The sequence below is a fragment of the Heteronotia binoei genome, chromosome 2 (assembly GCF_032191835.1).
Source record: "Heteronotia binoei isolate CCM8104 ecotype False Entrance Well chromosome 2, APGP_CSIRO_Hbin_v1, whole genome shotgun sequence".
Classification (NCBI taxonomy): Eukaryota; Metazoa; Chordata; class Lepidosauria; order Squamata; family Gekkonidae; genus Heteronotia; species Heteronotia binoei.
The window spans coordinates 196,288,653-196,344,140 of record NC_083224.1 but is presented as its reverse complement, the minus strand read 5'-3'; the positions used below and the strand labels follow the sequence as shown (position 1 = coordinate 196,344,140).

Here is a 55,488-nt window from a genome sequence, read left to right as displayed (position 1 = left end):
CCACTGAAATCGGGGTGACCCAGGAACCAGATCAGGCTTCCACAGGGTTCCTATTAGGCCGGCAAGCAAGTCTGCTTTCTTCTACCTCTCTCTGCATCACAGCATGCTTTGCCAGGCTTGGTCAATCGCACAGGAGCTACAGAGCAAAGCCTCTATTTTCTCCATTGGCTGAGGCTCCGCCCTTAGGGAGGAAGGGGAGGAGGAAGACTTTGCTTTGCCAGGCTCTCTCAATCACACAGCACAGCTACTGAGCCAAGCCTCTGGCTGAGGTTCCGCCCCCTCCTCATCCCCTGGGGAGGAAAGGAAAGAGGCAAAGCTTCCTTTGCCCAGTTCTCTCAATCACACAGTAGAGACACAAAAGCTTTAACTTTGTTCGTGTCCTTTATAAACTTTATATCTCCTCTACCTGGCAATACATTTTATGACACTCGTGGCCTGGCCTGACAAGACGCAGTGTCTTGTGAAATCTTGTGAAATGTCAGATTTGGCCCTCATAACAAATGAGTTTGACACCCCTGTTTAAGACCATCAAAATTTAATTCTGAATATCCGCTTTCATGTGCATGAATGCCTCCTCAGATACATAGAGTTTTTTTTAAATATACAAAGGCATCCAAATTAGGGTTGCCAAGTCCAACTCAGAAAATACCTGGGGACTTCGCAGGTGCAGCCAGGAGGCTTTTCCATTCCCTGAAATAAATAAAAACGCAGCAGTACAATTCCCCTGAATAGTCTTCCTCTCCCCCCCCTCTGCCGCCTTCCAGCAATTCCAGTAAATGAAAGTGAACCTATAGTAAAAAGCAGCCAAAATAAACAGAGTTTGCAAGCACACACTTTTGTGATCTCACTGGGGATTTACTCACAGGAGCTGCTGTATTTCCAACCAACTTCTTCAGACTAACACAGGCAAATGAAAAGAGATAGAGAAGAAGAAGAATTGCAGATTTATACCCCACCCTTCTCTCTGAATCAGAGACTCAGAGCGGCTCACAATCTCCTTTCCCTTCCTCCCCCACAACAGACACCCTGTGAGGTAGATGAAGATATTGGATTTATCTCCCGCCCTCCACTCCGAAGAGTCTCAGAGCGACTCACAATCTCCCTTCCCTTCCTCCCCCACAACAGACACCCTGTGAGGTGGGCGGGGCTGGAGAGGGCTCTCACAGCAGCTGCTGTTTCAAGGACAGCCTCTGCCACAGCTACAGCTGACCCAAGGCCATTCCAGCAGGTGCAAGTGGAGGAGTGGGGAATCAAACCCGGTTCTCCCAGATAAAGAGTCCACACACTTAACCACTACACCAAACTGGCTCTCTTCCTCCATCCCATAAACAGGTTCTATACAAAAACGTCTGGAACGATGCAAAACAAGCCCAGAGACTGTGCTTCTCTCTCTCTCTCTCTCTCTCTCTCTCTCTCTCTCTCTCTCTCACTCTCTCTCTCTCTCTCTCACACACACACACACACACACACACACACACACTTACTGGCTCTGGTTCCTCTACAAAGCTGTCTGAAACCAAAGCAAGCAGAGGGACTCTCGTTTCTCTTTCACACATGTGGCTCTGCTGCTGGCCCCTCCCGATGCAGCTTTCACTTCCTGCTCAAATTTAAAGGCACACACACTTTAAAACATGATGTGTTTACAGGCTTCTAAACCTGTGGGAGATCTAAAGGCACACTGTGGCTGTAGGGGTGGGGCTTCCCTCACCGGCCAGTTGGCTGGGGGTGGGGTGGAGCCTGGAAAACCAGGGGTTCCCCCGCTGGGACCGGGTGATTGGGAAGCCTAACCCCAATGAAGGTCTCAGATTGTGCTTGTTCAGAGAGAGGCACAACATGGAAGGTGTCTTTTTGACAATACAAAAATCCAGCTGTGATCAAGGCAAAGAAGGTGATTGCATAGGGCGCCAACCTTCTGGGGGTGCCAAATTGGGTGGCCCCCATGTGACTTGGTGATGTTACCAATGCAGGGGGGGGGGACCAGAAGTTAGCCTGACCCAGGGTGTTAGACAGTCCAGGGACAGCCCTGCAGGGGAATTGGGAAAGCACCAACACTGGTTCATTCAATCCAAAGGCATGGAGAAGGGCACTTGCCCTTTAACCTCAGCCTTATACGGATGGACCGGTAAATTCCATTTCATTGTTGCTGTTTATATTTTATTATGTTGTTTAATTAGGTTCATTGCCGCTGTTTATATTTTTGTATCTACGTTGGTGCAACCTGCCCTCAGCCTAACTGTACAGGGGGTGGGCAGGTGATTGACAGAGAGAGAGAGAGAGAGAGAGAGATCAAAGATTTCAGGTTTTCACGGCTGGTAACATCATTAGGGTTTATAGAATCTTTCAGGCTCAAGTGCCGTGTTCTACTGGAGAAAGTTTTCCTTCCAGACGTTTCGTTCTCAGCTGCGGAGAACATCCTCAGTGGCGTTGCAGCCGGAGCAGGCGCTCTGACCTTCTTGGCTGCTGTGCATTGAGTGGGGCCAGGGCTGCTGGAGAGCTGCTATTTCTAGGCTGGAGGGGGTGTGGTGAAAGGGCAATTGGTTTGTGGATGTGCCCATTGTTTGGTGGGGCTTCCTGGGCACATCAATGGGCACATCAATGGGCACATCCACAAACCAATTGCCCTTTCATCACACCCCCTCCAGCCTAGAAATAGCAGCTCTCCAGCAGCCCTGGCCCCACTCAATGCACAGCAGCCAAGAAGGTCAGAGCGCCTGCTCCGGCTGCAACACCACTGAGGATGTTCTCCGCAGCTGAGAACGAAACGTCTGGAAGGAAAACTTTCTCCAGAAGAACACGGCACTTGAGCCTGAAAGATTCTACAAACCCTAAAGATAGATAGATAGTTAGATAGACAGACAGACAGACAGAATTGTATCTGAAAAAGTGTGCATGCACATTAAAGCTCAAACCTTGAATAAAACATCATTGGTATTTTTTTGAAAATTAGAAGAAGACTGCAGATTTATACCCCACCCTTCTCTCTGAATCAGAGACTCAGAGCGGCTTACAATCTCCTTTCCCTTCCTCCCCCACAACAGACACCCTGTGAGGTGGGTGGGGCTGAGAGAGCTCTCCCAGAAGCTGCCCTTTCAAGGACAGAGTCTCAGAGTGGCCTACAATCTCCTTTCCCTTCCTCCCCCACAACAGACACCCTGTGAGGTGGGTGGGGCTGAGAGGGCTCTCACAGCAGCTGCCCTTTCAAGGACAACCTCTGCGAGAGCTACGGCTGACCCAAGGCCATTCCAGCAGGTGCAAGCGGAGGAGCGGGGAATCGAACCCGGTTCTCCCCGATAAGAGTCCGCACACTTTAACCACTACACCAAACTGGCTCTCTTTAGTATTTAGCAATACTAAAAATCACCACATATACAACATATAAAGTATACATAACAACAACAGTGTAAGTACAGTATACAGTACATTACAATACAGTGCATCAGTTACCTAACCTCAAAACACAGAAAAAAGTCTTGTCTTAAGAAAGGGCCAAACCATTACAGATAAGTCTACTTATCAATTAACAATTACATAATTTGAATCCTTCTATTCCATGAGTGCACTAAACAGTCTATATCTTTATTGTTTTGGTAAGCAGTCAACTTCACCGGAGTAAACGTTTCCTTTACTTTAAGTAACCAATCTTGACGATGAGGAGCTTTAGACTGTTTCCAATGTCTAGCCAAAATTAACCTGGCAACGGTAATGATGTGTAAAGCAAATAGTTATTGATCTCTAGAAAAACACGGAAAGGCAATTCAACAATACTGACCCGGGTTTATAAGAAATTTGTTGTTGATCTTAAAGATGCCACTAGAAGCAAACTTTTTTCTATTGCTCTTTCCTTGTGCTTTACCACTAGATGGCACCAGAGGGGCTTTCCCAAGCATGAACATAAGGTGTCCACCCATAACGTACAGGGATTTTATTCTGGAAAAAGAGGTGCCCAGATTCTCAAGAGGGGAATGAAGGAGAAAAACATAAACTTGTTTCCACAAAGGGGTTCTGGAACTCTGTTCCGCTGCGTTCCTCCAGAGGAAAGCCCGGACAACACCGGACTATGCGGCACCCGCTGTTTTCAGGGATTCTTGCAAACAATGCTGGACGTTGTCTGATCCAGAAAAGCAATTTCTTAATTTAATTTAATTTTTGGATTTATATCCTGCCCTATCCCGCAAGCGGGCTCAGGGCAGCTTACGACAGTAAGGAAAGGAAAGGTCCCCTGTGCAAGCACCAGCCGTTTCCGACTCTGGGGTGACGTTGCTTTCACAACGTTTTCATGGCAGACTTTTTACGGGGTGGTTTGCCATTGCCTTCCCCAGTCTTTTACACTTTCCCCCCAGCAAGCTGGGGACTCATTTGACCGACCTCGGAAGGATGAAAGGCTGAGTCCACCTTGGCACGGCTACCTGAATCCAGCTTCCGCCGGAATCGAACTCAGGTCGTGAGCAGAGAGTTCAGACCACAGTACTGCAATACTGCTGCTTTACCGCTCTGCGCCATGGGGCAACAGAGTTAAACAGGCCAAACAGCTGACGCCCTATCTGACATCCCAGGACCTAGCCACAGTGATCCACGCAATGGTCACTTCCAGGTTGGACTACTGTAACTCGCTCTACGCAGGCTTGCCCTTGAGACTGATCCGGAAACTCCAACTGGTGCAAAATGCAGCAGCACGGCTCTTAACTGGATTGCCCGTACAGGCACGCAGTCGACCGATGCTGTGCGCATTGCCCTGGTTACCAGTTGAGTACCGGATCCGCTTCAGGGTTTTAGTATTGACATTCAAAGCCTTACGTGGCTGGGACCGACATACCTGCGGGACTGCCTCTCCCCATATGAGCCCCGAAGGGTGCTGTGATCGGCCAACCAACATCCCTGACTCTAAGGACATCCGTCTTGCCTCGAACACAGACAGGGCCTTCTCGGCCCTGGCTCCAACCTGGTGGAATCAGCTCCCTGTGGAGATATGGGCCCTACTGGATTTGTTACCTTTCCGTAGGGCCTGTAAGACAGAGCTGTTCTGCCAGGCGTTTAGTTGAGGCAAGCGGGCGTCCTTTACTTTATTGCCTATACCAGGGGTAGCCAACGGTAGCTCTCCAGATGTTTTTTTGCCTACAACTCTCATCAGCCACAGCCATTGGCCATGCTGGCTGGGGCTGCTGGGAGTTGAAGGCAAAAAAACATCTGGAGAGCTACCGTTGGCCACCCCTGGGTAGTGGTTAAGTGTGTGGACTCTTATCTGGGAGAACTGGGTTTGATTCCCCCACTCCTCTACCTGCAGCTGCTGAATGGCCTTGGGTCAGCCAGAGCTCTCGTAGGAGTTGTCCTTGAAAGGGCAGCTTCTGGGAGAGCTCTCTCAGCGCCACCCACCTCACAGGGTGTTTGTTGTGGGGGGAGAAGATATAGGACAGGGGTGGCCAACGGTAGCTCTCCAGATGTGTTTTTGCCTACAGCTCCCATCAGCCCCAGCCATTGGCCATGCTGGCTGGGGCTGATGGGAGTTGTAGGCAAAAAACAGCTGGAGAGCTACCGTTGGCCACCCCTGGCCCATACCATCGGCTATCTTCCCCCACAGTGATCCATCATCTGAACTGCTCTATCTGGGCCACTGAGTAATTATACTTCAATTTGCGTTGTGTGCCCGCCCACCTTTGTTATATAATGCTGTTGTTTTAATTGTCTTTATTGGTTTTATTGCATGTGACCGGTTTTACTTGAATGTGATCCGCCCTGAGCCCAGCTGGGAAAGGGCAGAATATAAATTGACCGAATAAAGAAATCATAAAAACAAACCTTACGAAAACAAGAGCAGCACAATAAACGATCTCACAGGCATCGGGCGTTAAAGCCACCGAACAGCATACAGCTCATGACTAACAGCGCAACGTAACACCATAATGGTGAAAGGCGGGTGGGGAGGGGAACGATGACGTTCAAAGGATTAATTAAAAGCCTAGCGGATTAATTAATAGTCCAGTGGAAGAGCTCTGTCTTACAGGCCCTGCGGAACCTTGATAAGTCCCGCGGGGCCTGGATCTCCAGCGGGAGCTCATTCCACCAGGTAGGGGCCCAGTCTAAAAAGGCCCTGGCCTTCGTTGAAGTCAGCCGGGCATCCTTAGGACCAGGGACTATGAGGAGATGTTGAGCAGCAGGCCTCAAAACCTGGGGGTGGGGGGTGGGGTTCATATAGGAAGAGGCGGCCCCGAAGATATGCAGTTCTTAGATCGGGGATTTACCCATGAAAGGTGGATGGAACCTCCCTGTGGAAGCATGGTTTACTTCTGAGCACTGGCCACAGGGAAAACAGCAAGGGGGGGGGGCATTTTCTGTATGCCCTGGCTTCCCAGAGGCAGAACACCAGATTCAATCCTAATAATCAGGGGACGTTTTGTAGAAAAATAGGTTGCGGAGCTCATTAGCATAACTCATTAGCATATGCCCCCCTCCAGCCAAAAAGCAACCCGATGCAAGAAAGGAAAGCCCTGGGCGAGCGAGGCCTGCTTGGGCTGGCTAGAAATCCAGCCAGCCCAAACAGGCCTCGCTTGCCTGGGGCTCTCCTGACCCACCCCAGTCAAAAGGCCAGCAAGCCACCTGCTGCCTATAATCACCTAAGAAGTGGAGAAAGGGTGGCGCGGGCTTCTCCAGGGGTTAATGAGGATTGCTGGGGGCATGGCAAAGCCCCTGGTGGCTGGCTGGCTGGCTGCCCACTCTCCTAATCCAGGGATTGTTATGCAGCTGCGCCTCCTATTCAGTGGACAAGGTAGGTGGGGAGGAGGAGGGGGAGCCCTCAGAAAGGCTCAGGAGCTCCTGCTGAATCTGAGGCCTGCTAATAATAAGGATTCGATAAGATCCGGGGCAGGGGACCCAGATCCAAACAGAAACTCACCTTCCCCCCCATGTGACATGTCCAACTTTGGCCAAAATTAGCATCTGCATTTTTTTAAAAAAGGTTTATAAGATCTTGGATTCGGTTTGCACAGCCCTACAACTACTCCGCCCCACACCCCAAAAAAGGGGAAAGACGTCCCCCTCCTCTGCTGCAATCCAAGCCAACAGAGAGATCCCCCGCTTCCCAGGGTACCGGGCTCCAGGGCTGCATCGTTGTGACCAACCTTTGCGTTGCTAAGCAACCAGGCAGAAGGCTTTCTGGCGAGGCTGTTCATGCCACCAAAGCCATCTCCACGCCTACACGGTTGGGCCCCGTGTTCCAAAGAGGTGCCTACGCGCCTGCCAAGGCGAAGTGACACACAAATAGCGTGCCCACCCGCCTTACTGAAGTCTTCAGAGCCCCACAGATCTAGCAATACCAGCCTTGTCCTTCTGAACCAGGGAGTTTCACTTACGTTGCAGCTGAAACATGCGTGATAATGGTGATTAGCCGCGCAGCCGTTGCTCGGGGTGACATGAAAGCAACGTCACGGCAACCAAAGGTGTTGGAAACAGCTACCCGGGAGAGGCCCTGAGCTTCCTTGCACTGGCAGTCTTGAAACAGCAGCTGGAAAAACCCTTGGTCGGGATCTAAGCCAGAGGTGGCCAAATTTGCTTAATGTAAGAGCCTAGAAAAAATGTCAGATGTTTGAGAGCCAGGAGGGAGGGAGGGAGGAAGAAGAAGATGATGATATTGGATTTATATCCTGCCCTCCACTCAGAGTCTCAGAGCGGCCTTCAATCTCCTTTCCCTTCCTCCCCCAGAACAGACACCCTGTGAGGTGGGTGGGGCTGAGAGAGCTCTCCCAGAAACTGCCCTTCCAAGGACAGAGTCTCAGAGTGGCCTTCAATCTCCTTTCTCTTCCTCCCCCACAACAGACACCCTGTGAGGTGGGTGAGGCTGAGAGAGCTCTCCCATAAGCTCCCCTTTCAAGGACCGAGTCTCAGAGCGGCCTTCAATCTCCTTTCCCTTCCTCCCCCATAACAGACACCCTGTGAGGTGGGTTGGGCTGAGAGAGCTCTCCCGTAAGCTGCCCTTTCAAGGACAGAGTCTCAGAGTGGCCTTCAATCTCCTTTATCTTCTTCCCCCACGACAGACACCCTGTGAGGTGGGTGGGGCTGAGAGAGCTCTCCCTGAAGCTGCCCTTTCAAGGACAGTCTCAGAGTGGCCTTCAATCTCCTTTCCCTTCCTCCCCCACAACAGACACCCTGTGAGGTGGGTGGGGCTGAGAGAGCTCTCCCAGGAGCTGCCCTTTCAAGGACAGAGTCTCAGAGTGGCCTTCAATCTCCTTTCCCTTCCTCCCCCACAACAGACACCCTGTGAGGTGGGTGGGGCTGAGAGAGCTCTCTCTGAAGCTGCCCTTTCAAGGACAGAGTCTCAGAGCAGCCTACAATCTCCTTTCCCTTCCTCCCCAACAACCCTGTGAGGTAAGTGAAGCTGAGAGGGCTCTCACAGCAGCTGCCCTTTCAAGGACAACTCTGCAAGAACTATGGCTGACCCAAGGCCATTCCAGCAGGTGCAAGTGGAGGAGTGTGGGATCAAACCCGGCTCTCCCAGATGAGTCTGTGCACGTAACCACCACACCAAACTGGCTCTCGAAGTTGGTACCCCTCCTGGTGATCAGGGGAGTGTGGCATACACAAATGAGTTTGTGCTAATGAGCTCCGGCACCTCTTTTTGTACTAAATGACCCCAGCATAGAAGATTAGCTTTTTGTCTAAATCGTATGCTGTCGCTCACTGTGACTGTTTCCAGCACTAACACTGATTATTGGCACAGTCAAGAAGGTGGAGAAAGAAGCCCTTTTCTCCCTTTCTCACAAGACAAGAACTCGTGGGCATTCCATGAAATTGCTGAGCAGTCGGGTTAGAACGGATAAAAGGAAATACTTCTTCACCCAAAGGGTGATTCATGCTTGGAATTCACTGCCACAGAAGGTGGCGGCGGCTGCAAGCATAGCCAGCTTCAAGAGGGGACTGGATAAACATCTGGAGCAGAGGTCCATCAGTGGCTACTAGCCACAGCGTATTGTTGAAACTCTCTGTCTGGGGCAAGTGACGCTCTGTATTCTTGGTGCTTGGGATGGAGGCGGCAGTGGGAGGGCTTCTAGTGTCCTGGCCCCACTGATGAATCTCCTGATAGCGGCTGTTTGTCTTTTTTGGCCCCTGTATGACACAAAGTGTTGGACTGGATGGGCCATTGGCCTGATCCAACATGGCTTCTCTTATGTTCTTATGCATACTTCATCTTAAAAATAAATCTCTAAGGGAGGTCCCTAGATGAGAGATGGCACTTAGAGAGAATGGTTTTCCAAAGACCACCTGTGTGTTCATGACAAGGAGAGAGCCAGTTTGGTATAGTGGTTAAGAGTGTGGACTCTTATCTGAGAGAACCGGGTTTGATTCCCCAGTCCTCCGCTTGCAGCTGCTGGAAGGGCCTTGGGTCAGCCAGAGCTCTTGCAGAGGTTGTCCTTTAAAGGGCAGCTGCAGTGAGAGTCCTCTCAGCCCCACCCACCTCACAGGGTGTCTGTTGTGGGGGAGGAAGTGAAAGGAGATTGTACGCCACTCTGAGACTCTGTCCTTGAAAGGGCAGCTTCTGGGAGAGCTCTCTCAGCCCCACCCACCTCACAGGGTGTCTGTTTTGGGGGGAGGGAAGGGAAAGGCGATTGTAGGCCGCTCTGAGCCTCTGTCCTTGAAAGGGCAGCTGCTGGGAGAGCCCTCTCAGCCCCACCCACCTCACAGGGTGTCTGCTGTGGGGGAAGAAGATATACGAAGTTGTAAGCCGCTCTGAGTCTCTGATTCAGAGAGAAGGGTGGGGTATAAATCTGCAGTTCTTCTCCTTCTTCTACAAGGGAAGAGGCAGATATGAACCCAGGACTTCTTGCTTGGTAGCTCGGTTTCTTTGCCACTCTGTCACGTCGGATCGGAATGAGGAAAAATTAACCATTTTTCTTCCCTGCTAAAGTAATAGGGACACGGGACCAAAAATAGCTCAACGAGTCAATCAAAAAGTACACTTTCGTTTGCAGCCTCCCAGCAATTACCAGCTAAATCATTCAACATTTAGACTCTTAATTATTAAAGATGGGAAGGCTCCTGAGCATATGCAGAATCTAATTGCATCCTGAGAGGCCACAGTCTGGGGCTTCCATTTTGCATTTTTCTTGAGGGAGGGGGCGAGGCGCCCTCTATTGGAAGATGAGTCAGGGAGTGTACTTGAACCCTCCACTCCTTGTTTCAGAAGCTAAATTTCAATGCTACCGAGAAGATAACCTCAAATTTCTAAATTCTCTATAGCTGCCTTCATTTTCTTCCTTCAAATTTCAAAAGAAATTTATTGATGTAGCAAAGCATAAGAGAACATAAGAGAAGCCATGTTGTATCAGGCCAATGGCCCATCCAGTCCAACACTTTGTGTCACATAAGAACATAAGAGAAGCCATGTTGGATCAGGCCAGTGGCCCTCCAGTCCAACACTCTGTGTCACACAGTGGCCAAAAAAAACCAAGTGCCATCAGGAGGTCCACCAGTGGAGCCAGGACACCAGAAGCCCTCCCACTGTGCCCCTCCTCAAGCACCAAGAATACAGAGTACCTTCTGCCCCAGACATAAGAACATAAGAGAAGCCATGTTGGATCAGGCCAATGGCCCCTCCAGTCCAACACTCTGTGTCACACAGTGGCCAAAGAACCAGGTGCCATCAGGAGGTCCATCAGTGGGGCCAGGACATTAGAAGCCCTCCCACTGTGTCCCCCCAAGCACCAAGAATACAGAGCATCACTGCCCCCATACAGAGTTCCAACAATATGCTGTGGCTAACAGCAAAGTAAACCTAAGAGTAATATAATATTATAATTGTTTATTACGAAGTAATATACAAAGTAAACCTGCGGAACAGAAATTATACAGGAGATTGAGACAGGATACAGTGAAATTATCAGCAGTCTAATGATCTAAACAAACCTCAAGGTTGTGCAAGTATTATTTTTCATCAAAAGGCCATACATTACAGTCAGTTTAATGGTACATGAAAAGTACCCATTCGTTTCCCTAACTTACAAATGTATCAATACCACTGTGTGATGCAGAGTGTTGGACTGGAGGGACCATTGGCGTGATCCAACATGGCTTCTCTTATGTTCTTATGTGACACAGAGTGTTGGACTGGAGGGGCCATTGGCTTGATCCAACAGGGCTTCTCTTATGTTCTTATGTGACAGAGTGTTGGACTGGAGGGGCCATTGGCTTGATCCAACAGGGCTTCTCTTATGTTCTTATGTGACACAAAGTGTTGGCTTGGATGGGCCTGATCCAACAGGGCTTCTCTTATGTTCTTATGTGACACAGAGTGTTGGACTGGAGGGGCCATTGGCCTGATCCAACATGGCTTCTCTTATGTTCTTATGTGACACAGAGTGTTGGACTGGAGGGGCCACTGGCCTGATCCAATAGGGCTTCTCTTATGTTCTTATGTGACGCAGAGTGTTGGACTGGAGGGGCCACTGGCCTGATCCAACATGGCTTCTCTGATGTTCTTATGTGACACGGAGTGTTGGACTGGAGGGGCCACTGGCCTGATCCAACGTGGCTTCTCTGATGTTCTTATGTGACACAGAGTGTTGGACTGGAGGGGCCATTGGCCTGATCCAACGTGGCTTATCTTATGTTCTTATGTGACACAGAGTGTTGGACTGGAGGGGCCATTGGCCTGATCCAACGTGGCTTATCTTATGTTCTTATGTGACACAGAGTGTTGGACTGGAGGGGCCATTGGCCTGATCCAACGTGGCTTATCTTATGTTCTTATGTGACACAGAGTGTTGGACTGGAGGAGCCACTGGCCTGATCCAACGTGGCTTCTCTTATGTTCTTATGTGACACAGAGTGTTGGACTGGAGGGGCCACTGGCCTGATCCAACGTGGCTTCTCTTATGTTCTTATGTGACACAGAGTGTTGGACTGGAGGGGCCACTGGCCTGATCCAACGTGGCTTCTCTTATGTTCTTATGTGACACAGAGAGTTGGACTGGAGGGGCCACTGGCCTGATCCAACGTGGCTTCTCTTCTGTTCTTATGTAATAGCAGCATCTAGCACCATCCCAAGCCCAGGAAAGCTAGAAAAAAACAAATGAAGAAAGAATTCTAGAGAAAGAAGTTCCTGGTAAGTTATGTCGATTGGCCTTATATCATTGGTTGCAGTGTATTAAAAAAGAAGAACAAAGTAAGAGTCAAGTGTACCTTTAAGACCAACAAACTTTTATTCAGAATGTAAGCTTTCGGGTGCTCTAAGCACACTTCATCAGATGAGGACAAGAACATCACTCTCCAATGTATTTCTCTTTTAGCTGTATTGACATACTCAAATAGCGATATTGGCTGTTTATCCCATTACATATACTAAACCCATCGCCCACTACATTTTAATGAATTTTCTTTCTAATGGCAAACTATATGTATGTTACTTATTAAAAGGTAAATTTGTTGGAGGGGGGAAACTTCTGAGAAAGAAATGCCCTCATTTTGGCCCAGGCTTATAACAATAGAGTGATTAACAGACATTCTCACATTCTGACATTTTCCTGTTTTATTGGTTTCTCACACTCATGCCACCCAGCTCAAAGGTTAGCTCAATTTGTTAATTGGACTATTCTGTCACTGGATCTTAAATTTGTGCCATTTTGCATTCTAAACCACTGCCTGCCGGCTCTATGTAGCTCTGCTCGCTGTCCCTGATTCCTCGTCTGGAGAAGGGTGCTTACAGCACATAAAAGTTCCCATTCTGAATAAAATGTGGTTGGTCTTAAAGGTGAAACTTGTCTTCTACTTTGTTCTTTTATTCAGAATGTAAGCTTTCGTGTGCCTGCTCCCTTCTTCAGACGAGGAATCTAGTACAGTGAGCAGAGCTACGTACAGCTGGTGGGGTTTGGAATGCAAAGTGGTATACAAAGTTAAAACCCAATAGCAGAAAGGTAAAATTAACAAATTCAGAAAACTTTGATCTGGGTGACATTAGCATGGGAATCCAATAAAACAGTAACATGTCAGAAGGCGGGGATGTCTAATTATTCTATTGCTAAAAAATTTGTTGGTCTTAAAGGTGATACTTGACTCCTGCTTTGTTCTACTGCTTCATAAGAACATAAGAGAAGCCATGCTGGATCAGGCCAATGGGCCATCCAGTCGAACACTCTGTCACAAAAAAATTATACATATATATATTAGTGGCTAATATATATACTGTGGCTAATAGCCACTGATGGACCTCTGCTCCATATTTTTATCTAACCCCCTCTTGAAGCTGGCTATGCTTGTAGCCGCCACCTCCTCCTGTGGCAGTGAATTCCACATGTTATTCACCCTTTGGGTGAAGAAGGACTTTCTTTTATCCTTTCTAACCCAACTGCTCAGCAATTTCATTGAACGCCCACGAGTTCTTGTATTGTGAGAAAGGGAGAAAAGGACTTCTTTCTCTCTCCATCCTAGGCATAATCTTGTAAACCTCTATCATATATTCAGACCAACATGGCTGCTCACCTGGATCTATTTTTAAAAAAATGGAAACCCTTTCTCCTCAAAAGAGGTAGCTCTGGGATAGATTTCAGTTGAGGAGAGGTGATCTGCAGTTTTCCCTATGATTAATTGGTCCCAGATTTTTTTCAAACCAGAAGGAGGCTGATGGAGTGGCATCAGATTTCTAGAGCGAGGCAGCAGCAGTTTTTGATGCCCTTGGTAGATTGTTGATCAGATCGCATTTAACTTCCGGAATCGTGGAATCATGCCAAAATTGCAGGAAAATAATTTCAGGGGGCAGTGGAATAGTATGACCTGTGATAAGTGTGACCTGCCTTCAGGGCTTTTTTGGTAGCAGGAACTCCTTTACATATTAGGCCACACCCCTCTTATGTAGCCAATCCTCCAAGAACTTACGGGGCTCTTCTTACAGGGCCTACTGCAAGCTCTTGGAGGATTGGCTACATCAGGGGTGTGTGGCCTAATATGCAAAGGAAGAAGAAGAAGACTGCAGATTTATACCCCGCCCTTCTTCTCTGAATCAGAGACTTGGAGTGGCTTACAATCTCCTATATCTTCTCCCCCCACAACAGACACCCTGTGAGACGGATGGGGCTGAGAGAGCTCTCCCAGAAGCTGCCCTTTCAAGGACAGAGTCTCAGAGCGGCCTAAAATCTCCTTTCCCTTCCACCCCCACAACAGACACCCTGTGAGGTGGGTGGGGCTGTGAGGGCACTCCCAGAAGCTGCCCTTTCAAGGACAGAGTCTCAGAGCAGCCTAAAATCTCCTTTCCCTTCCTCTCCCACAACAGACACCCTGTGAGGTGGGTGGGGCTGAGAGGGCTCTCCCAGAAGCTGCCCTTTCAAGGACAGAGAGCGGCCTAAAATCTCCTTTCCCTTCCTCCCCCACAACAGACACCCTGTGAGGTGGGTAGGGCTGAGAGGGCTCTCCCAGAAGCTGCCCTTTCAAGGACAGAGTCTCAGAGTGGCCTAAAATCTCCTTTCCCTTCCTCCCCCACAACAGACACCCTGTGAGGTGGGTGGGGCTGAGAGGGCTCTCCCAGAAGCTGCCCTTTCAAGGACAGAGTCTCAGAGCGGCCTAAAATCTCCTTTCCCTTCCTCCCCCACAACAGACACCCTGTGAGGTGGGTGGGGCTGAGAGGGCTCTCCCAGAAGCTGCCCTTTCAAGGACAGGGTCTCAGAGCGGCCTAAAATCTCCTTTCCCTTCCTCCCCCACAACAGACACCCTGTGAGGTGGGTGGGGCTGAGAGGGCTCTCCCAAAAGCTGCCCTTTCAAGGACAGAGTCTCAGAGCGGCCTAAAATCTCCTTTCCCTTCCTCCCCCACAACAGACACCCTGTGAGGCGGGTGGAGCTGAGAGAGCTCTCCCAGAAGCTGCCCTTTCAAGGACAGGGCCTCAGAGCGGCCTAAAATCTCCTTTCTCTTCCTCCCCCACAACAGATACCCTGTGAGGTGGGTGGGGCTGAGAGGGCTCTCCCAGAAGCTGCCCTTTCAAGGACAGAGTCTCAGAGTGGCCTACAATCTCCTTTCCCTTCCTCCCCCACAACAGACTCCCTGTGAGGCGAGTGGGACTGAGAGCGCTCTCCCAGAAGCTGTCCTTTCAAGGACAGCTGTGCAAGATCTGTGGCTGACCCAAGGCTATTCCTGCAGCTGCAAGTGGAGGAGCGGGGAATCAAACTCGGTTCTCCCAGATAAGAGTCCGCACACTTAACCGCTACACCCAAGTGGCAAAAGAAGTTCCCGCTACAAAGAAAGCCGGGCCTGCCTTCTTTTTGGAATGTGCTGCTGGCTTTCAGCTGATCTGTACCGAAGAGCTGCGACGGAATGTTCACAAACACTCAGCATGTGCAGATGGAGGGAATATCTGTGGAGATGAGCCTCTGCCATGCTCTGTTTCCTACAGTTTCCGAGCCAGATGCCTTCTCCTGCGCTTTACCAACCCGGCCAGATCAGATGAAAGTTCCATCTGATCCACCGTCCTGTTATTCGAAGGTAAACGGCACTGAACACAGAGGTTCAAATCATTTAATTTCATTTTAATTATTAGATTTATATCCCGTCCTTTCCCGCAAGTGGGCTCAGGGCAGCTTACAACAGAAATTTAGACCTCTGTTTACAGGTTTAAAATATCGTAATAACGTAACATTAGAAAAACAAAAAGCGCAGAGCGGTAAGAAGCTGCAGTACCGCAGTCCAAGCTCTGCTCACGACCTGAGTTCGATCCCAGCGGAAGCTGGGTTCAGGTAGCCGGCTCAAGATTGACTCAGCCTACCTTCCTTCCTTCTGAGGTCAGTAAAATGAGACGCCAGCCTGCTGGGGGAAAAACATAGAGGACTGGGGAAGGCAATGGCTAACCACCCCGTAAAAACTCTACTGTGAAAATGTCGTGATGCGACGTCACCCCAGAGTCGGAAACAATTGGTGCTTGACAGGGGACTACCTTTACCTTTATAAAAACAAAGGCAATACAGTATCACAAACACAGACCACGAGCCAACAACAGTGTATAGGCAGATATCCATCAACACAGCAGAATCACCATGACGGAAGGTGATGGGCAGGTCAGTTAATACCAAAGGAACGCCCACCGGGTCAATTAAAAGCCTGGCAGAAGAACTCCGTCTTGCAGGTCCTGCAAAACCTCAGTAAGTCCTGCAGAGCCTGGCTCTCCCATAGGAGCTCATTCCACCAGGCAGGGGCCTGGACCAAAAAGGCCCTGGCCCTCATTGAAGCCAGTCGGGTGACCTTAGCACCAGGGGCCACAAGAAGATGTGGAGAGGCGGTCCCAAAGTTATGCCGGCCCCTGTTTGTATCGGGCCTTAAAGGTAAGCACCAACACCTTGAAATGGATCTGGTATTCAAGAGGCAGCCAGTGTAGCTTGCACAGGCCTTGATGTCAGCAGCTGTGCTACTGCATTCTGCACCCAGAGAGGAGAATGTCAAGAAACAAATTCATTTCTGATCTACCTGGTATAGAATCATAGAATCAGAGTCGGAAGGGACCTCCAGGGTCATCCAGTCCAACCCCCTGCACAATGCAGGAAACTCACAAACGCCTCCCCCTAAATTCACAGGATCCTCATTGCTGTCAGATGGCCATCCAGCCTCCGTTGAAAAACCTCCAAGGAAGGAGAGCCCACCACCTCCCATGGAGGAAGCCTGCTCCACTGAGGAACCGCTCTAACGGTCAGGAAGTTCTTCCTAATGTTCAGCCGGAAACTCTTTTGATTTATTTTCAACCCATTGGTTCTGGTCCTACCTTCTGGGGCCACAGAAAACAATTCCACTCCATCCTCTTTATGACAGCCCTTCAAATACCTGAAGATGGTGATATCACGTCACCTCTCAGCCGCCTCCTCTCCAGGCTAAACATGCCCCAGCTCCTTCAACCTTTCCTCATAGGACTTGGTCTCCAGACCCCTCACCGTCGCCCTCCTCTGGACCTGATTGCTCCTCCAAGTCAATCCAGCCAACAGCTTGGAGAATGCATTTATAGTTAAAGTTGCTTTCTTTCCACCTCCCCTCCCCCATCTATTTTCCTTCCTTCCTTCCTTCCTTCCTTCCTTCCTTCCTTCCTTCCTTCCTTCCTTCCTTCCTTCCTTCCTTCTCTCAGACATCTGACAGATAGATAGATAGATAGATAGATAGATAGATAGATAGATAGATAGATAGACAGACAGACAGACAGACAGACAGACAGACAGACAGACAGACAGACAGACAGACAGGAAGACAGATACATGATTGATGATGAAGATGGATGGATGGATGGCCAAACTGCAGCTTCGGAGCCACATGCAGCTCTTTCACACGTATTGTGTAGCTCACAAAGGCCCCACCACCCATCAGCCAACAAGGAAAAGGTATTTCTCTCTTTAAATCACTTCTCCAAGCCGAGCCAGCTGGCGGCTTGGAGAAGGCATTTAAAGTTGCTTTCTTTCCACCTCTCTCTCCCCCCCCCCCATCTATTCGCTTCCCTCCCTCTCTCCCTAGCAGCTCCCAAAGGTCTGATGTTTATTCTATGTGGCTGTTATGTTAAGCAAGTTTGGCCACCCTTGAGACAGACAGACAGACAGAGCAAGCTTGAGGGGGCAGGCCCCACTGCGGCATGGGGAGACTGGGGTGTGTGTGTGCGGTTTTGCTCCTAGGGTAGTTGGAGCTCTGAGGGCGGGGCCTGTGAAGAAGAAGAAGATTGCAGATTTATTCCCCGCTCTTCTCTCTGAATCAGAGACTCAGCGCGGCCTACCATCTCCCCCCACAACAGACCCCCTCCCCTGTGAGGTGGGTGTGGCTGAGAGGGCTCTCCCAGAAGCTGCCCTTTCAAGGACAACTCCTCCCAGAGCTCTGGCTGACCCCAGGCCATGCCAGCAGCTGCAAGGGGAGGAGTGGGGGAATCGAACCCGCTTCTCCCAGAGAAGAGTCCGCGCGCTTCACCACCGCACCCAACTGGAGCCGAGGGGCGCGTGGCCATAGAGCCCCCCCCCCCCACGCCTCTCTCCCTCCCAACCAGCCGCTTTCCAGCCTTGGGGGGGAGCGCCCGGGGCCCTCTCCCGCCGCCCCCGGGAGGTTGGCAAGGCGAGCGCCTCCCCTGCGCTCCGCGGGGCCCGCTGGCGCTGGAAACCAGGGCGCGCCTCCACGGAGCGGCGCGCGCGCCCGGCGCCCTCCCCCTCCCCCTCCCCTCCTCTCCCCTCCCCTCCCCTTCGCCTCTTTGTGTTGGAGCAGCCGGCAGCAGCTGGCGGCAGGGAGAGGAGGAGGAGGAAGAGGAGAGAGACCCCCCACCCACCCACCCACCCCTTCCCCCTTTGCAGCAGGGGGGGCTGCAAGCCAGGGCGCCTTTGCGCACCAAGAGGGGTTGCAGCTTGCACCCTCGGCGGGGGTCAGGCGAGGGCTCCCCCCTCCCCAAAGGCGGCAGGCCGAGGCGCAGCCCCCTCCCCACTTCTCCCCCTCCCCTTTCTCGGCTCTAGCCGCGCCGGGCGTGGCCGGGTGGGCGCTGCAGATGCCGGGCAGCAGGTGAGTCAGGGGCGCGGTGGGGGGGGAGGGGGCTGAGGCTCTGGGGGGGGTGGAGAAGGGCCGGAGGTGGCGCTGTCCCTTGGCCCCTGGCGGGGGAGAGCTTGCTGGGCCTCGGGGGCGCAAGAACAGCTGGGGGCCGGCTGGCTCTCAAGCCGAGGGTCTTCGAAGACACCCCCCCCCCCGCAACCCCCGCCCGCCCCTCCGGAAGGTGGGGAAGGGAGCAGCCGCGCGAAAAAGCTCTGCTAGGCGCCCGCGGAACTCTCAGCCACTAGACGGCGATTGCTGCCCTGGCTGGTGGAAGGGTTCTCTAGAGCGGGGGTGGCCGACTGTGGCTGGGGAGCCGCGTGTGGCTCTTTCAGATCTATCGCGTGGGTCTTTGAAGCCCCCGCTGCCCTGTTGGCTAGCTTGGAGAAGGCATTTAAAGTTTAAGCTGCTTTCTTTCCCCCTCCCTTTATCTACCTTCCTTCCTTCCTTCCTTCCTTCCTTCCTTCCTTCCTTCCTTCCTTCCTTCCTTCCTTCCTTCCTTCCTTCCTTCCTTCCTTCCTTCCTTCCTTCCTTCCTTCCTCCCCCCCTCGCTCCCTCAGACATGTTTGTTCATGTCTCGCAGCTCTCAAACATCTGACGTTTATTCTATGTGGCTCTCTCATTAAGCAAGTTTGGCTACTCCTGCCCTAGAGCCAGGTGAGCAAAGTAGAGCCTCCAGGGCCCAGGGCAGTTTACCTGTGAACCACAGGAGCTGGGAAGCAACCAGAGGGCAAGGCCACTCCCATTGTGCTCAGCTCCCAGGAGCATTTGAGCGACGGAAGGACAGTCAGGTGGGACTCCTCTTTGGATCAATGCACTTTCTCCGTTGTCGGTCCTAGGAATGGCTCAGTGGAGCCTCCAGGTACAAGAGAAGTCTACCTTTGCTTATCCTCTGGGACCAAAGAACAGGGACTAGTGGCTGTTCTGCTTGTGGGGATTTCTCTCTAGCTAGGGGGGGATTTCTCTCTAGAGGAGGTGTGGCCAAACTTGCTTAACGTTACGGCCACATAGAATAAACATCAGATGTTCGAGAGTCTCAAGACATGAATGTCAGATGTTTGAGAGCAGGGAGGAAGGAAGGAAGGAAGGCAAATAGATGGGGAGGGAGAGAAAGAGGTAGACAGAAAGCAACTTTAACTTCAAGTGCATTCTCTAAGCTGCTACCTGCCGCCTTCTCCAAGCTGGCTGATGGGTTGGTGAGGGCTTCAAGAGCCACACAATATGTGTGAAAGAGCCACATGTGGCTCCCAAGCCGCAGTTTGCCCCCCCCCCCGTTCTAGAGGATATTGGACTGAGCAGATCTGAGGTGAACCCTCCCCCCAAATAAAATAGTTCCAGGACTGCAGCTGGGTTGGCCTGGGGTCAGAAGAGCTGGATTTGAGAGACCGACATGATTTTTTGCGTATAAGCTTTCGAGGCTCAAAACGTAACGAAGACTCTTTAAAGTTTTATACCCCTCCAATCTCGTTTGGTCTCTGCTACCGGCCTCGAACCTTGCAAATAAAATAGCACGATCCAGCCTATCGGCTTTTGGGGTGATGTCTTTTGAAACGTTCAAAAGGATTCACAGTTTGTCACCTTTCTTCGATCCCGTTTTACAGGACGGGCAACTGAGGCTGAGATGCAGGCATTGGCCCTTGGACATGCACAGTGATCCCTGTTCGAGGGCCCAGGGAGACGGGTTCGAGCCCTGGGAGACTCTAATAAACGCAGAGTCCACATCCCAAGTCCATTTCCCTTGCACACTAGAAACAAAACATTCTTTATGGGTTCGGGGGAATCGGTCCACAGATCAGAGGGTTCGTTTTTAGGGAAGCTTCGGCCTCTCTATTTTTTGGTTCGTTTAAAAGAAACTAGTCCCTGTTGAATGGGGATTTGAATACAAGAGGTTGAATCCAGCTGGCATTTTATTGCACCCTCTGTTGACCCCGACAATTCGACACACTTGGCGTTCCTTTCGTTCTTTATTTTAAAGCCGTCCTGACCTCAGAGGACTGCAAGGCAGAAATGAACATACATGTAAATCCAGAAAGATGGGAAGGATAGAACCATGCTGTGTGGAGAACCATGCTGTGTGGACGGTGGCTCAGTGGTAGAGCATCTGCTTGGGAAGCGGAAGGTCCCAGGTTCAATCCCTGGCATCTCCAAAAAAAAAGGGTCCAGGCAAATAGGTGTGAAAAACCTCAGCTTGAGACCCTGGAGAGCCGCTGCCAGTCTGAGAAGACAATACTGACTTTGATGGACCGAGGGTCTGATTCAGTATAAGGCAGCTTCGGATGTTCATATGTTCATTGGGGAGGGACGGTGGCTCAGTGGTTGAGCATCTGCTTGGGAAGCAGAAGGTCCCAGGTTCAACCCCCGGCATCTCCAACTAAAAAGGGTCCAGGCACATAGGTGTGAAAAACCTCAGCTTGAGACCCTGGAGAGCCGCTGCCAGTCTGAGAAGACAATACTGACTTTGATAGACCAAGGGTCTGATTCAGTATAAGGCAGCTTCATATGTTCATATGTTCAATACTGTTTCGCTAGAACTCCCACACCCCCTTCCGTAATATCGGAATGAAGGGAGGCATTGCCTGATGAAACCAATGGAAGCGTTTCTTCACGCGATGCATAGTGAACTTACGGAACTCTCTGCTACAAGGTATAGAAGATGGGAGAAGCCTGGGGCATACATGACCCTTGGAGCTCCCTAAATAACGGGCAGGATAAAATGTGGTTAGGTAGGCAGGGATTAAAGCAGCCCCATGGAACAGAGTGGGAAAGCAGTGCTGCAGTACTGCAGTCCGAGCTCTCTGCTCATGATCTGAGAGAGCCAGTTTGGTGTAGTGGTTAAGTGTGCGGACTATTATCTGGGAGAACCGGGTTTGATTCCCCACGCCTCCACTTGCACCTGCTGGAATGGCCTTGGGTCAGCCATTGCTCTGGTAGAGCTGTCCTTGTGAGAGCCAGTTTGGTGTCGTGGTGAAGTGCGCAGACTCTTATCTGGGAGAACCAGGTCTGATTCCCCGCTCCTCCACTTGCACCTGCTGGAATAGCCTTGGGTCAGCCATTGCTCTGGTAGAGCTGTCCTTGTGAGAGCCAGTTTGGTGTAGTGGTGAAGTGTGCGGACTCTTATCTGGGAGAACCGGGTTTGATTCCCCACTCCTCCACTTGCACCTGCTAGCATGGCCTTGGGTCAGCCATAGCTCTGGCAGAGGTTGTCCTTGAAAGGGCAGCTGCTGTGAGAGTCCTCTCAGCCCCACCCACCTCACAGGGTGTCTGTTGTGGGGGAGGAAGAGAAATGAGATTGTGAGCCGCTCTGAGACTCTGAGTGGAGAGGGGGATATAAATCCAATATCTTCTTCTTCTGAGTTCGATTCCAGCGGAAGCTGGGTTTTCAGGTAGCCAGCTTGAGGTTGACTCAGCCTTCCATCCTTCCGAGGTCGGTAAAATGAGCACCCCGCTTGCTGGGGGGAAAGGGTAGAGGACTGGGGAAGGCAATGGCAAACCACCCCGTAAAACGTCTGCCATGAAAACGTCATGATGCAACGTCACCCCAGAGTCGTAATGCGACATCACCGCAGAGTTGGAAACGACTGGTGCTTGCGCAGGGGACTACCTTTACCTTTTAGGCAGGGATTGAGAGATATCCTTGGTGGCCACTGCAGTGAAAGTTTGAGTTCAACCTTGAAGACCAACGAAGTTTAATTCTGGGTATAAGCTTTTGTGTGCAGGCACACTTAGATACGTTGAAACAAGACTTCTTCTACTTTTACATATAGGAGGTGGGGAGTTAGTTGCTAGGAAGGGCTAGTTAAAGTCAAAATGCATAAATAGCTGAATGCAAAGCAGGGGTGGAATTCTAGCAGGAGCTCTTTTGCATATTAGGCCAAACCCGCCTGATGTAGCCAATCCTCCAAGAGCTTACAAGGCTCTTCTTACAGGGCCTACTGGAAGCTCTTGGAGGATTGGCTACATCAGGGGGGTATGGCCTAATATGCAAAAGAGCTCCTGCTGGAATTCCACCCCTGATTATAAGTATGACTAAAACTGGATTAAAACGGTTGGCAAACTAGTTATTTAATCCAATGTTAGCTATACGTATCGCTCCGTTATTTATACATCTTGTCTCTATTTCGCCCTTCTTGGCAACTAACCAATCCCTCGCCCTTTCTCTACCTGTATGAAAAAGGCTGAAGAAGTCTTGTTTCTATGTATCTGAAGGAATGTGCGTGCCCACAAAAACCTGTACCCAGAATTAAACTTTGTTGGACTTAAAGGTGCCACTGGACTCACGCTTTGTTCTGTTGCTTCAGACCGGGGGTGGCCAAACTTGCTTAACATAGAAAGGAAAGGAAAGGTCCCCTGTGCAAGCACCAGTCGTTTCAAACTCTGGGGTGACGTTGCTTTCACAACATTTTCACCGCAGACTTTTGATGGAGTGGTTTGCCATTGCCTTCCCCAGTCCTCTACGCTTTCCCCCCGGCAAGCTGGGTACTCCTTTGACCGACCTCGGAAGGATGGAAAGCTGAGTCAACCTTGAGCTGGCTACCTGAAAATCCAACTTCCACCGGGGATTGAACTCAGGTCGTGAGCAGAGCTTAGGACTGCAGTACTGCAGCTTTAACACTCTGCGCCACGGGGCTCTTTGCTTAACATAAGAGCCACATAAAATAAACATCAGATGTTTGTGAGCCGCAAGACATGAACATCAGGTGTTTGAGAGCTACATAACAAGGGAGGGAGGGAGGGAGGAAGGAAGGAAGGAAGGAAGGGAGGAAGGAAGGAAGGAAGGAAGGAAGGAAGGAAGGAAGGAAGGAAGGAAGGAAGGAAGGAAGGAAGGGAGGGAGGGAGGGAAGGGAAGGTGGGAAGGGAGGGAAGGGAGGAGGGAAGGGAGGAAGGAAGGAAGGAAGGAAGGAAGGAAGGAAGGAAGGAAGGAAGGAAGGAAGGAAGGAAGGAAGGAAATAGGTGGGGAGTGGGGAGGGGGAAAGAAAGCAACTTTAACTTTAAATGCATTCTCCAAGCGGCAGGCTGGCTTGGCTTGGAGAAGTAATTTAAAGAGACAAATGCCTTCTGATTGGGTAGGGTGGTGGGGGCTTCAAGAGCCATACAATATGTGTGGAAAAGCTACATGTGGCTCCTGAGCCACTGTTTGGCCACATCTGCTTCAAACCAACATGGCTGCCCCACCTGGATTTGACAAGAGGAAGGTTATTGTCCTTTGGCAGAACATGGTGGCGTTTTGGGAAGTATCAGTAGGCGCCACAAGGCATATACACGTCTTTTTACTACGGGTGTGTTTTTACTACAGGTGGATTCTTTTATTCTGAAGTGGATGATCAAACGTTAAACTGAAAGGGGATCAGATTGAAAAACCCATATCGCTTCCCTTTGGTCTCCCAACTGACAGTCTATACAGTTATGGTCCAAACATGGTTTGTTCCAGTCACCACGCTTGGAGTCATGTAGCTCTTTTGGAAATGCACAGCTGCAGCTGTGAGCTGGTGTCTATTTCAGGGCAGCTCAGCATGTTGCGCGTTGCGTGTGCAGAGGGTGTGGGTGGGCAAATTTCACTTGCATGACTCAACCCCTGGCAGAAGGAAAAGCACAAATTGGCCCACCTTTGCTGTGGCAGATTTCATTCTGGCAGGAGACAAACCGCTAAGTAGCCTGAGCTCTGGGTCCAAAGCAGGTTGGGTCATCTACGTCACCTTGAAAGCCACCCCCTGCCCCCGCAGTGCTAAGTGAGGACTAGGGGAATTGGCCTAAAGCAGGATGTGCTAGAAAAAGGCAGAGTCTTGAAGAGCAAACAGCTGGTTTGCAGGCAGCCATTCACGATCAGCACCCGGGACAGCTCCCAGGAGCTGCAGAAGTTGTACCAAGAAATCTCAAAAGTTCAGATTCAGCACCTGGGACAGCTCCCAGGAGCAGCGGAAGTTGCACCAAGAAATCTCAAAAGTTCAGATTCAGCACCCGGGACAGCTCCCAGGAGCAGCAGAAGTTGCACCAATAAGAACATAAGAACATAAGAGAAGCCATGTTAGATCAGGCCAATGGCCCATCCAGTCCAACATTCTGTGTCACACAGCGGCCAAATATATATATATATATATACACACACACACACACACACACTGTGGCTAATAGCCACTGATGGACCTCTGCTCCATATTTTTATCTAACCCCTTCTTGAAGGTGGCTATGCTTGTGGACGCCACCACCTCCTGTGGCAGTGAATTCCACATGTTAATCACCCTTTGGGTGAAAAAGTACTTCCTTTTATCCGTTTTAACCTGTCTGCTCAGCAATTTCATCGAATGCCCACGAGTTCTTGTATTGTGAGAAAGGGAGAAAAGTACTTCTTTCTCTACTTTCTCCATCCCATCTCAAAAGTTCAGATTCGGCACCTGGGACAACTCCCAGGAGCAGCAGAAGTTGCACCGAGAAATCTCAAAAGTACAAGGGAGCTTTGATATATCCAAGAAAGGTCTCAGTCCTCTTGTATGACTGTAAAGGGATGGTGCTGTACCTTGGAGCCATGCATCGTGGGCACCACTTGGCTTGGATTGTGCACTCTTTTCTTCTCCAGCAGGGAGAGGGCTGAACGAACAGCCTTTGGAAGTTGGCAGGAGAAATCCAGGGCCCTCAAGGAAAAGTACTCACAGATCTTAGCGTTGGTTCCTTTAGCCTCTCTTCTTTCCCAAGGCAATCGGTGCTGAGTTATCCCGCTCGAGACTCGATACCTGGTGGGATCACGGGCAATGATGGTTCTTAGCAAAACCCCCTCCCCTTTCTTGACACCATTGTCAGCAAGGTTATCACTGTAGGAGTATGGAAGAGACGGTCACAACTGGACCTCTCCTTTTAGCAAGCGAGCACCGTCCTAGGGAGGGGAGGAGGTACCTCAAGCTGTTTCTAGCAGCAGCTGTTCTTCTCTTGGGAATGCCCCCCTGCAGTAAATTCCCATCCCTCTCTCATGTTTTTGATCTTCTTCCCCTACAGAACCTGAAGTAAGACCCTCCCTTCCCCCCACCCATTCCTCACAATCCCACCGCTGACACCATGATCGCTGCAAAGGAGAAGTCAAAGGCTCCCAAGGACAGCATGACACTCCTTCCCTGTTTCTACTTTGTGGAGGTGAGTCAAGCAGGGTCCCCCAAAGTGGTGGCCATGGGCACTATCATGCCCACCAGTACTTCCCTCAGCACCTGGCAAGGTCGGAGTCAAGTGGCACCCTTAAGACCAACCAAGTTTTATTCAGAACATCAGCTTTCGTGTGCTCTCTAAGCACGCTTCCTCAGACGAGGGGGATCAGAAATCGGGGGCTGAAATACAAGCAGTTTGTTGATTCAGTATGCAGACTGATCATATGGTAGTAGTAGTAGAAGAAGAAGATATTGGATTTATATCCTGCCCTCCACTCCAAAGAGTCTCAGAGTGGCTCACAATCTCCTTTCCCTTCCTCCCCCACAACAGACACCCTGTGAGGTGGGTGGGGCTGAGAGGGCTCTCACAGCAGCTGCCCTTTCAAGGACAACCTCTGCCAGAGCTATGGCTGACCCAAGGCCATGCCAGCAGGTGCAAGTGGAGGAGTGGGGAATCAGACTTGGTTCTCCCAGATAAGAGTCTGCGCACTTCACCACGATACCAAACTGGCTCTCACAAGGACAGCTCTACCAGAGCAATGGCTGACCCAAGGCCATTCCAGCAGGTGCAAGTGGAGGAGTGGGGAATCAAACCCAGTTCTCCCAGATAAGAGTCCGCACACTTAACCACTACACCAAACTGGCTCTCAGTGTGGCTTGGCCATTTGGTCTGGATAACTATAAAAGGTAATAAAGTCCTCTGCCAATTGGTGTTGCTGCAAATCGAGGTGAATCACAAAAGGACCACCACTAGGGAATACACATCCTTTTGTGATTCACCTCGATTTACAGCAACACCAATTGGCAGAAGACTTTATTACCTTTTATGGCTACCCAGACCAAATGGCCAAGCCACATTGGTTTACCATGTGATCAGTCTGCATACTTAATCAACAAACTGCTTGTATTTCAGCCCGCAATACCTGATCCCCCTCGTTTGATGAAGTGAGCTTAGAGAGCACACGAAAGCTGACGTTCTGAATAAAACTGGGTCGGTCTTAAAGGTGCCACTGGACTCCTGCTTTGCTCTGCTACTGCAGACCAACATGGCTGCCCGCTTGGATCCACCTGGCAAGGTGTTAGGAAAGCAGATTGGGTGGTTGTAAGGCAGGACTTGTTATTAGCTGCCCCCATTCAAATGGAAGGGTTTCCCACTGGAGGATGAGGGGGACTGGTGAGCACCTGGGCTTTCCTCAGTCAATGTGTGGTCCCATTCCTCCCTCAGACTTCCCTTCTTCCCAGGAAGTGTAAGAAAGGAGGTATCCCATTTGACGGAGTGGTTAAGTGTGTGGAGTCTCATCTGGGAGAACCGGGTTTCATTCCCCACTCCTCCACTTCCACCTGCTGGAATGGCCTCGGGTCAGCCATAGCTCTGGCAGAGGTTGTCCACAAAAGGGCAGCTTTCTGTAAGAGCTCTCTCAGTCCCACCCACCTTACAGGGTGTCTGTTGTGGGGGAGGAAGGGACAGGAGATTGTTGGCCGCTCTGAGACTCTGTCCTTGAAAGGGCAGCTTTTGGGAGAGCTCTCTCAGCCCCACCTGCCTCACAGGGTGTCTGTTGTGGGGGAGGAAGGGACAGGAGATTGTAGGCTGCTCTGAGACTCTGTCTTTGAAAGGGGAGCTACTGTATGAGCTCTCTCAGCCCCACCTGCCTCACATGGTGTTTGTTGTGGGAGAGGAAGGGAAAGGAGACTGTAGGCTGCTCTGAGACTCTATCCTTGAAAGGGCAGCTTCTGTTAGAGCTCTCTCAGCCCCATCTGCCTCACAGGGTGTCTGTTGTGGGGAAGGGAAAGGAGATTGTAGGCCACTCGGAGATTCAGAGTGGGGGGCGGGATACAAATCCAATGTCTTTTTCTCCTAAGGTAGCCATTTTGTGTTTGGCCCCACCTACCATGGCAGCCATTTTGGAGTGGTGCTCACCACCCCCTCTCAAAATCCCAAAGGTGCTCACAAGCCCCCCAAGTTAGGGACACCCGAAACAGAGAATTTACAAAATAAAAGCTTGGGAGAGGAACAGAAGGGGAGGAGGTTTGGCCAGGGAGCTCCTAACTAGACTAAGCTCCAGCTTCCAGCCACGAGGTGCTGAGTTCAAATCCCAGGATTCCCGACACTCCTTTTGACTTGGGCCTCCATCCTTTCTGTCCTCGCAGTTGCCCATTGTGGCCTCCTCGATCGTGACTCTCTATTTCTTGGAGCTCACGGACCTCTTCAAGCCGGCCAAGGTGGGTTTCCAGTGCTATGACCGAGCTCTCTCCATGCCCTACGTGGAAACCAACGAGGAGATGATTCCTCTTCTGATGCTTCTCAGCCTGGCCTTTGCAGCTCCTGCGGCTTCCGTGAGTAGCTGGGGACTCTCCAGGAATGGGGGAAGAGGCCCTTTTCCGTGTCTTTCTGCTCAGGGCTGGATAGGGTAGCGAGTCCAATTCAAGAAATATCTGGTGACTTTGGGGGTGGAGCCAGGAGACATTGCGGTGGAGCCAGGAGACATTGGGGGTGGAGCCAAGAGGTATTGGGGGTGGAGCCAGGAGACATTGGGGGTGGAGCCAGGAGACATTGGGGGTGGAGCCAAGAGACATTGGGGTGGAGCCAGGAGCAAGGGTGGGACAAGCACAATTGAACTCCGAAGGGAGTTCTGGCCATCACATTTAAAGGGGCCGCACGCCTTTCAAATGCCTTCCCTGCATTAGACATAGCCGCCCTGAGCCTGCTTCGGCGGGGAGGGTTGGGTATAAATTAAAATGTATTATTATTATTAGAAATCATGAAGGATAGGGGCACCTTCTTTTGGGCTCACTCTTTTGGTCCACTCTTTTGGAAACTTGGTGAGCATTTTGAGAAGAGCCATGAGATGCTATGCTGAAAATCCGGTGCTTCTACCTCAAAATGCAACCCCTCCAGAGCCCCAGATACCTCCAGATCAATTCTCTATTATGCCCTATGGAATCGATCTCCATAGGGAATAATGAAGTGTCCGGCAGACATTTCCCTTCTCTCGCCCTCCCCCCCACCCTCATTTCTGATGACTCTGAAGCGGGGGTGGTCCTGCTCCCACCTGGGGACTGACATCTCTACTCACGAGTTGCTGAACTTCCAACTTCTTCAAAGTCACACAGAGCAACCAAAGGTTCAAGTTTACCTTTCCTATGCAAACGACCTCTGAAAAGATTGTGCAGCCAACGGAGGGTCTGGGCTGCTTTCACAGCCACTGAGAGCAGCCATGTTGTTCTGCCTGCTCACTCCGCCTCCATTCAGCCTTAAAGACACAGACACACCATCCCAAGAGGAAGCCTTTGGAGGTGGAAAGGGACAGGGTGGCTGTGGGGGAGGGGCTTTCCCCCGCCGGCCAGCTGACTGGGAGCAGGAAGGAGCCTGGGAAAGCGGGAGAACCCCCGCCGGGACCTGGGGATTGGCAAGCCTAGGGGTGGAATTCTAGCAGGAGCTCCTTTGCATATTAGGCTGCGTACCCCTGATGCAGCCAATCGTTTGTTTGTTTGGTTTTAATACGGTCGACGACCAGCACCCATCAGAAAAAATTAACAAAAGCTATCGCATAAGATAAAAGGTAGGAGATGAGCTATATATAAAATTGCAATTAACATTTAGCTTCAGGACATAATATAGCAGGGGTGGCCAACGGTAGCTCTCCAGATGTTTTTTTGCCTACAACTCCCATCAGCCCCAGCCAGCATGGCCAATGGCTGGGTTTGAGGGGAGTTGTAGGCAAAAAACCACCCCTGTTAGTGTCAGACATTGTAACTTACCCTTAACTGTACTCTGAGTAGATGTGTTCCCTTGCCCTAACTAACGCCATTTTGTATGCTAATGCTAACCATGAGAATAAAGGTCTGCATTTCAAAGGAAAGGGACAGTTGCTAACCGCAAGGGAGGAATTTCTCGCTTGGCACCAACAAGCGCCTTGAGCCTTTGAAGCTGGTATGCCCCAAGGTAACCAGCGGGGTTCCTTCCTTGGGAAAGAGATAAGGGAGTCTGGGAACAGGCAACTGTCTCTCAGGGTGTGAGAATGGTTTTATTGTTATGCTTTCATGTACTCTACAAAATACCAGGCGCGGCCTTGGAATGTATCAAACTCAATCTGCTTCTATCCCAGACCACTAGTTCTCAAATAAATGGATTAATTTTGAAACAAAATGGTCCGTTTTCATTTGAAGTTCCAAAGTCTGACAGTTAGCCACCCCTGTGATATATCTTTGCGAACTTTGCATGCAATGGAAAAGAACCTGGCACGAGGGCCTGTAATCTGTGCGATCACACCCATTAGAAACTCCCTAGTGACCTCAGAATTAGAAAGACTGGAATGGCCCTGAAATCTACTTATTAAGGGACTAATTAACCTCTCCCGTGTCTCCTGGTAAAATTGGCATGAGAGGAGAACATGTTCGACAGTTTCGATGGTCCCTGCTCCACAAGGGCAGACCCTCTCGTTCTTAGAGATCTTTCTATATCTCCCCTCTAAAACTGCAAAGGGGAATGCATGCCATCTAACTAGGGAAAAGGCTCTATGATGAATGGGGGATTCCAGGGATGAGAGATACCCTGCTGGTGCTACAATGAATTTAGAATTATCTGGTGCCAGAAAACTTGGCACTTCACTGAGATCTCGTTGCTGTTCGGTATCGAGCACCCTCTGTCTGACGATGTCTAGAAGAGAGTGTGGAGAAAGACCTAGACTCATCCATGTAGGGTGGACTGCTGCTAACCAAGAAGATCGAAAGCCATCCTGAAGGACTAACGATGGCAACTCTTGGGGGGGATGTATCCAATCCTCCAAGAGCTTACAAAAAGGAGCCTTGTAAGCTCTTGGAGGATTGGCTACATCAGGGGGCGTGGCTTAATATGCAAAGGAGCTCCTGCTAGAATTCCACCCGTGTTTCTGCTTCCTTGACGTTGTCATTGCAAACGGATTCCGCCCAACAGTTTTCATCATCAGTTTGTTGGTTTTGTGTTTTGTGATGTACTTCTTAAGATGGGCAATGGTATAGAATAGGCCAGGGGGTGAGCCAGTTTGGTGTAGTGGGTAAGTGTGTGGACTCTTATCTGGGAGAACCGGGTTTGATTCCCCACTCCTCCACTTGCAGCTGCTGGAATGGCCTTGGGTCAGCCATAGCTCTGGCAGAGGTTGTCCTTGAAAGGGCAGCTGCTGGGAGAGCCCTCTCAGCCCCACCCACCTTACAGGGTATCTGTTGTGGGGGAAGAAGGGAAAGGAGATTAAAGGCCGCTCTGAGACTCTGTCCTTGAAAGAGCAGCTGCTGGGAGAGCCCTCTCAGCCCCACCCACCTCACAGGGTATCTGTTGTGGGGGAAGAAGGGAAAGGAGATTGTAAGCCACTCTGAGACTCTGTCCTTGAAAGAGCAGCTGCTGTGAGAGCCCTCTCAGCCCCACCCACCTCACAGGGTATCTGTTGTGGGGGAAGAAGGGAAAGGAGATTGTAGGCCGCTCTGAGACTCTGTCCTTGAAAGGGCAGCTGCTGTGAGAGCCCTCTCAGCCCCACCCACCTCACAGGGTGTCTATTGTGGGGGGAGAAGATATAGACGATTGTAAGCTGCTCTGAGTTTCTGATTCAGAGAGAAGGGCGGGGTATAAAACTGCAGTCTTCTTCTTCTTAATGTTAAGATGAGGATGAAGAGGTGGAAAGAAAGCAACTTTGCATTCTACAAGCCATCAGCTGGCTTGGTGAAGTGATTTAAATAGACAAATGCTTTCTCCAAGCCATCTAACAGGGCAGTGGGGGTTTTGAGAGCCATACCATATGTGTGAAAGAGCCGCATCATATATGTCAGGGGTGGCCAACGGTAGCTCTCCAGATGTTTTTTGCCTGCAACTCCCATCAGCCCCAGCCATCGGCCATGCTGGCTGGGGCTGATGGGACTTGTAGGCAAAAAAACATCTGGAGAGCTACCTTTGGCCACCCCTGGTATATGTGAAAGAGCTGCAGTTTGGCCACTCCTGCTCTAGTGGAAGACTTGGTTGTCAGTGGAAGTCTCCTTCGCCTGGTGGGAGGCATTCAACTCGACCATGCAGAAGTGTACAAAACTTGCTGCCTTCTTCCACCGATTTACTGATGTACAGAAAATGAATGGGGAAGAAAGTGTGCCTGTTATAGGGGGGGGAAAGTGGACGCCAGGAAAGGGATCCAAAAGGCGTGGGTAGAAAGCGTGGTGAGCCCAATTCATATCAAGGGAGAAGCAACATTGAAATGGGATTTTCCAAACTGAGCTGCTTCAGAAGGCTCCCTGGTGTGCTCCTGACACATCCGTTTCCAAATCCCATGTCCTTCCAGCAATCGGGAGGCGCATTAGCTATCTCCCAGCTGTTTACGCAAGAGGTACAAAGCCTAAGTGTGGTTTTCCTCCTCCTCCTCTCTCATCCAGTCCTTTTCTTCTGTCTCCTCTCATATGAACATATGAAGCTGCCTTCTACTGAATCAGACCCTCCTGGGTCCCTCAAAGTCAGTCTTGTCTACTCAGACTGGCAGCGGCTCTCCAGGGTCTCCAGCTGAGGTTTTTCACGCCTACTTACCTAGACTCTTTTTGGTTGGAGATGCCGGGGATTGAACCTGGGACCTTCTGCTTACCAAGCAGATGCTCTACCACTGAGCCACTATCCCTCCCTAAAGTCAAACTGGCAGCGGCTCTCCAGGGTCTCAAGCGGAGGTTTTCCACGCCTACTGCCTGGACCCTTTTTAGTTGGAGATGCCGGGGATTGAACCTGGGACTTTCTGCTTCCCAAGCAGATGCTCTGCCACTGAGCCACCGTCCCTCCATCTCCATCACCTACTGCCTGGACCCTTTTTAGTTGGAGATGCCGGGGATTGAACCTGGAACCTTCTGCTTCCCAAGCAGATGCTCTACCACTGAGCCACCGTCCCTCCATCTCCATCACCTACTGCCTGGACCCTTTTTAGTTGGAGATGCCGGGGACTGAACCTGGGACCTTCTGCTTACCAAGCAGATGCTCTACCACTGAGCCACCATCCCTCCCTCTCAGATACCTCCCTTAGGTTTCCGTTTCTTTTTTTGTAGAAAAAGCCCAGCAGGAACTCATATGCATATTAAGCCATACCCGCTGACATCATGGTTGTTTCACACAGGACATTTTGTAGGAAAAGCCCAGCAGGAACTCATTTGCATATTAGGCCACACCCCCTGACATCACCACTGTTTCACATGGGGGTTTCTTTTAGGGAAAAAGCCCAGCAGGAACTCATTTGCATATTAGGCCACACCCCCTGCTTCCAAGCTAGCCAGAATTGCATTCCTGCTCAAAAAAACCCCTGCACTTGATTTATTAAGAGTTGTACCCCACTCTACCTCTTGTCCAGGCTCAGAATGAGAAACATTGATAAAAGCATTTGGCTATTCAGTATTAATATTTCTAATACACAAATACAATAAAATATCAAATAATATATAACAGGGGTGGCCAAACTGTGGCTCAGAAGCCACATGTGGCTCTTCCACACAAATTGTATGGCTCCTGAAGCCCCCGCTGCCCCGTTGGCCAGCTTGGAGAAGGCATTTGTCTCTTTAAATCGCTTCTCCAAGCCAAGCCAGCCGACCACTTGGAGAATGCATTGAAAGTTGCTTTCTTTCCATCTCTCTCTCCCCATCTCTCTTCCCTCCCTCCCTGGCTCTCAAGCATCTGACGTTCTTGTCTTGCAGCCCTCAAACATCCGACATTTATTCTATGTGGCTCTTACGTTAAGCAAGCTTGGCCACGCCTGATATATAATAAAATACATAACGTTCTAAACCAGCACATAAATAAAAGATCGCATACAGCTTGCGGGAGAGTGATGCATAATCTGTCTGACCTGAAAAGGAGAAGAGGGGTAGAGAGGAGGAGGGCGATCAGAGATGGAACCCATCACCGTCCTCAATCATAGGCCTGGCAGAACGACTCTTCTTTTTACAAGCTTGTCTCTCCTCCCTCCCTCTGGACTGCTTTTCCCAGCTGCCAGCTGTCTCTTCTCAGCCCTGCTCATCTTCCCATTTTAGCCTCCCCTGCTTCCCCTCCTCGTGCCCATCTGTCTCCTCATCCCTCTCCGATATCACAGCAGTTCCACTTAAGGGCCTGCACCTCCTCTGTGACATCACAGCATCCCATCCAATCCAAATCAAAAAGGGTTTTCCCCCTCTGCAGCTAAATCCTGCTGGTCAGGCACGCGGCCCGAGAGCAGCGGGTGGAGCTGGGGTGGCTTTTGCACTCGGGTCCCTGAATCTTTCTGCTCCCTGTCACGTGCAGATCATGGTGGGGGAAGGCCTCGTGTACTGCCTGCAGTCCAAGCTGAAAGGACGGACGGGCTCCGAAGGGAGCATCAACGCCGGCGGGTGCAATTTCAACTCCTTTCTGCGCAGGACGGTCCGGTTTGTGGGTAAGTCTGGCAGCCTCCAGCTCCGTACCTGGAGGTCTGTAGCAAATGGTGGGGTGGTGCTTGCCCTCACTTGTCTGAGTCCTTGTGATCCCCAGCATCCGTGAACATTGGCCATCTGCCCAAGTGTTTAAGTGCTCTATCCAGGTTTTTTTTGTAGCAGACACTCCTTTGCATATTAGGCCACGCCCCCCCTGAGGTAGCCAATCCTCCAAGAGCTTGCAGGGCTCTTCGTACAGGGCCTGCTGTAAGCTCCAGGAGGACTGGCTACCTCAGCGGGGCGTGGCCTAATATGCAAAAGGCGTTCCTGCCACAAAAAGAGTCCGGAGTATGTGAAACCAGAGAGCTCACGGGTATGAGTAAGGTGTATAACTTAGAAAACTCTGTGAGAGCAAAACTGCTTACAATGACTCTGGAAGGAAGTGGATCCTGATTTCGTAAGATATTGGCTTTTTTGGTAAGCAGAGTGGTAAAGCTGCAGTACTGCAGTCGGAGCCCTCTGCTCACAACCAAGTGGCGTGCTTCGCAGAGGGGGCGTGTTTTTCTTGATTTAATTTGCCTGCTGCTGTTTTGGAAAGGCAAAACGATGCCAGGACCACGGAGGTTTTACAACCAGGAAATGACAAGCAAAATACTCTCCGTGTAACAAAACTATACCCTGAACGCAATGAAATGCTGATAGATGGAAAAACAGGAAAGAAAGCCCGTAGGCATTCATGTAAACAAAACCCCAGATTTTCCAATTATTTTATACAATCAAATATCCTCATAAAATCATACAATACCAAAAGTGCAAATATAAGCCACACCCATACCCAAAGTCCATATACTTATAGCAGTAGTCGATTGCTTTGGGATACAAATCCTTGTCATTGTTCCTTAAAGCTGGGACTCCGAGACATGGTGGGATGAGCCGTGCAGATGGAGCCCTGTGCTCCAAATCTTCTCGTAGCCAGTGTAGAGATGACAAGCAGCAAGGCAAAAGGGCGCAACAGGGATTCACTTGATGCCCTGTTTCACGATAGGCTTCTACGAGCTTCAAAACATTTTTTACAACTTACGTGGGAGACCAACGGTCCAACTGTTCCGCAGACAACGACGGCCAAATGGAGAAATGGAGCAGCGTTCTGAAGAAAGGAAATTAATGAGAGAGAGCCTGGAAAACAGTGAATTGTAACGAAATAAGGCACCATTGGACTACTGCACCTAAAAATAAACTAGACGGTCCCAGAGGAAGGATCACACAGATCCGAAACGAGAACGGACCGGTTTTGAATCATTGTCGGACTGTATTGAATGAATGTAGCATCATCTTATGGACAGTAGTGAAATTGTGTGCTCTGAATGGTATTCCGTCACTGGAATTGATAATGTTGTTACTATAATATATTGTTGTACTGGGAATCATTGTAATTATGTTCTGATATTGTTTTGTTACACGGAGAGTATTTTTCTTGTCATTTCCTGGCTGCTTTGGAAAGAGCAGATGGATTTCCGCCCCCTGCCAGTTTTAAATTTAGTGCCTTGTGCCCCGCAAGGGAAAAAAAATAGTGTCTTGTGCCCCGCAAGGAAAAAATCCGGGTTACAGCCCTGATTCTGCTCGATCCCTGGCTGAAATTAATTCCCCTCCACTCTTGTTGTAGGTGTCCACGTTTTTGGCCTCTGCGCTACTGCCCTGGTGACCGATGTGATCCAGCTGGCCACAGGCTACCATGCCCCCTTTTTCTTGACCGTTTGCAAGCCCAACTACACCCTTCTGGGAATCTCCTGTGACTCCAACCCTTACATCACGCAGGATATCTGCTCGGGCCAAGACCAGCACGCCATCCTTTCAGCCAGGTAAGCGTGTTTAGGCATCCACCACAGGAATTCCCAGGTGAATTCTCATCTCCACCATCTTAGAATCATAGAATCTTAGAGTTGGAAGGGACCTCCAGGGTCATCTAGTCCAACCTTCTGCCCAATGCAGGACACTCACAAATACCACCCCCTAAATTCACAGGATCTTCATTGCTGTCAGATGGCCATCTAGCCTCCAAGGAAGGAGAGCCCACCACCTCCCGAGGAAGCCTGTTCCACTGAGAAACTGCTCTAACTGTCAGGAAGTTTTTCCTAATGTTGAGTCAGAAACTCTTTTGGTTTTATTTTAACCCGTTGGTTCTGGTCCTACCTTCTGGGGCCACAGAAAACAATTCCACCCCATCCTCTACATGACAGCCCTTCAAGTACTTGAAGATGGTGATCCTATCACCTCTCAGCCGCCTCCTCTCCAGGCTAAACATCCCCAGCTCCTTCAACCTTTCTTCATAGGACTTGGTCTCCAGACTCCTCACCATCTTTGTCGCCCTCCTCTGGACCCGTCCAGCTTGTCTATATCCTTCTTAAAATGTGATGCCCAAAGCTGAACACAAGAATCCAGGTGAAGTACTTGAAGGGCTGTCATATAAAGGACGGTGCAGAATTGTTTTCTGTGGCCCCAGAAGGTCAGGCCAGAACCAGTTGGAATAAAATCAGAAGAGTTTTCGGCTCAACATTAGGAAGAACTTCCTGACAGAGCAGTTCCTCAGTGAAACAGGCTTCCTCAGGAGGTGGTAGAAGAGCCAGTTTGGTGTAGTGGTTAAGTGTGTGGACCCTTCTCTGGGAGAACCAGGTTTGATTCCCCACTCCTCCACTTTCAGCTGCTGGAATGGCCTTGGGTTAGCCATGGCTCTTGCAGAGCTGTCCTTGAAAGGGTAGCTTCTGGGAGAGCTCTCTCAAACCCACCCACTCCACAGGGTGTCTGTTATGGGGGAAGAAGGGAAAAGAGATGGTAGGCCACTCTGAGACTCTGTCCTTGAAAGCGCAGCTTCTGGGAGAGCTCCCTCAGCCCCACCTGCCTCACAGGGTGTCTGTTGTGGGAGATGAAGGAAAAGGAGATTGTAGGGCACTCTGAGACTCTGTCCTTGAAAGGGCAGCTTCTGGGAGAGCTCCCTCAGCCCCACCTGCCTCAAAGGGTGTCTGTTGTGGAGGAGGAAGGGAAAGGAGATTGTAGGGCACTCTGAGACTCTGTCCTTGAAAGGGCACTTTCTGGGAGAGCTCCCTCAGCCCCACCTGCCTCACAGGGTGTTTGTTGTGGAGGAGGAAGGGAAAGGAGATTGTAGGGCACTCTGAGACTCTGTCCTTGAAAGGGCACTTTCTGGGAGAGCTCTCTCAGCCCCACCTGCCTTACAGGGTGTCTGTTGTGGAGGAGGAAGGGAAAGGAGATTGTAGGGCACTCTGAGACTCTGTCCTTGAAAGGGCACCTTCTGGGAGAGCTCTCTCAGCCCCAACCGCCTCACAGGGTTTCTGTTGTGGTGAGGGGAGTAAAGGAGATTGTGGCCGCTCTGAGATTCAGAGTATAGGGCAGGATATACAGTATATATAATATCATCATCATCTTCTTCATCTCCTTCCTTCCTTGGAGGTTTTTAGACAGAGGCTGGATGGTCATCTGACAGCACCGCTGATCCTGTGAACGTAGGGGGAGGTCTTTGTGAATTTCCTGCATTGTGCAGGGGGTTGGACTAGATGACCCTGGAGGGTCCCTTTCAACTCTTTGATTCTATGATCTTCCTTTGGGACAGCCTCTCATGTGTTAATCGTAGGAGATTCCTTAAGCACGCTGGCAGGCCTCGGAAGAGTTGCAAACACCGAGTTTGCCATCGTCTGTTGAGCATTTGATTGTTGCGGCTGGAGATAGCCCCTTGATTTTCAATTGCTCTGATTTCAGGCATGTGTCTTAGGTGTGAAGGTGTGGCTGATTCTTTTCTAGTTGTACCGGAGTATTGCAGATTGGGCTGGAGCAGATCCCAGGGGGACGTGAAATATGGTACATCTTGATTGTACACCACGTTGCATCTCAAAAATATTTATCAGCCCTTACTCCATGGTTGAACTTCTCAGTGTAAGGTCCTTTCTATATATGAAGAGTTTTATGTATATTCAGGGCTTATCTTTTGTAGGAAAAGCCCAGCAGGAACTTATTTGCATATTAGGCCACACCCCATGATGTCAAGACAGCAAGAACTGCGTTCCTGTTTGCCTTTCCACCTCTCCTTCCCCCATCTCTCTGTCTGGGGCAGTGATGCTCTGTATTATTGGTGCTTGGGGGGGGGGCACAGTGGGACGGCTTCTAGTGTTTTGACCCCACTGGTGGACATCCTGATGGCGCTTGGTTTTTCGTCCACTGTGTGACAGAGAGTGTTGGACTGGACGGGCCATTGGCCTGATCCAACATGGCTTCTCTTATGTTCTTATGTGACACAGAGTATTGGACTGGATAGGCCACTGGCCTGGTCCAACATGGCTTCTCTTATGTTCTTATGTGACACAGAGTATTGGACTGGATGGGCCATTGGCCTGATCCAACATGGCTTCTCTTATGTTCTTATGTGACACAGAGTGTTGGACTGGATGGGCCACTGGCCTGATCCAACAGGGCTTCTCTTATGTTCTTATGTGACAGAGAGTGTTGGACTGGATGGGCCACTGGCCTGATCCAACATGGCTTCTCTTATGTTCTTATGTGACACAGAGTGTTGGACTGGATGGGCCACTGGCCTGATCCAACAGGGCTTCTCTTATGTTCTTATGTGACACAGAGTGTTGGACTGGATGGGCCATTGGCCTGATCCAACATGGCTTCTCTTATGTTCTTATGTTTATTCGATGTTTCTTTTTTTGCTTCAACCTTTTGGTTGCCTTTCTTAGGTTACACAGTTTTTTTTTGTAGCAGGAACTCCTTTGCATATTAGGCCACACACCTCCCGATGTAGCCAATCTTCCTGGATCTTCCAGTAGGCCCTGGACTATGAACCCTGTAAGCTCTTGGAGAATTGGCTGCATCAGGGGTGTGTGGCCCTAATATGCAAAGGAGGTCCTGCTACAAAATAAGCCCTGGGTCTGAAGGCCAAGGAGAAAGGCCTGCAGACAAACGGGCAACTAGAGAGCCAGGATGAGTCGCAGACCTTTTGCACACCCAACATAGGCCCTAGGTGGGTTTACATTTCTATTATCAGGGTGTGGAGGGGGTTTTCGAAGCAAAGAGACATTCAGAGGTGGGTTTGCCATTGCCTCCCTCTGCGTCCCAACCCTGGATTTCCTTGACTGTCTCCCATCTAAATAAGCAACCATGGCATACCCTGCTTGAGAGCCAGTTTGGTGTCGTGCTGAAGTGCACAGACTCTTATCTGGGAGAACTGGGTTTGATTCCCCACTCCTCCACTTGCACCTGCTGGCATGGCCTTGGGTCAGCCATTGCTCTGGTAGAGCTGTCCTTGTGAGAGCCAGTTTGGTGTAGTGGTGAAGTGTGCAGACTCTTATCTGGGAGAACCAAGTTTGATTCCCCACTCCTCCACTTGCACCTGCTAGAATGGCTTTGGGTCAATCACAACTTCTTGCAGAGTTGTTCCTCTCAAGAGCAGTTTCTGTCAGGGCTCTCTCAGGTCCACCTATCTCACAGGGTGACTGTTATGTGGAGGGGAAGGAAAAATATGTTGTAAGCCGCTCTGAGACTCCTTTGGGTAGTGAAGGAAGGGATATATATCCAATTTGTTCACTCTCCTCGTCTCTAAGTAGCCATGATCTGACAAGATCAAAGTAGCTTGGACTATCTAGGAAGGAAGGAAGGAAGGAAGGAAGGAAGGAAGGAAGGAAGGAAGGAAGGAAGGGAGGGAGGGAGGGAGGGAGGGAGAGAGGGAGAGAAAGATAGAGAGAGAAAGAGGGAGGAAGGGAGGGAGGGAGGAAAGAATAAAAGGAAGGAAAGAAGAGAGAAAGAGAGAGAGAAAGAGAGAAAGAGAGAAAGAGGGAAAGAGAGAAAGAAGAGAGAAGAGAGAAAGAGAGAAAGAAAGAAAGAAAGAAAGAAAGAAAGAAAGAAAGAAGAAAGAAAGAAAGAGAAAGAAAGAGAGAGGGGGGAGAGGGAAGGAAGGAAGGAAGGAGGAAGGAAGGAAGGAAGGAAGGAGAGGAAGGAAGGAAGGAAGGAAGGAAGGAAGAGAGAGAAAGAGAGAGAAGAAGAAGTTATTGGATTTATATCCGCCCCTCCACTCCGAAGAGTCTCAGAGCGGCTCACAATCTCCTTTACCTTCCTCCCCCACAACAGACACCCTGTGAGGTGGGTGGGGCTAAGAGAGCTCTTACAGCAGCTGCCCTTTCAAGGACAACCTCTGCCAGAGCTATGGCTAACCCAAGGCCATTCCAGCAGGTGCAAGTGGAGGAGTGGGAAATCAAACCCGGTTCTCCCAGATAAGAGTCCGCGCACTTAACCACTACACCAAGAAAGAGAGAAAGAAAGAGAGAAAGATATTGAGGTTGATAGGATAAAGAAAACTATCTTCAGGAAAAGGAAAAGAAGGGTACTGTAGCTCTTCTACAAGCCAATATAATAGGTGCTGCTGAATCACCCTGTAAAACTTCTGTTTCCTTGCATGTCTGGAAAGATAAACTATGCCGCTAAATAATTATTTGTTTCTTATTATAAACCTTGGTATCCCTCAAACTCTCCACAGCAGCTGGCTCATAACATTTCGGTGTACTCGTTAAACCAGGCTGGGGTTGTGGTTAAGAGCAGTGGATTCTAATCTGGGAGAATGAGGTTTGATTCCCCACCTCTCCACATGCAGCCAGCTGGTGACCTTGAGTCAGTCACAATTCTACTCTCAGAGTGCTCTCAGCCCACCTACCTCACAGGGTGTCTGTTGTGGGGGAGGAAGAGAAAGGAGATTATAGGCTGCTCTGAAACTCTGTCCTTGAAAGGGCAGCTTCTGGGGGAGCTCTCTCGGCCCCACCCACCTCACAGGGTGTCTGTTGTTGGGGAGGAAGGGATGGAGATTGTAGGCTGCTCTGAGAGTCTGTCCTTGTAGGGCAGCTTCTGGGAGAGCTCTCTCAGCCCCCACCCGCCTCACAGGGTGTCTGTTGTGGGGGAGGAAGGGAAAGGAGATTGTAGGCTGCTCTGAGACTCTGTCCTTGTAGGGCAGCTTCTGGGAGAGCTCTCTCAGCCCCACCCACCTTACAGGGTGCCTGTTGTGGGGGAGGAAGGAAAAGGAGATTGTAGGCCGCTCTGAGTCTCTGTCCTTGTAGGGCAGCTTCTGGGAGAGCTCTCTCAGCCCCACCCCTCTCACAGGGTATCTGTTGTGGGGGAGGAAGGGAAAGGAGATTGTAGGCCGCTCTGAGACTCTGTCCTTGAAAGGGCAGCTTCTGGGAGAGCTCTCTCAGCCCCACCCACCTTACAGGGTGCCTGTTGTGGGGGAGGAAGGGAAAGGAGATTGTAGGCTGCTCTGAGACCCTTTCCTTGAAAGGGCAACTTCTGGGAGAGCTCTCTCAGCCCCACCCGCCTCACAGGGTGCCTGTTATCAGGAGAGGAAGGGAAAGGAGACAGTAAATCCCTCTGAGACGCCAAGTGAAGGGTGGGGTATAATTCCAACTCTTCTTCTTCCTCCCCTTTCTGGGGTGGTTTCCAATAAAGAAGCAGTAGGCACCAGAGCTAGCTCTAGGGTTGCCAGCCTCCAGGTGGAGCCTGGAGTTTCCCCTGGAGTTACAACTGATTGCCAGACAAACGAGATGAGTTCTTGTGGAGGAGATGCCCACTTTGGAGGGTGGCCCCTGGTGCATCACACCCTGCTGAGGTCTCTTCCCTCCCCAAACGCCTCCCTCCCCAGCTCCACCCCTAAATCTCCAGGAATTTCCAAGCAGGGTTTGGCATCCCTATCTGGATAGATCAATTCTAGAAAATGAATCTAACCAGGGGTCATTTTGTAGAAAAAGAGCTGCTGGAGTTCATTAGCACAACTCATTCCCATTCGCTACACACCCATGACATCACCAGTAAAGAAAAAAGGTCAACGCAGTCCCTTGTGCAAGCACCAGTCGTTTCCGACTCTGGGGTGACGTCGCATCACAACATTTTCACGGCAGACTTTTTATGGGGTGGTTTGCCCTTGCCTTCCCCAGTCTTTTACGCTTTCCCCCCAGCAAGCTGAGAACTCCTTTGACCGACCTCGGAAGGATGGAAGGCCGAGTCAACCTGGAGCTGGCTACCTGAACCAGCTTCCGGTGGGATCGATCCTGGCGGAATCTGGGTTCAGGTAGCCGGCTCCAGGTTGACTCAGCCTTCCATCCTTCCGAGGTCAGTCAAAGGAGTCCCCATCTTGCTGGGGGGAAAGCGTAGATGACTGGGGAAGGCAATGGCAAACCACCCTGTAAAAAGTCTGCCATGAAAAGCAAGCTGGGGACTCCTTTTACCGACCTCGGAAGGATGGAAAGCCGAGTCAACCTGGAGCTGGCTACCTGAACCAGCTTCCGGTGGGATTGAGCAGAGGGCTCCGACTGCAGTACTGTAGCTTTACCACTCTGCGCCACGGGGCTCTTCAAAGGTAGTCGCCTGTGCAAGCACCAGTCATTTCTGACTCTGGGGTGACGTCGCATCACACATTTTCATGGCAGACTTTTTATGGGGTGGTTTGCCCTTGCCTTCCCCAGTCTTCTACGCTTTCCCCCCAGCAAGCTGGGGACTCCTTTGACCGACCTCGGAAGGATGGAAGGCTGAGTCAACCTGGAGCCGGCTACCTGAACCCAGATTCCGCCAGGATCGAACTCAGGTCGGGAGCAGAGAGCTCAGACTGCAGTACTGCAGCTTTACCACTCTGCGCCATGCGGCTCCTTACATCAGCAGACATCACCAGAAGGTGTACTAAATTATATCCGCTCAGCATCTACTTTCAAATGCTTCTTGAATTACAATTGTCATAATAAAACCTTCATACTTTTAAAATGACTTACTCCTATGTGGCCACAGAGAGCATGAGGAAGATTTCCATCTGTCTGCTTGATATGTTTTGGTTATTTCCCCATTTTTGTGGGGGGGAAATATTAGAAAGGTTGTCAGATCTTAGAGTTCAGCAAAATTCTCACAGGGGGTTTGAACAAGGGAGCCCAGAAGCAAGTATTGGGGGGGAGGAGGGGTCTAAGAAAGAATGAGCACAATAAAATTTAGAGGCTCCAGAGTTCCGCTCCTGTGAGCACCTGCCCAGAATGAGGCCTGGTAATTCCCTTCTTCAAGCCTTGGCCATAGTTTGCCTCTCATCCCTCAAGGTGTTCTCTGCATGCAGTCTTAGTGATCCCATCACCTTCGAGCCACGGACTGTATTGCGATGGACTACGCTTTTCTTTTTAGTACAACCATTTCTTTTTTCCTTTCAGGAAGACATTCCCCTCCCAGCATGCCACGCTCTCTGCTTTTGCAGCTGTCTACGTTTCGGTAAGTTTTACCCTCAAGGCTGGTTACGCCGAGTGGGGAGGAGGGCAAAAGGCCGCTCAGGAACGAGAGAGCCAGCGGTGGTGGGAGGATAGAATTCATTTTACATAAGAACATAAGAGAAGCCATGTTGAATCAGGCCAGTGGTCCATCCAGTCCAATACTCTGCCACTTAAGAACATAAGAGAAGCCATGTTGGATCAGGCCAATGGCCCATCCAGTCCAACACTCTGTGTCACATAAGAACATAAGAGAAGCCACGTGGGATCACGCCAGTGGCCCATCCAGTACAACACTCTGTCACTTAAGAACATAAGAGAAGCCATGTTGGATCAGGCCAATGGCCCATCCAGTCCAACACTCTGTGTCACATAAGAACATAAGTGAAGCCATGTTGGATCAGGCCAATGGCCTCTCCAGTCCAACACTCTATGTCACATAAGAACATAAGAGAAGCCATGTTGGATCAGGCCAGTGGCCCATTCAGTCCAACACTCTGTGTCACACAGTGGCCAATATATGTGTGTGTATACACAAACACACACATATATATACTGTGGCTTATAGCCACTGATGGACCTCTGCTCCGTATTTTTATCCAATCCCCTCTTGAAGCTGGCTTTGCTTGTAGCCCCCACCACTCCTGTGGCAGTGAATTCCACCTGTTAATCACCCTTTGGGTGAAGGACTTCCTTTTATCCGTTTTAACCTGACTGCTCAGCAATTTCATCGAATGCCCACAAGTTCTTGTATTGTGAGAAAGGGAGAAAAGTACTTCTTTCTCTACTTTCTCCGTCCCATGCATTATCTTGTAAACCTCTCTCATGTCACCCCGCAGTCGACGTTTCTCCAAGCTAAAGAGCCCCAAGCGTTTTAACCTTTCTTCATAGGGAAAGCGTTCCAAACCTTTAATCCTTCTAGTTGCCCTTTTCTGCACTTATTCCAACCTCAGCTCCTAAAGGAACACGTGAAATGGCCTTCTACTGAATCAGACCTCCAAGGACAGCCTTGTCTACTCCGACTGGAAGCTCTAAAAAATTCTTATGATCTTAAAAGTTCTTATGATCATGAGGAGGGGACATTACTTAAAACGGGCACATGGGAACCAAAAGTCTCCTTGTTTTAAAGCAGGGGTGGCCAAACTTGCTTAACGTAAGAGCCGCATAGAATAAACATCAGATGTCTGAGAACCACATGAACGTCTGATGTTTGAGGGAGGGAAGGAAGGAAGGAAGATGGGGTGGGGGTAGGAGGGAAGGGTGGCAAGAAAGCAACTTTAAATGTGTTCCTCCAAGCTGTCCAACAGGGTGGTGGGGGCTTTGAGAGCCACACGTGTGTGCGAAAAAGCCACATGTGGCTCCTGTTTTAAACCCCTGTTTTAAAGCAATGCATTAACCACTAACCACAAGGCAGTGTAAAGAATGCTCAGTTTTTCCAGTGATCATTCAGTATAGGTACCGGTCTTCTGATTGCAGACGTCAGTTGCAGGACGTCAGAGGTTTTTTTTTACTCCAGGTCTTGGTGAAAACTTATATCCCAGTGAATGATCACTGCATGTTGTCTTTTAAAGACTTATCTCCAGGGTCTCAGGTGAGATCATCTTTCGCATCACCTTCTGTCTGGTTCTTTTAACAGAAGAGGTGGTGTTTTGAAGCTGGGATCTTCTGCGTGCCAAAGAAAGGTTCTACCACTGAGCTAGGGCCCCTCTCAAAGGTTGACTGTGGGGCTCCAATTGGAAGCCCGGCTTCCCATTTCTACCCAGGCCTCCATTTTGTTTTCCTTCCAGTCACCCACAGAACGGGAATATATAAGGGAAACATATTTGGAGTACTGCGTACAATTCTGGTCACCACACCTCAAAAAATGTGCTACATTACTGGGAAAAGTCCAGGAAAGGACAACTGAATGACCCAACATGGCTTCTTATGTTTCTCCCTTTCTCACAATACAAGAACTCGTGGGCATTCGATGAAATTGCTGAGCAGTCAGGTTAAAACGGATAAAAGGAAGTCCTTCACCCAAAGGGTGATTAACAGGTGGAATTCACTGCCACAGGAGGTGGTGGAGGCTACAAGCATAGCCAGCTTCAAGAGGGGATTGGATAAAAATATGGAGCAGAGGTCCATCAGTGGCTATTAGCCATAGTATATATATATGTATGTGTGTGTGTGTATACATATATATACACACACATATATTGGCCACTGTGGTGACACAGAGTGTTGGACTGGATGGGCCATTGGCCTGATCCAACATGGCTTCTGTTATGTGACACAGAAATATTGGATTGGATGGGCCACTGCCTGATCCAACATGGCTTCTGTTATGTGACACAGACTATTGGACTGGATGGGCCACTGGCCTGATCCAACATTGCTTCTCTTAAGTTCTTATGTGACACAGAGGGTTGGACTGGATGGGCCACTGGCCTGATCCACATGGCTTCTCTTAAGTTCTTATGTGACACAGAGGGTTGGACTGGATGGGCCATTGGCCTGATCCAACATGGCTTCTGTTATGTGACACAGAGTATTGGACTGGATGGGCCACTGGCCTGATCCAACATGGCTTCTGTTATGTGACACAGAGGGTTGGACTGGATGGGCCACTGGCCTGATCCAACATGGCTTCTCTTAAGTCTTATGTGACACAGAGGGTTGGACTGGATGGGCCATTGGCCTGATCCAACATGGCTTCTGTTATGTGACACAGAGTATTGGACTGATGGGCCACTGGCCTGATCCAACATGGCTTCTGTTATGTGACACAGAGGGGTTGGACTGGATGGGCCATTGGCCTGATCCAACATGGCTTCTCTTATGTTCTTATGTGTGACACAGAGGGTTGGATTGGATGGGCCACTGGCCTGACCCAACATGGCTTCTCTTATGTTCTAAGGACCTACCTCATAGGGTTGTTCTGAAAGTTGTGAAAAGAGTCTGACAACAGAAAATGGCTCACGGACAATATTTTGGGTAATATATTCCCGTGTGCATAAACAAGCCACCCACCATCAGCAAAGCCGTGGGAGAATCCCTCAGTCTGGTCTCTCTCGCATCTCTCTCTCTGTCTCTCCTGTACCACTTTATTGCCTGTACTGTTTCCTCCCCTCCCGCTTTCCTCTCCATCTGTCTCTCTTCCCTTCCCTGCTCCACACGCTCTTTGTAGCACTGCTGCAAGCTCATTCCAGCCTAAGATGTTGTTATGATGAGTTACAGGAACAGCTAGGACCATAATGGGAAAGGCCAACCGGCTTGGTGGTAGAGCCTCTGCTTGGCATGCAGAAGGTCCCAGGTTCAGTCCCCGCCCTCCCCACTTAACAGGCTCACGTTGGAGGTGATTATGAAAGACCTCAGTCTGAACCCTGGAAAGCCGCTGCCAGTCCTGAGTAGACCAGGGGTTGTAGTGGTGAAATGTCTGAACTCTTATCTGGGAGAACTGGGTTTGATTCCCCACTCCTTCACTTGCACCTGCTGGAATGGCCTTGGGTCAGCCATAGCTCTTGTAGGAGTTGTCCTTGAAAGGGCAGCTGCCTGTAAACCAGCTCTCTCAGCTCCACCCACTTCACAGGGTGTCTGTTGTGGGGGAGGAAGGGAAAAGGAGATTGTAGGCCGATCTGAGACTCAGTCCTTGAAAGGGCAGCTTCTGCGAGAGCTCTCTCAGCCCCACCCGCCTCACAGGGTGTCTGTTGTGGGGGAGGAAGGGAAAGGAGATTGTAGGCAACTCTGAGGCCTATGTCCTTGGAAGGGCAGCTTCTAGGAGAGCTCTCTCAGCCCCACCCGCCTCACAGGGTGTCTGTTGTGGGGGAGGAAGGGAAAGGAGATTGTAGGCCGCTCTGAGCTCTGACCTTGAAAGGGCAGCTTCTGGGAGAGCTCTCTCAGCCCCACCTCCCTCACAGGGTGTCTGTTGTGGGGAGAAGGGAAAGGAGATTGTAGGCCACTCTGAGACTCTGTCTTTGAAAGGGCAGCTGCTGTGAGAGCCCTCTCAGCCCCACCCACCTCACAGGGTGTCTTTTGTGGGGGGAGAAGATATAGGAAATTGTAAGCCACTCTGAGTCTCTGATTCAAAGAGAAGGGCCAGGGTACAAATTTGCAGTCTTCTTCTTGTTACATGGCAGATCTGACATAAATGAGGGCTTGTTGGGCCGGGCCAGTTGCGTATCTTAAGATTAGGTAGCAGAAATATAAACTATATAAGGACACAGACAAACACAAATAATTTAAAAAAAACCCTTCAAACGTGCTTAAAACATTAGCACTCATTGGTCTTAAAGGTGCTTTCTTTGTATTTCTTCCATGGGATCCAGGGGACCTGGGCAAAGGAAGCCCCGGCTCTTTCCTTCCTTCCCCAGGGACTTGGGGGGGGGGGGAGCTTCAGCCAATAGAAGGAAAAGAGGCTTGGGCTCAGTAGCTTTGCTCTGTGATTGAGAGAGCCTGCAGAAACAAAGTGCTGCCTCCCCCTCCTTCCCCCAAGGAGGAGCCTCAGCCAGTGGAGAAAATAGAGGTTTTGCTCTGTAGTTCCTGTGCAATTGAGCAAGTTTTGCAAAGCAAGAGCTGTGATGCAGAGGGAAGAAGAGAGAGAGAGGAGAAGGAAGCAGATGACAGCCAGTCGCTCATAGGGCCTGAAACGGCCCTCTGGACCTGACCTGACAACAGACCAAGGGTCTGATGCAGCGGAAGGCAGCTGCGGGTCCCTGTTCCATAATCCCTCATGAGAACGCCTCCTTCTTTCCAGATGTATTTCAATTCCATCATCTCGGACAGCACCAAGCTCCTGAAGCCAATCTGGTGTTCACCTTCGCTATCGCGGCTGGTGTCTGCGGACTGACGCAGATCACTCAATACCGCAGTCCACCCATCGACGTTTACGTGGGTTTCCTGATCGGTTCCGGCATTGCGGCCTACTTGGTAAGTCCGTGCATCTCCAAAGCCTCTTTAAGCCAGTTTGGTGTAGTGGTGAAGTGCGCGGACTCTTATCTGGGGGAACCTGGGTTGATTCCCCACTCCTCGGCTTGCAGCTGCTGGAATGGCCCTGGGTCAGTCATAGCTCTGGCAGAGCTGACCTTGAAAGGGCAGCTCCTGGGAGAGCTCTCTCAGCCCCCACCCGCCTCACAGGGTGTCTGTTGTGGGAGAGGAAGTGAAAGGAGATTGAAGGCCGTTCTGAGACTCTGTCCTTGAAAGGGCAGCTTCTGGAGAGCTCTCTCAGCCCCACCCACCTCACAGGATGTCTGTTGTGGGAGAGGAGGGAAAGGAGATTGTAGGCCACTATGAGACTCTGTCCTTGAAAGGGCAGCTGCTGGGAGAGCTCTCTCAGCCCCACCCACCTCACAGGGTGTCTGTTGTGGAGGAGGAAGAGAAAAGAGATTGTAGGCTGCTCTGAGACTCTTTCCTTGAAAGGGCAGCTTCGGGGAGAGCTCTCCTCAGCCCCACCTGCCTCACCAAGGTGTCTGTTGTGGAGGAGGAAGAGAAAGGAGATTGTAGGCCACCCCTGAGACTCTGGTCTTTGAAAGGGCAGCTACTGTATGAGCTTCTTAGCCCCACCTGCCTCACAAGGTGTCTGTTGTGGAGGAGGAAGGGAAAGGAGATTGTAGGCCACTCTGAGACTCTGTCCTTGAAAGGGTGGCTTCTGGGAGGGCTCTCTGTCCCACCTGCCTCACAGGGTGTCTGTTGTGGGGGAGGAAGATAAAGGAGGTTGTAGGCCACTCTGAGACTCTGTCCTTGAAAGAGCAGCTACTATAAGTAGCTCTCTCCAACCCCACCCATCTCACAGGGTGTCTGTTGTGGGGGAGGAGAAGGTATAGTAGATTTTAAGCCGCTCTGAGTCTCTGATTCAGAGAGAAGGGCAGGCTATAAATCTTGCAGTCTTCTTCTTCGTAGAAAACCAGCATTATGTGGGAAATGCTAGGCTAGGAAATCCGCCCCCACCCCCATCCTTCTGATGCTTGTGAAGACTCACTGTCAGTGAGTCTCTGACGCAGATGACATTTGTGTGTGCAGTCTCCCTTTGTGCCTGTTGTGCTGCTAGAATTACTAAGGCCTGTGCCGAAGTTTCCCCTCTGCTATGGGAAAAAAAGGAACAGATGGGAAGGAAGATCCAAGCGGGCAGCCGTGTTGGTCTGAAGCAGTAGAACAAAGCAGGAACCCAGTGGCCCCTTTACGACCAACAAAGTTTTATTCAGAATATAAGCTTTTTAAAGTGTGTGTGTGCACACTTTTTCAGACGAGGAATGAGGTACAGTGAGCAGAGCTGCAGATAGCTGGTGGGGTCTAGAAGGCAAGTGGTACACAGTTGAAATCCAATAGCAGAGTAATAAAATAAACAAATTCAAAAAACTTTTGGTCTGGGTTGCATTGGTGTGGGAAACCAACAAAACGGTAACATGCTGGAATGTGAGAATGTCTGTTAATTATTCTATTGCTCATAAGCCTGGTCTGGTTGCATTAGCGCGGGAAACCAACAAAACAGTAACATGTCGGAATGTGAGAAGGTCTGTTAATTATTCTATTGCTCATAAGCCTGGGTCAAAATGAGGGCGTTTTCCTTTCCCAGAAAGTTTTTCCTGTACAACTAATTTACGTTTTAACATGTAACATAGATATATACATCATGCTAGTTTTCCAGTAGAAAACAAATACATTACAATATAGTGGTTTAGTATTTGTATAGAATCATAGAATCGTAGAGTTGGAAGGAGCCTCCAGGGTCATCTAGTCCAACCCCCTGCACAATTGCAGGAAACTCACAAACACCTCCCCTAAATTCATACGATCTTCATTGCTGTTAGATGGCCATCTAGCCTCTGCTCAAAAACCTCCAAGGAAGGAGAATCATAGAATCCTAGAGTTGGAAGGGACCTCCAGGGTCATCTAGTCAACTCCCTGCACAGTGCAGGAAACTCACAAGGACCTCCCCCTAATTCTCAGGATCCTCATTTGCTGTCAGATGGCCATCTAGCCTCTGTTGGAAAACCTCTGAGGTAGGAGAGCCCACCACCTGCCAAGAAGGAAGCCTGTTAGAATAACAGAATCACAGAGTTGGAAGGGACCTCCAGGATCATCTAGTCCAACCCCCTGCACAATGCAGGAAACTCACAAACACCTCCCCCTCAGTTCACAGGATCTTCATTGCTGTCAGATGGCCATCTAGCCTCTGTTTAAAAACCTCCAAGGAAAGAGAACCCACCACCTCCCGAGGAAGCCTGTTCCACTGAGGAACCGCTCTAATTGTCAGGAAGTTCTTCCTAATGTTGAGCCGGAAACTCTTTTGATTTAATGGGATAAGCAGCCAATATCCCTTGTTTGAGTATGTCAATACCAAAAAACACCATCCTAAAAGAGAAATACATTGAAATACCGTGGATATGAAGCCATACTTGTTGAGAGTGGGTTTAGCATATGTAATGAGATAAAAAACCCAATATCCCTGTTCAGTCCTGGGGAGATGTTTGTTCCAAGTTTCATAATAATTTGTAATTCAGCAATTTCCCTCTCCATTCATGGGAAGGAAGTGTGCTTTTGTTCTTGCCTGCAGGATCCTCAGATTCTTTAGCCCCTAATGCTCATCTTTTCTTGCCATGTGTAGGCGTACCATGCAGTTGGCAACTTCAGAGCGCCAACGGAGAAGGCCCCTTCCAACCCCCCTGCCAAAGATGCCCTGAGAGCCCTCACCCAGCGCGGCCACGATTCCGTCTACCATCAGAACAAGTCCGTCAGCACGGATGAACTCAACCCCCAGACCCGGCTGGAGGGGATGAACCGACAGGTGCAGAGAGAGAAGAACTCATTGGGCAGTTTGAAGAGGGCTAGCGTCGACGTGGATCTCCTGGCCCCACGTAGCCCCATGGGCAAGGAGAACATGGTCACCTTCAGCAATACCTTGCCGCGGGTCAACACCCCCTCCATGGATGACCCGGCCCGTCGCCACATGACCATTCACGTGCCGGTAGATGCCTCCCGTTCCAAACAGCTGATCACCGAATGGAAGCAGAAATCTGTCGAAGGACGCAGCATGACGCTGGCTGAAGAAGTGGCCAGGCGAGCCGGCTCCGATTCCATGGTTGGCGAAGAAGAGGATCATATCCCGCCGTCCTTGTACCCCACCGTCCAAGCTCGGACTGCCGAACGAGCCTCCATGGGCCCGCGAGTTCTCATCCAACCGAGGCCCGGGGCTTCCCAACTGGTACACATCCCCGAGGAGAGCCAAGCCAATGCCGGGGCCAACATTTCTCCCAAAGGCAGTTCTGCTGTGAGGGCCAAATGGATGATGATGGCAGAAAAGGGGTCAGGGCAACGGGTGGCCAACCCACCGCGCCTCATGCAGGTCATCGCCATGTCGAAGCAGCAAGGGATGGTATCGGTGACCCCGAAGCATTCAGAGACCTCCTCCTCTTCCACCAGCTCGGATTCTTCCCAATACCGCTCTCCGTCAGAAAGAGACAGCTCCAGCGTCGTCACCATTGACGCCCATGCCCCGCATCACCCCGTGGTTCACTTATCATCCGGAAACGGGCCTTGGGAATGGAAGGCTACCCAGAAAGCTCCCGATATCCAAGACACTTACGAGCTCAACGAGATGAGCAAAGATTATCGCGGCTTCCGGCCCGCCAAGAGCGCTGGCGTCTCTCCCGGCTCTTCCGTCAGCGACATAGAACAGGATGAGCCGCGCTATGGGAGCGTGGCCACCATCAACATCTCCTCAGGGGTAGGGGGAAGCGCTCCAGTTGTGTCGGCAGAGGCCAGCCCTGCAGAAAGCGTGATGGGTGCCGCCAGCCGAGAATCGACACTGCGGAGGAAGCCGAACACTTTGACAGTGGGAGAGAAAGAGGGGCAAACCGAGGAGACCGAAAATTACTACAAGAAGATTCAAGCCAACCGAAGGTTTAAGGAGTAATTCTTCCTACCAAGCCTTCATCTTTTCTGTCCAGGACTTTTTAAAAATGTGAGTTTATTTAGGACAGCGGGGAACTTTGAGGCAAGATGTAAGTTTTCTAGAAAACATAATCTGTGCTATCCGATCTGGTGCCGGTGCCGGTGAAACAACGGAGTCTCCAACACCAGCCAGACTTCTGAGAGGACAACATGGAAGCTGTTTCTAGGAAGTGTTTCAAGCCAAGAAACTGGGCTTTCTCATCCAAGATCTTTCCTTAGCTTCCTACAATTTGAAAATGAACCAGGACTTCTCAAAGAAAACCAGCTGGATTTTCCAGTAGATTCTTTAAAAGGTGCTCAAAGACAAGCTGTAATTTATTCAAAACCAGGGACTGCAAGAACCAGTAATGGAAGGAGGCTGGGGTAAGAATTAAACAACTCAAGAATAATTGGGGTTTTTCTCCTACTTGCACTCCTGACTTTCAGTTGCAGGATAACAAAAAGTGTCAAGAGCCAGTTATCACAAGGTTAGAAACGTGCATCACACAGAAAAGAACATGCCTCTGAGGGTTACTTCCTCTACGGTAAAGAGGTGCCTTCTTTTCCTGTGGATTAAATCGAGGGTGGGGAGGGAATCTGTAAATATCCGTGTCCTGGATAGAGGCAAGCAAGGGGCTCATTGACAGAAAGGCCTTTTTATCGAAGATTGAGGTTGATCGAAGATTGAGGTTGATCCTTAGAAGTGCAGGACTTGAACGTAGACCTTCGTGTTGCTGGATCAGGCCAAAGTAGGTCCATCTGAGACTGGCATCCCGTTTCTACCAGCGGACCCTGCCAGACGATTCCGAGGAAGTCGCCAGGGACTGTAAAGAAGAGCCATCTCCGGTGGTTTGAATACGCCGCTAGGAATTCAGCGTTGTTCGACCGGTTTAGTTGGGACAGTGTTTCCTCAGCTGAACGTTGAGAATGGCTCAGTTTGCAGAATACCTTCACCTTCTGGCAATTCCAGAAAGGCCTTATCTGCGGTGCTCTGCTCATTCTTTGCCTTTCCTTTCCCTGCAGCTTTGGAGGCGTCATCTGGATTTAACTTCCTGCCTCGGATTCACCAGTGTTGTCAGAAGGACCGGGGACTTCCTTGGGGCTCTGGGGCTGGGATAGGTGACCGAGGGTTGACAAGTCAGTGATGGAAAATACCTGGAGACTTTGGGGGTGGAGTTTAGGAAGGGGAGGGGCCTCAGCTGGGTACAATGCCATAGAGCCCACCCTCTAAAGCAGCAGCCCAGACTGAGAATTTCTCCTCTGACTGGACAACTTCAGAGCTTTGGCCTCCTCATAATGGCGGTTATCAGTTTGAGGCGTGAAGCGGAAAGCGATGGCAGGCTTTCTCAGCCTCTGCCTCTAAAGCGGGAGGGATGCTTTATGGGTGGGGCAAGGTTGTCAACCCCAGTGTAGGAAATTCCTGGAGATTTGGGGGAGGGGAGGTGGAACCTAGGGAGGGGAGGGCTTGGGGAGGGACCTCAGCCGTGTATAATGCTGCGTTCTGAGGTAGCCATTTTCTCCAGGGGAACTGATCTCTGTAGTCTGGAGCTCAGTTGTAATTCTGGGAGAAGTCACCCGGAGACTGGCAACCCTAGGGTGGGTTAAGTGTTAAGGCATGAATAAAGAGTTTGGGGGAAATAGGAAGGGATGTATTCCCTTTAGGGATAATATTGGGTCTGAGTGGGGTATCCGCTGTTAGCACGAGAAACATTCAAATAATGAGTGAAGAGGGAGAATCACCTATAACGGTCCCTCAGGAGTCCACAATGCACACCCAGCGAGAGATGGATTTCTTCAAGCCTAGAGTTACCCAGATGTTAACATGACCTTGAGTGAGTGGAATAGGTTAGGGTGTCATTTCTGCTCTTTCTGGAGTGTCTCGCCAAGTACTTGAGGAAGGGAAGGGCTCAGTTATTTGGCTCTATCTCAAGGATTTTGCCTTTCCGACGAGGGTAAGAGGTCCAAATGAGGGTGGCGAAGACACAAAAAAGCCGATCAAAGGAAGGGAGGTGCCTTCCAAAATGGCGGCTCGCTGAGGTAAAGCGAAGAAGACCCCAGTGGCTTCCTGGGTCTTCGTAAGCAACTGTGGCTGGGTGCCCAACGCCGCTGTGGGGAATCAATTGTTATGTGGGATTGTTGGCATGAATTAAAGAGGGAAGGGGTGTTTGTCTAAATGGAAGGGATATATAACTTTGTGGAGGTTTTAGGGGAGTTCCCCCCACAGAGGCATGAGAGAGGTGATTTATGTAGAAGAGCTAGTGGAGGGGAAAGCATGGAATAGGGGGAGAGGGGCTTAGAAGGCAGATATGAATGGTATTTATGGGGAGTCCTCAAGGGTTGCCAACTCCAAGTTAGACAATTCCTAGAGATTTGGGGGTAGAGAGCCTGGGAAGGGCTAGGTTTGGGAAATGGAGAGACCTTTCTCCACCCAACAGCGATTTCCGCCATGGGAACTGATCTTTGTAACCTGGAAAGGTGTGAGTTTGGGGGCTCTCCAGACCCGACCTGGAGATTGGCAAGCGTTAAGGTCGACCCACACAAGTCATAAAGTTTTGCAACTGGCACTTGTAAACAAGTCGTTGAATGCCTTCTGAGTCTTCTGGAAATTTTTGGAATCCGTTAATTAAAGTAAATAATGCTAATTTCTCTCCTAAAGCGTATGGATCTAAGGTGGGTTCAAGGAGTGGGGAAAGATCTGCCGTCAGTGAATCCAGGGCAGCAATCTACGTGATGCCCAGGGAAGCATGCTTTAATACAGGGGTGGCCAAACTGTGGCTTCGGAGCCACATGTGGCTCTTTCACACATATTGTATGGCTCTCAAAGCTCCTAAAACCCATTGACTGGCTTGGCCAGCGGCTTGGAGAATACATTTAAAGTTAACGTGGCTTTCTTTCCACCTCTTCCTCGCTCTCATCTATTTTCCTTCCTTCCTTCCGGCTCTTAGACATCTGACCTTCATGTCTTGCAGCTCTCAGACATCTGATGTCTATTTTATGTGGCTCTTATGTTAATCAAGTTTGGTCACCCCTGCTTTAATATTTCACTGGAAGAGCAGGTAATTTTGTCTCAAGTATCTTTAGCTCTTCAGCCATTCTTTTCTGTTTTAAGGCAGGTAGTTCTGTAGTGCCCTGGAAGTTACTGGGTCACTCTGTCGCCCGTCAAAAGCAGAGACGTGGAATTAGGATTTAATCCCAGCGGAAGCTGACTGGAGAAGCAAGGCCAGAACGGTGAAGCATACAGAGATGTAGCAGGCAACCTCCTTCAGTGCATAAATTCTTTTGAGCCTCATAGGCCCCTTACATGTATTTCTCG

General features: G+C 50.2%; 1 protein-coding gene across 1 annotated transcript; it reads left to right on the top strand.

Moving 5' to 3' along the window:
- The first annotated feature begins 25,485 nt into the window (after window positions 1–25,485).
- Window positions 25,486–52,239, top strand: PLPPR3 (phospholipid phosphatase related 3). Its single transcript, XM_060232801.1, is given in 8 exon segments — window positions 25,486–25,609; window positions 27,766–27,951; window positions 33,878–34,007; window positions 35,648–35,843; window positions 43,215–43,272; window positions 48,004–48,049; window positions 48,052–48,176; window positions 50,851–52,239. Coding segments are annotated over 8 exon segments (2,124 nt in total). The 5' UTR covers window positions 25,486–25,534; the 3' UTR covers window positions 52,159–52,239.
- The last annotated feature ends 3,249 nt before the right edge of the window (window positions 52,240–55,488 follow it).